At 47.0% G+C, this 72,089-nt stretch overlaps 1 long non-coding RNA gene across 1 annotated transcript; it reads left to right on the forward strand.

Annotated features, from left to right (window-relative positions):
* The first annotated feature begins 2,061 nt into the window (after positions 1-2,061).
* Positions 2,062-39,005, forward strand: LOC146042519 (uncharacterized). The gene is made up of 3 exons (XR_014463900.1): positions 2,062-2,355; positions 22,601-22,837; positions 36,364-39,005. It is a non-coding gene; the product is annotated as an uncharacterized LOC146042519 (long non-coding RNA).
* Positions 39,006-72,089: the final 33,084 nt, after the last annotated feature.

The following is a 72,089-nucleotide window of genomic DNA, read 5'->3' on the forward strand; positions in this document are numbered from 1 at the left end:
GGGTGGTGGTGTTGGCAGATACAATAACTTCATTTAAATTAAGGCTAATCAATCTTTAATAGATAAAAACAGCCAAGATATACCGGCTATCAAAGGTTGAACTTGATGGACACAAGTCTTTTTTCAACCTAAAATAGACCTGCTTATTGATGTGGGCAAAACTGAAAAGAAATTCCAACTTCCTAACCCAGCTCCAGAGGTTGAACCTCCAACTAACCAAGTTTAACCCTCAGGCTTGACACAGGACCTTTGAGAGCTGAAATGGGCCCGGTTACAGGGTATGGCCAATTTTATGAAGCGTGCCGTGCCTTCTCACAAAATAAAAAATGTAAAAATGTTTGTTCTCACTAGATTGCTTAGAAAATGTCTCAGCATTGATCTGTACAGAGGGGCATGGCAATAGCTTTTGGTGGCCCTGCGCGTCACTGTGACCTGGCGATTAATATCCAGCACGCTGGAAAAATCGACTTAATCGCCAGGGTCAAAGCCAGTGTTCTCACTCAGAACGCTCATCTCCCTGTGTCACCCTGTGTGTAGGTCACTTAAGACATTTGAAATGAGAGATTTGGTAAGAAATCTTCAGTTTTTTGGAAGTGCCAATCATTTACAATGCAACACTAATTTCATTTAGCAGTGTAAATGATTGCCACTTTAAAAAAAATTGAGATTTCTTACCAAATCTCTCACTTTCTGAATCTCTCGTCCTATTAAATTTCATCCATTTTTTAGCACATTTCAAGGTGTCTGTAGCTAGCCAGTGGCACCAGAGGAATAAATTCATCCCAGTCGCCCGGAGGCAAGTTGGAATATGGTGCCTCCCTTCAAAAAAGGTGTGACAATAGCTAGTGGGTCTGACAAAGCCGGAAGTCTGGCGAAATGCTCATTGGCGCGTGACGATAATAATAACTTTACTGATTACTATAATAGTAAGTCCTCCAGTGCCACGCTGCAGCCAGTACAGTGATGTCACTCAAGAGCGACCTGAGGCCATCTTTACTGCGGCCAAAGCCGCGGCTGGCCTCGGCCATATTTATTTTGGGCAGGCAGCAGTTGGTCGCTGCGTCTGCTAACCACTGTAGTAGTGTGGTCTGTGGCTAGCCAGGGGGGGAAGCGGCGGCCCAGCCAGGGGGGAAAGTGGCCAGATCTGGACCAGCCCACCGGAAAATGTCCCGGTTTCCCGCCGGGCCAATCCGCCCCTGCATGCTCCCTTCGGGTAATGTACACACACGTTACTTCCTAATCTGGGGCAGTACGGATGGTGTAGTGGTTAGCATTACTACCTCACAGTGCTGAGGTCATGGGTTCGATTCCCGCCATGGCTCTAACTGTGCGCAGTTTCTCCCCGTACTTGAGTAGGTTTCCTCCCACAGTCCAAAAATATACTGGTAGGTTAATTGGCTCCCAACAAAATTAGTATGTCTCTGTGCGTGTATATGTGGTATGGTGGTATGGAATATAGATTGTAAGCTCCACTGGGGCAGGGAGTGATGTGAATGTTCAAATATACTCTGTAAAGAGCTGCGTAATATGTATGCACTATATAAGAAACTGCTAATAAATAAATAAATAATAGATAATATGCAACAGACAAGCAGATAATAGATGGCTGCACACAGAAAGGGCACTCGCTGCTAAATTGATCAAATAAATCTGATTTATTGAACAGTTAGGTCATCTCATCATCTGAGACCTTGTAGTAGTATCCACTCCACTGAGTACTTCTATCATTCATCATGTAATAATGCAGAATGGAACCCCTGTGACTGTATCATTCTACCCTGGCAGGATACTAACAATACTCCTCATTATTATATTCCATGCAATTCCAGCAGCAGCAGCAGCAGCAGGGGGAGGCTCCTCATTAGTCCTGGCTGTCTGCTCCCCGCATGTCATATCGCGCACTGCCCTACATTCTCGGCTACCAGGCAGGCACTGCGCGCAGAATCGATTGAGTTAATCCCCGGGATGAACAGGTGAAGTGGGTGGGGCTTCCCATTCTAATGGTAACCGTGATGTCAGCATCTGGGAACAGCAATGAGCACAGCAGTGAAATCAGAAGGAGATGGAGCTGCAGTGCACACATTACTAGGGGATCGTCAGGCAACCCTGATACTAACAGAGAGAGAGAGAGAGAGAGAGGGAGGGAGCACTGAGTGAGAGCAGATACAAAGAGATCCAAGAGACAGCCACAGAGCCAGAGAAAGTCACAGAGCCAGAGAAAGTCACAGAGCCAGGAGACAAGACACAGTCACAGAGGCAGGTGACAAGAGACAGCCACAGAGCCAGGTGATAGCTGGGTCCAGTGCATAGATGATGTAGATCCACCTGTTCCTCCTCGGGCTGTGCTGTGTGCAGGTGAGTGACAGATCTCTTGTACAGTACATTATTGAGCACTGTACACCTAGCGAGCTGTACCAACCTGTATGTCCTTGTGATGACAGTAAACATTTTGTAAGAAAATATATTTCTCAGAAGGTCCCTTGTGAGCAATAGCTTTAAAAAAAACAGCTAGTGTGTACACTCAATGGGCCAGATGTACTAAGCTTCAAAAGTGATAAAATGGAGAGTGATAAACAAAAACCGCCAATCAGCTACTGCCTGACATTTTTCAAACACAATCTGTGACATGGCAGGTGGAGCTGATTGGCTGGCTGTTGATCACTCTCAATATCATCAATTTTTGAAGCTTAGTGCATCTGGCCCAATATCATTAATGTTCTGTGCACCTGCCTGTCATTAATACCCCTTTGAGACCAAAACGCCGGGTCCCACCCGGCTTTTTGGACCCTGGTTGAAGCCGGGTGCGACCCAGTGTTTAGGGGCATTTACACCGGACGGGCTTAAACGCCCGCACCCCCCTCCCGCCCCTTCCCGGCGCTTGAAGATGACAGCGCGATGTCATCTTCAAGCGCCGATCGACGCCGCCGTACCCGGAACGCTGCTGGGGGCAGCCCAGCACTAAGGTAAGCTGCTAGGCTGCCCCCAGTCCCCGCGCGCACCCCCCCCCCGCCATTGGACAGGAGGTGAATGGATGCCGCACACAGGCATCCGTTCAACTCCCTCCCCCTCCGCCGCTGCTGTCTGCAGAGTATAGCAGACAGCAGCGCCGGCTGTCAGTGTCAGACTGACAACCCAACCAACCTGTGGACGCTGCGGTCCGCAGGTTGGACGTTCCCTATTCATGTAAATGGGAGCCGGGTCATCCGACCCGGCGTTCCAATTTACACCACCCTCTACCCAGGTCCTAGCCGTGTGCTACCCAGGTCAGGACCTGGGTAGAAGTCCCATGTAAAGGGACACGGCGTTAGGGATTTACACCACCGAAGATCCAGGTCTGACCCGCCGCTGACCCGGATTTTTCGGCTGTGTAAAAGGGGTATAATGCACATCCAATCTGTTCAGCATACGAGTCAACTTTTGGCAATATAGCCCACGACCAGCATGTTTTGCAGGTCCTGATGGCGTCAGTGAACGATATCGTTCTGCAGGTGTGTATACACCTGCCAAGGCTGGCATCACACCAGGAATGTATAGTTTGTACGGACTGGGCTTTTCACTCGTATCTGTATATCCAACCACATTGTGGCTCTTCACTGTTAAGCTGTAAACCAGCATGCCTGTCTAGTCGTTATGTATTCACTGTATTTTATGTTCTCATATTAAAGTGTCCCCAAATGAAAAGGGGACTTTTGCTGTAGCTGTGTATATAATCTCAGTGCGTTAATGTGTTTGCCGATAGATGATGTGGCATCTTTCCCAGTTGCGTATGTGCAGTGAACTGCTTCGCCTCAGTTTCTTCATTGCTGGAACGTTGTTTTGCGTGATCACATGCATGATGGATTACTCCAGATCAGCGCAAAGAGCTGATATCCAATTTCTTCATGCAATAGGTGAGCATACTTCACAAATGAATGATGAAGGCGGTGTACGCAGAACAGTGTCTCGCACGGTGCACCATATTCCAGTGGTGTCAGCGTTATCTGGCTGGACGCAAAAGCTTTAAGGCATATGTCCAAACTGTGGCCCTCCAGCTGTTGTGAAACTACACATCCCAGCATGCCTTGCTATTGTTTAAGCATTCCCTAATCGCAAAACTGTGGCAAGGCATGATGGGACTTGTAGTTTCACAATAGCTGGAGGGCCATAGTTTGCACTTGCCGTGGCATGGGCAGGCACACGTTGTCACCTACCATGACACGATGTTATGCACAGTTCCTTTGCTTGTCGACTGTGCGGTAGCAATTTCTATTGTGGTGATCCTACAATTCTGACAAATAAGATTCTCCACAGCCTAAATCGTGGCAGGGTTGGTGACCACGTGCACCTTCCTGGGCTTTTTCAAATCCTTGATGCTTTTGTAACTGAGGCAAAGCCATTCACTACACTGGGAAAAACACCACGACATCAATTGGCAAACACATTAACACATTAGATACAACGCCGCTACAGCAAAAGTCTCCATTTCATTTGGGCACACCTCAGGGGCGGATTGGCCTGCCGGGAAACCGGGCCACTTCCCGGTGGGCCGGCACATAACTCACCAAATTTGGCCGCTCACCCCTCCAGCCGGGCCGTGGACTGCGCGACCTAACAGTATATATACAATACAGTAAGCAAAATAGCCACGGGAGGCGCGCAGCCACAAGCAGCAGCTCCTCCCGCGGTACTTTGATGTGTGAGCACTGTGAGTGTGCTCCGGGAGTCCTGTCTCCTGCAACTGTCCAAGGCAGCTGCTGACTGCGCACAGATTTTAGAGTGCATATCGCAGAGCAGGCTGTCTCAGGACTCCGGAGGTATAGGTATAGTGCACAGGAAGTGGAGGGGAGAGGAGAAAGCTGCACGGACTGTCCTCCTGCTGCTACCAGGCATGTAAGTAGGGTTGTGCTGTGCTGTGATGTGAGGGAAGGGTTTACATGTATGAGTGAGTGTAGGGGAGTGTACATGTATGATTAGGCTGTGATGGGAGTGAGTACAGGGGAATGTACATGTGTAAGTAGGCTGTGATAGAAGTGCAGGGGTGGGCTGTACATGTGTGAGTAGGCTGTACATGTGTGAGTAGGCTGTACATGTGTGAGTAGGCTGTGATGGGAAGTGAGTGCAGGGGAATGTACATGTGTTAGTAGGTTGTGATAGGAGTGCAGGGGTGGGGTGTACATGTGTCAGTGAGTGCAGGGAAATGTACATGTGTGAGTAGGCTGTGATAGGAGTGCTTGGGTGGGGTGTACATGTGTGAGTAGGCTATGATAGGAGTGCTTGGGTGGGGTGTACATGTGTGAGTAGGCTGTGATAGGAGTGCTTGGGTGGGGTGTACATGTGTGAGTAGGCTGTGATGGGATTGAGTGCAGGGGGTGGGGTGTACATGTGTCAGTGAGTGCAGGGAAATGTACATGTGTGAGTAGGCTGTGATAGGAGTGCTTGGGTGGGGTGTACATGTGTGAGTAGGCTGTGATAGGAGTGCTTGGGTGGGGTGTACATGTGTGAGTAGGCTGTGATGGGATTGAGTGCAGGGGGTGGGGTGTACATGTGTCAGTGAGTGCAGGGAAATGTACATGTGTGAGTAGGCTGTGGTAGGAGTGCTTGGGTGGGGTGTACATGTGTGAGTAGGCTGTGATAGCAGTGCAGGGGTGGGGTGTACATGTGTGAGTGAGTGTATATGTATGATTAGGCTGTGATGGGAGTACAGGGGAATGTACATGTGTAAGTAGGCTGTGATAGGAGTGCAGGGGTCGGGTGTACATGTGTGAGTAGGCTGTGATGGGATTGAGTGCAGTGGTTGGGGTGTACATGTGTGGGTAAGGCTATGACTGAGTGCAGGGGTTATGTATGTGTGTGTGACCAAGGATGTGAATGAGTTCAAAGAACAGTATACATTTTTAAATGATATGTAATATAGATATTTTAGACATTTGCAGAAAACCCAGCAACCCCCCCACACCCCACCTTTAAAAAATACATTGTGGGTGCAGGGGATGTGGCTGCCATGGGACTGCCTCCAGGTCCCTCTGCTCCACCTACACCCAGTCATACTGCACTGTATCTAGATAAAGGCCACAACCAGCTAGGGGCCACAGGAGCCCAGCACCCTCTCCCCCCAGTGTTAGACATCTGAGCTGCTCTCCTCCAGCAGCTGCCCCATAGGGGTAAAGCAGAGGTCGGTCTCTTGTTCGCAGGAACAGTTCCAAAAGTGTCCACAACTCCTCTGATAACTCGCCCATGCCTCTGGCCTCACATTACAATCCAGGCAGCTGCGTAGCCACTGGCTCCACGCCCACGCTGGATCTACCTGCCACCAGCAGTCCTCCCATATTGATACCCTTAAGTTCACCCCGAGGTTGAATAATCATAGCACGCTAAGTGCCCGGGGAGCCCTATACCCATTCTACCCACCAAAACTTACCACCCAAACCCCGGTGTGTGACCCCCCCCCCCCTGTTCCCTATATCCATGTGTGTATATGTGTGTGTGACACCTTGTACACCCTTAGCCTTCTAAGTGTTTTGACAACCTGTCACCCTTCTACACTGTGCATGTGTGACACGCTGTACTCCACCCTATAAGGGGTAATATATTTGTGATCTGTGGGAGGGGTTAAATTGCATTTTTATTGTATTTTTTCCCTTCCCACCCATATCTTCTGTCCTTTGACCATCCACCAATTCCTCTGCCCCCTGGTCGAAGACTTTCACCCCACAAAGTCTGCCTCACAGTCACAGCCTGTCACTGTTGATAAAATATATACACCTTTGTCCCCTCGTCACCCCACACTGTCTACCCACTGGTCACAGCCCATCACCCCACACTGTCTACCCACTGGTCACAGCCCGTTACCCCACACTGTCTATCCACTGGTCACAGCCTGTCACCCCACACTGTCTACCCACTGGTCACAGCCCATCACCCCACACTGTCTACCCACTGGTCACAGCCCTTTACCCCACACTGTCTATCCACTGGTCACAGCCTGTCACCCCACACTGTCTACCCACTGGTCACAGCCTGTCAGCCCACAATCTACCCACTGGTCACAGCCTGTCACCCCACACTGTCTACCCAATGGTCACAGCCTGTCACCCCACAATATACCCATTGTTCACAGTTCTTACTCCACAACCTCTGTCCCCCAGTCACAGTCCATCTCATTGTAGAACATTTAATAATAAATAACCATTTGATTATGAAACTATGGGCCTTATTCATAGGTGGACAAAATTTATCCACAGCTGCATCTGCCTTTGTACACAGTACTGTAAAAATGTGTAAATGCAGCAGCAAATCAAACTTGTACTGAGACTCAGACCACCTGTGTTTCAGATGTGCATCTTGTGTACACTATACAATTTGAGAATATCCCCTACTATATGTTCCAAACTCCTGGCTCATGGGTATGGCATTCCCTGTGAGACCACACCCCTCGAGGTCACCCTCCTCCCATCACCATACTCCTCCCCCAAAAGGGCTGCTGGCACACCTTATACATGTTCTTCACCTAATTTACTCTTAACAACACCTGACAATTTCTGAATGTTTTTTTAGAAAACAAATCGGTCAGTTAAATTGCTAAGAATGGGTGCCCACTAGATGATGTTTTTTTTTTTAAAACAAATTAACAGATTACCGCATTTCTTTACTACAAATTCTTAAAATTGTCCAGTGTGTACCCGCTACATCCTCAGCAATGCCTGTTCTGGAACCTTTTTATGCTGCTTTCACACCGCAAAACCTGCTTAGACCAGGTACAGATGGGTCTTGTCCTATCCTTGCTGGCGGGTCGCCAGAACGTACGCGCTGGCGACCCGCCAGCAGCCTCGCCAGCGAGGAGACTGAGACGCGCGTGCGTCTCACGCGCACGCGCGTCTCAGTCTCCGTCGCTAGCGCGACGGAAACCCTGTCCGTCTCCGCCTCAGGGAGACGGACAGGGTTAGGGGGGGTTAGGGGGGGGTGCGGGCAGGCGGCGGGGACCCCGGCTTACCGCCGGCAAGCCGGCGGGGACCCGGGGGAACGGATCGAAGCGCCGTCGGAAGGGGACGCGCGCGCCGCTCGTGCGCGCGCGTCCCCTTCTCACCATCGCCATGGCGCTGGCGGGGGATGGCGGCTGGCGACGCCAGCGCCATCCCCTGCAAAGATGGGACAAGACCCATCTGTATTTGAAACGTTTAAAAAAACGGGTCAGAGCCCTTTCACATCGCATGAAAATACCTGGTCTAAAGCAGGTTTGCGGTGTGAAAGTCTGCAAACTGTTTACACAGAAGGGTGAGAACTCGGGGTGTCTCTAGGGGGGTGGGTGCCTCCAGGGGGTGGGGGTGGGTGCCTCCAGGGGGTGTGGGGGGGGGGGGGGGGGTTGAAATGCCTAGGGAGGGGGGGGGATTGGATACAATACCTCGTCAGTGGCGGGTCCTGGATGGAGATTTCGGCCAGCCGGGTACTGGAAGATCTCCATGGTGACGCGTGTCACGCAGGTGACGCCAGCAGGAGTCCCGCTGCAGCCGCTGAGGTGACGGTGCCGCTGCCACCATGTTCCGGAGCCTGGTGTCTTCGTCCCAGGACCGGCAGCACCATTCCCACTAGAACCCTCCTGCCCTGTCCTCCGCCGACTGCCTGCTGCCCCATCTGCCTGGAGGTACCAAGCTGTGGACACATGTGATGAGTATGACTGGACTGGGGGCAATGAAGTGCGGGGGTGCAGGAGGGGCGAGCCGCCTGGGTTTTTACTGTGCATATCTAATGACACACTGGTCCGCTCATTAGATATGCACAAAGCGGACGCCCTATTGGCTGGGTCCAAAATACCGTTTCAGACCCGATTTTGGTCCCAAAATACCGGGTCTGAAACGGGTAGGACCCTCCATTTTAACCGTTTACCAAAAACGGCTTTTTTAAAACGGTATATCAGTTCTGCACCTTTCAGACCGCACATATAACCGTTTTGAAACGGTTAAAAAACGGCAAAATACCGGTTAAAAAGTGCGGTCTGAAAGGGGCATTAGTGACATTCCTTGTCTTCTATACCTGCGGCTCAATTGGGGGATGCCATCAGAATCAGAATCAACTTTATTGGCCAGGTATACTTGCGTATACTAGGAATTTGACTTGGATTGCTGTGCAACAGCCAGTTAGGTACAGTTAAACAGTGACAGATATGCAAACACATACAGGTATAGGCTAGAAGTACCTTGGGGGATATAGACGCAGGGAACACATACCTGCCAAGCAGCACAGTGCCTAGGCAGCCATCAGCGGCGCCATTGCACCAGCCAGGCAGGTACCAGTATATGCCATGCTGCCGATTGACAGTCAGTTTAGAAACCTTCCAATGTCTATAGGCACTGGTGGGAGATGAGGTTGCATAATGAGTTGTCTGGCCTTATCTGTAGTCTTCACTCGGTTATTGATCTCCTACACGGAATTCATGGTTCTATTGATTTACATTGTCTGCATTGATTTTATGGCACTGAGGGCTCTTGGTCTGGTATCATTGTCTTGTTTTGCCTTTTATAAGCCCTCAGGTCTTTGAGGAATACGTAAGTAATATTGACAGATGGTCTCTAATGCCTGATATTTTGATACGTCCAAGACTTGGGGCATTCAGACCTGTTAGGCTGTAATTTTTGCAGATAGACACAACCATGCTGCACTGCAGGTGGGGCAGATGTAACATGTGCAGAGAGTTAGATTTGGGGGGAGTTATTTTGTTTCTGCGCAGGGTAAATTTGGCTGCTTTACTCTTAAGCCCCCGTAGACACGGGGCGATTTCAGCCATTATCGCCAGGGATATGGTCGCTCAGCAACCATATCGCTGTGTGCCCAGGGAGACTGTTGCTGGGAGCATGCTGGGGTGGTCGCTGGTTGGAGGAGCATGCTCCGCCGACCAACCGCTTCTGCAGGCAGAGTCAGGGCCGGATTTCCCACTAGGTACAAGCCTATGGGCGGCATATCCCCCCCCCCCCCCCCCCCCCCCACTGTCATTTTTTTTTTTACAGCACAATTACACTACACAGCTGACGGGCATGCGGTACGCCTCACGCAGGACCCAGGAGATTGCACTAGAAGCAAAAGTCCGCAGCCGGTGTCTGACCCGCGTGGCACCCAGGAGATGGCAACCCATCCAGGAGCCAGAGCCCGGGGCTGAGGTCTGACCCTCGCAGCAGCTGGGAGATGAGAACCTGGAGCTAGTGCATGGAGCCGGGATCTGACAGACTGAAGTGAGCCAGAAGATGACAGCCTGGAGCAGGAGCAAGAGGCCACGGTCTGACAGTTGGAGGTGACTTAGGGGGTCTTTTGCAACATAGGATGCGGCTCCTTATGACATTGGGCAGTCTGGCCCTTAACAATATCTCTCACTCTTTCCTCTCTCTCTCTCTCTCTCTCTCTCTCTCTCTCTCTCTCTCTCTCTCTCTCTCTCTCCTTTCTTTCTGGGTGGGGGGGCACAAATGTTGTGCCTAGAGGCGGTCTGACACCTAAATTCGCCCCTGGGCAGAGTGTCTCGTTTTTATCAGGGACCATCTCTGGTCGCTGATGACAATGGGACACTGAGAAATATATCATATACAATTACCCATGGCCCTAACTGTGCAGAGTTTGTATATTCTGCCCGTGCTTGCGTGGGTTTCCTCTGGGTACTCCGGTTTCCTCCCACAATCCAAAAATATACTGGTAGGCTAATTGGCTCCCAACAAATTAACCCTAGAATGTCTGTGTGCGTGTACATGTGGTAGGGAATATAGATTGTAAGCTCCACTGGGGCAGGGACTGATGTGAATGTTCAACCATGTTTACATACATGGAAAGCGCTGCGGAATATGTGTGCGCTATATAAGAAACTGTTAATAAATAAAATACACACGGTGCAATATGGTAGTTGAGCAATTATCTCTCAGCAATATATTGCTCAGTGTACATCAGCGACCAGTGATTTTGGCATAAAATTGCAAGCTATTCAGTCTTCTTCTGTCTCTACCTCATTTTGACTTAAAATAGCTGGTGCACAGGTGTATTGTGCACCAACAACCAGCAATTTTTAGCCATAATCTCAGCAGCTTGCTCCTGTGACCATTAAGGCCTGGCTTCCTGGAGCACGCTCCTAGAGATTTATCTCCCACAACACAAAAAGCACACTGGCGATAGGGTCATTTAGCCAGCTATAATGGCTTAAATCATTTGTACATGGCGTAACACTGCAATTTAGATTTCAGTTTAAACACACCGCACCCACCTGTGCTCAGGCAAATGCAAAACCGAAACTGAACTGAAGAATGAGCATTCACCTCTTTAGTGAGCAACAGCTCACTCTCTCTTTTAAAGGAACCATTCAAAAGATCCATTTCACTCGCGAAGACCCATCTCTAGTGTGTATGGGACTTAACACCACTTTAGAGTATTTGCTGTGATCTACGATTTGGTACTTGTGTATTTTGGCGGCGCCCATCGTATCGCATACCATAACGCATGCGATGGTATGCGATGCGACGCGATTTCGTTGAAAAGTGTGCGATGGCATACAATTCTCAAATTGTATGCCATTGTACATGGCATACAATGCCATGCGATGCGATTAAACATTGTATAAGCACCCTAATGGGTGCTTATACAATGTTAAGCACCCTAATGGGTGCTTACAATGTTAAATGCACCCCCCCACTATAAACGTGAACCCGAAGCGTGGCGAGCGCGGCGGTACGCATCCTACGACCTTTTCATACCCCCACTATCCACGTCGGCGTGGAGTTGAGAATAAAATAGTGTGGCGAGCCCGAAGCGTAGCGAGTGCAGCGAGGGGACGCGGATACCTGTGAAGGCCGTGAAGGGACGCGTTTACCTGTGAAGGTATCCGCATCCCCTCGCGGGGCTTGCTGCTCTCGCCACACTATTCTATTCTCAACTCAACTCCACGCCGACGTGGATAGTGGGGGTATGAAAAGGTCGTAGGACGCGTACCGCCGCCCCTCACGCGCTCGCTGCGTTTGCCACGCTTCGGGTTCACGTTTATAGTGGGGGGGTGGCGTGGGGGTGCATTTAACATTGTAAGCACCCATTAGAGTGCTCAAAAACACCCTTTAGGGTGCTTATACGATTTTTCATCGCATAGGGGGTGAAAATCGCGTCGCATCGCATGCCATCGGGTGCATGGCATGCGATGCGTTCATCGCACGATGCCCAAATCGGGCGCCGCCAAAATACACAAGTACCTACGATTTATATGGTGATCTCTAGTTATGCAGTAACCCCCATGGTCTTTCTGTGTTAGACTTATTTGTGGAACGTCTATACTTTCATTTAAATGTTTAAACTGTTGCGCTATTGTTTCAACTTGGGAAATATTGCTCACAATGAGTCAGATGTTACAGTATTGCCATTGGCGAACTTTAATCCCAGAGCCTGCTGTTACTTGTAGTTGCCAATAGCTGGAACCCCACAGAAACATGTGGTTTTTATCTGCTGTTCATCATGTCATAATGTTGATGTTGACCTTCATCATGTTGACATGCCATACCCAGTGCGAGATATAATCTAATGGTGAACAATGTCAACTTTGTAATTCTGTTCCACTTGGTAATTACCCAGGCCCAGCGACAAAGGGAGGGTTAAGGGGGACAGCTGACCCAGCCCTGCCGATCTGAAGGGCCCCAAAACAGGCCCCCCACTCACTCAGTTGTCCTGCCTGCTTCCATTCTACCCCTTCAAATGGCTAGTCATTGCCAACAGCTCAGCTTCCCAACAACACCGCTCAGCGAGTGGGCGGGGCTACACCAGACCCAATGGGGGCAGAGCTAAAGGGGACCCGGGCCGGTGGCTGAGCTATAGGGGACCGCTGCTTCCTGCCCGGCCTGCTGCACGACAGAGGAGAGGCTGCTGCAGTCAGTTCCAGCCAGGCCCACCCAGCCAGCCTGCACTCTGCGGATGTTTCAAAGGTAAGGTGGTGTATGTGTGTATATATGTGGGGTGGGTTAGGTTTAGGCTGCTAGGGGGTAAGGGTTAGGCCATAGGGTGTGAGGGTTAAGCACTAACGGGGAGGGATCAGAACGCCGTGTCGGGACGGAGGTTTAGGAAGCGCATCCATGTTATAAAGCGCAGGCCGCGGTGTGAGAGTGCGTGTTAGTGTGTTAGAGCACAGGCAGCAGGGTGAGGGAGCACGTCAGTGTGATAGAGCTCAGGCCACAGAGTGAGGGAGTGCATCCGTGTAATATAGGGCAGGGTGAGGGAGCGCATTAGTGTGATAGAGCTCAGGCCACAGAGTGAGGGAGTGCATCCGTGTAATATAGGGCAGGGTGAGGGAGCGCATTAGTGTGATAGAGCTCAGACACAGGGTGAGTGAGCACAGGGTAAGGGTGCACATTGGTGCGATAGAGCGCACGCCACTGGGTGACGGAGTGCGTTGGTGTGATAGAGCGTATGATGAGGGAGTGTGTCAGTGTGATAGAGCACAGACTGCAGGATGAGGGAGTAAGTTGGTGTGATAGAGTGCAGGTCGCAGAGTGAGGGAGTACGTTGGTGTGATAGAGTGCAGGTCGCAGAGTGAGGGAGTGCGTCCACTTTATGTTCCAGCATGGGAGGGTGTTGATAGCGTTTGATGGGGATGGGGGCCCCCCAGAGATAAAAGCGTATGGGGCCCCAAGATTCCTGTTGCCGGCCCTGTAATTACCTGGATAATCCTTTGACCTAATGAGGCCTGTCCTGAATTCCTTTATTCCAGACCATACCTAATGGCTCAGTAGTTAAAGCTGGAATGTCAGCTGTGTGGTTCATGTGTCTGATTGTTACATTGTTGTCTTTTTATGAGAATATTTGTGGCCAGGGTGTTTATCTTGGAGTGAGTAGCCTGGTTTATGACTGGTAAGGATACATTAACAGCTATTTAAATATAATTTGCACAAACTATTTGTAAGAGAGACCAAATTACTGTGTCAGTAGTGAGGGAGGGGTGCAGGCGATGTGCCGGCTGACAGCGTGTAATTAATTACTTTATTTAGCAGTCTTACTCTACAGCAGCATTATCCAAGCATTTCCATGGAATTGGCCGAATATCTTACATATCCGTGCTTACATATAGTGCTACTAAAATATCCTGCAAAGGCATAGTTGCCTATGCTCCCTTCTCCTGCAGGAGGCTCCAATTTCAGCCATAAGTCTCCTGCTGTCCAGCATTGTAATTCTAATTTCCCATGCTCGACATTCTGCCAGGAGCGTCTTTGCAAGAAGTGTGATTTGCTGTAGCTGTTCAGGAGATCCTGCTGATGACTCTCATTCCCCCTTGTGGCAACCCCTGACAGTAGAGAGGGCAGCACTTTAGTGATCTGATTTTGGGAGAGTTTTCCCTTTTTTTTGGCAATAATTTATACTGATAAACCAGGTTGGTTTTGCCATGTAATTGATTGACAATTTAAAAATAATGGTAAACGCTCCCAAAATATCTCACTTTATGATTCTAACACCCTATTACATTTGGCCCAGGTTCTTCTTATCTGTGGTGGTGTGCACTCATCCACAGAGTGCTGCTGCTCAGAGTGAGGGACTTGGGGTAAGAAATGTTGTTAATAATATTTCTTAAGTTAACACATTTGTTTAAATAGAGCATCTGGTGTCCATAATGATTTGGCTAATGCTTTAATGGTATGGAAAACAGCACATGTAATAAACATAGGTAGTGCCTACAAGTTGCAGATTTGCAGGGTTTACAATAAAATAACATTTAATGCACCAATAACATAATTTTATAAAATATCAGGAAAATACTCTGAAATTGCATTTTTGTAGAAGTTATACCAAATTATACTTTTTACGTTCCAGGCACTTGAAATTCATTTTTTTTGTTTTGGAATTGCAGCTTGTGCGGAACCGATTCTTCCAAAATGCTAGCCGGTCCCCCTGGCAAAGCATTATGGGACTTGTATTTCTACTGTAGATTCCCTGCTATGTTTGTAAACGGCATTTTATTTATATTTAGTAACGCACTGCATTGGATTGTAAAAAGCTAAATAAGAGAATTGATTGGCGACATAGAGACCTCATTGTGTTCTCTGAATGGTGCATTCAGTCTGGGTCTTTCTGTGTGGCAGGTAGACATGTGGGCAGCGGCAGTTGTGTTTCTATTAATAGATATACTGTACTGTAGCACCATGTGTTTCCATGGCTGTTCTGTCTGGAGGTTGATCCCTCGGCTAGAGACAAGCATTTGAGCATAAGCATTCTACAGGTGTCTGACAGAAGCACAGCAGCGAAGTAATGTGCGTGTAATTGGGGCTGTGTTTAGTGCGGAGCCTTGTTCCCCCTCTACTCATTACTAGCAGTGTGTGCGTATTTACTAAACAGCGCAGGGATTTCTTTGATGGGCCTGTGCTTGGTAAGGCTTGTTGGGTTGTTGGCTTCATGCGGTGACTGAAATAGGTTTAGGGCTCCCCTGACATAAAACACATTCCACATATATTTGTTAGAACATTGGGCCTAATTCAGATCGGATCGCTGGGCTGCTAATTTTTGGAGCCCTGGGATCAGGTATATGCCACCCCTCCAGAGTGGAATCCCACTTCGTGGAAGCCTGCGATTTGTTTAGTAGGGCTTGTGAAAATTAGCTGGATCAGCAATTAGCCGCAAAACCATTTGCAAGCTGGTCACCATCACATGTTTTTTTCATTTTTTTTTCCACTGTGTGCAGTCTGTGCATAGCCCCAGAACTTGGCGGCTGCAATAGATATAGGCTGATTGGAGCTGATGTCACATGCCTTCCCCTCATATGTCTGGGCAAACCTGCGTTGTCCCTGACACTCCAGAAAATGTCCCGTTGCCACCCCCCCACATATGGTGCAGTACGGATGGTGTAATGGTTAGCAATACTGCCTCACAGCACCGAGGTCATGGGTTAGATTCCCACCATGGCCCTAACTGTGTAGAGTTTGTATATTCTCCCCGTACTTGCGTGGGTTTCCTCCGTGTGCTCCGGTTTCCACCCACAATCCAAAAATATACTGGTAGGCTAATTGACTCCCAACAAATTAACCCTAGAATGTCTGTGTGTGGTAGGGAATATAGATTGTAAGCTCCACTGGGGCAGGGACTGATGTGAGTGTAAAAATATTCTCTGTACTATGGAATATGCGTGCGCTATAAAAATGATTATTTATTAATAAGAAACGTAATAAATAATAACAAATATGCATCCTGTCCATCAACAGTGAATGGACCGTTATTAAAAGGCAAAATAAAAAAAAATAAAAAATTGATATGCCGCTATTTCTCCAAAAAGGAGATGGTCATTAGGTCGACACACGCATTAGGTCGACAGTCAAAAGGTCGACATGGGGTTTTTCACTTTTTTGGGGAGCCGACATGTGCGACAGGCAGTATTTCATGCCCTACCATCCACTAGGGCATGGGGGAGAATAACAGTGTTCCAAGAGTAGCAAGGTACTGTGCCCAAAGCATGGCGAGCGCAGCGAGTCACACGAGGAGACACGTTGCTACATTTCAGTGTCCATGTCGACTGTGTCGACATCTGGGACAACAAAATTTGAAAAAACCCATGACTGTCGACCTACCCCAATGTTGATCTAACTCATGTCAACCTAAAGTCATGTTGAACTTCCTGCATGTCAGCCTAAATGCATGTCGACCTAATGACTGTTGACCAACATGCTGGTGACCTAATGATCTATACCATTACAAATGGTAAGAAAATATTAAAGCAGATTTAAGTTATACAGCAATACACAAACCACACAGGTATTCATTGTAATCCCTGCCAGCCCGGGCATTGATGGCAGTCTACAGAAGGGCATGCACTGCCATACAACAGAAATCTTGGGGCCCGGTACATAGACATCTCTGGACCCCCTCCCCCCCCCCCCCCCCCCCCAAAAAAAAAAAACCCTGTTCACGCACACACACACACACATATATACAGTATATGTACGTGTGTGTGTCTTTTAATAGGAAACACTCCATGGCCTGTAAGCATGATAGTGATAGATAGGCTTCTCATTGGTGGGCGTCGGCCATCTTCGTGTAGTCTTATGGGGGCAACCATCTTCTTTTTGCTTCTGCTGCATGCTCGGCAGCATACAGTAGCAGAGACATCCTCTGCCTGACTTCCGCAGCTAGATGGCCCTGAAATACTTTTACCAGGTGACAGGTAATGAGGGGGGGGGGGGGGAGAGAGATCGCTCTGCATATGCTTTTTGTCTGCTCCGACCCAGTGCATTTTTTTGTGTGCCCCGTGATCTTGGGGCCCCTCCGACCCATGGTCAGATGTCCCCCTCTCCTACACAACAAAATCAGCCCATTGTTTGGTTGAACCTGTCTCATCACAATAGAAGACCTGCATACCTCCCAACAGTCCCGATTTTAGCAGGACAGTCCCGATTATCAGGGCCTGTCCCGCTGTCCCACCCGCGGGCGGCAGTGTTCCGCGGTGTGGGGGGGCTGTTGGGAGTCCCCCCTGTCAGCTGCTAAGCAGCGGGGAATAAACGCTGTGCGCATGCGCACAGCGTCTATTCCCGTAGCCAGGGGGCTGGGGGCATGGCTAGAGGCTCACAGAGCCTCTGGGTCATGCCCCCATAGCGGCAAAATGGGGGGCGTGGCCTCGCGGTAGAGCCGCGAGTATAGGCCATGCCCCCGAATTAGGCCACGCTCCCCGAAAATTTTGGCGCGCCTTCGGCGTGCAGCAGCAGCGTCACGCCTGCTGAGCTGCTAAAGTTGGGAGGTATGGACCTGCTTGTTGTAAAACCTTAAAACTAGATGGGGAATTTACCATGGATGGCCAACCTCCAGCATTGTTACTGCCAGCAGAGAGTACAATTCTATTGCATCAATAATAAGTTTATGTGCTCAGTATAAAACCGGTTCAGTCACCTGCATCTATCATTTAGAATGACACAAGATCTAGATTATTCCAAGGACATTTTTCAAAACTGAGACAGTTGGCAGCAATTAAATATGTGAGGCACGTATATGGATATAGAACATCTTCTGCTTGTTTTGATGTTTAGAATCTGTATCAAAGCATTGGGAAAGCAAAAGTAAAAACCAGTTATGTTCTGCCATATCACAGGCTGTGTTTGAAAAATGACAGAAGTTGATTGGTTGGTGCTTCAGCTGTCCTCCACCTTCTCTCTCCAACCTTTGCTCCATCTCCCCATAATAGACCAATATTTTGCAGCATGCAGCACTTCAAGCCTTTCTTCACTTGTGGCTCCAAGCTTCCGAGCCTTCCTGTCAGATTTCTCTGTTACAGCTTGTAACACTTGTTTACAATGCAAGCTGATATGTTGTTCTAGGAATGCGGTGACAATTCCAATGCTGAGAATGCCGGTGGGTCCTTGAGGTGAGTATGAGTGCCTGGGTTATGGTCAAGTTGGGGGGCAGAGGGGGGAGGGTTAGGGTTGGGTGTAGGTTTGAAATACTTACCCTGAAAGCGTCTGCATTCTCAGCATCATGATTCCAATAGTCAGTATTTCATACCAACTCATTATTGTAGTTGGTGGTCTATTTCTTTGACAAACTAGTATTGATTTAACTTGGTACTAAAGCTGGCCATACACTGCACCAGCTGTGGTTCCGGTTGATAGGTCAACCTTCATTAGGTGGACCACTATTGGTTGACAGCAATAGGTTGACAGGCACCAGGTTGACATTGATAAAACGTCGACATGAGCATATTCGTCACATGAAAATCTTGACGATCCATCATCTTGAAAAAGTTTCCTGTTGCCAGTGAGATGAAACGTGTCATGATGTCATCAGCCTGCCGCACAGCCTTCTTTCTGTCCCAACGTGTGCACACCTATTGTGATCCTCCACCGGACTCCCGATCCATCCAGCAGCCACCACACAATACTTGTCTGGCCGGCGCTCACAAAGGGCTGTGTGCTATCCGCCCACTGCCACTTCCTTCCACGGAGGACTCCCAGTCCACCCCGCAGCCGCCACACAAGACCTGTTTGGTTGGCGCAACCGGGGCATTCAGAGGGCTGTGTGCAATCCGCCCAGCCGCCCACTGGTGTTTTCACTTACGGAGGACCAGAGACCATACCTCCCAACAGTCCGGGGACGTTCCGGCGGCCGGGGAAGGCTGTTGAGAGTCCCCCTTGTCAAGGGGGCTGGGGGCATGGCTACAGGCTCACAGAGTCTCTAGGTCATGCCCTCAGAGCATCAAAATGGGGGTGTGGCCTCACAGGAAGATGTGCATACAGGCCACGCCCCCCCCCCCATTTTTCAGCTGTGTCCCTCTTCAATGAGCATCAAAGTTGGGAGGTATGCAGAGCCTTCCAGTAAAGCCCCGTACACACGGGGGAGATATATTGCTCAGCAATATATTGCTAGCAATATACTGCTGAGCAATATATTGCTCAGTTTCTCCTTTTCATCAGCGACCAGAGATGGTCGCTGATGAAAGGAAACCTCTGCCGGGCGGTGCCGCAGAGGTAATCAGCTGGTCGCAGGAGCAAGCTCCTGCAACCAGCGATTAGAATGGGGCTGAAACCAGGAGCGCACACCCGGCGATTTATCGCAGGGGCACACTCCCATCACTGGCAATATGGTCGCCAGCGACCATATTCCCAGCGATTTCAGTCCCTATCGCCCCGTGTGTACACAGCTTTAAGACAGCAAACAATTTGCGGGTGTGACCGTTCAATGGCTTCTACTTAAGCTTATTAACATTTCTTGCAAACTAACACCATTTATCACCTCAGTTCTGTGCATCACTGCGTGTTAGCATACACGCTAAGGAGGCATGCTTCATTTGCACTAACTTTATAAACTGTTTTTAAGCTACTAAAAACTGCAAGCTATTTCCATCTTGCTTATTTTACTCAAAGAAGATTACAAGATTTTTAATTAACAGGAAATTGCACATGCTCATTAATAGACTGCTACTGTGTCTAAATATCAAAGGCTGTCTTCATTCGCTCAGGCTGAATCAGAGCTACATATATGCACAATTCTATGTGTATATTTGTATTCATTTTCTGTTTATGCACGTGCATTTTTTTTTTATCATATTTTTTTATATTTAATCATGTCATTTGATTTTTTTTGTTTTAAATATAAATTAAATCAAATAAAATAATGGTTAGCCATGAGAGGGTACACTAATTGGGGGTCCATGTCGACAGGTGACTACAGACTCCCAGAAAACCGTAAAAACTTGTGTCTTATCCTGGATCGAACTTTTCACTGTCTATTAATAGTGGTCAACCTATTATTGACTGTCCACCTAATTACTTTGTCTATCTTTCAATCTACACCCCACCAGCTGGCATGGATGCAGAATAGAGCAAAGGCTCAATAATAAGAACACTTCTATTCAAAACAGTGGGCAGCATGGACCGTTCAATGGTGTCGTCCCACAATTCAAATATATACTTGTAGGTTAATTGGCTCCAAGCAAAAATGAATCCTAGTGTGTATGTGTGTGCATGTAGGTGTGGTAGGGAAAATAGGTTGCAATCTCTACTGGGGAATGCATTGATGTGAATGGCCAACTAATTTCTTTAAAGTGCTGCCAAATATGTTTGCACGATATATATATTTATTTACAGTTTCTTATATATCGCAGCATATTCTGTTGCGCTTTAGAATTGGAAACAACAGTGATTAAACAAACTGGGTAGATACAAACCAACATGGAGGTAGGAGGGCCCTGCTCGCAAGCTTACAGTCTATAGATAAATAACTGGTAATAAATCTCCCCAAACGCAGAGCTGCAGAAGCCAATTATCCTACCAGTACAGTATATGTTTGTATTGTGGGAGGAAACCCACACAAGCACAGGGAGAATATACAAACTCCACACAGGGCTATGGTGGGAACCGAACCCATGACCTCAGTGCTGTCAAGCAGTAATGCTAATCATTACACTGTCCATGCTGCCTGGGCATCTAAATATAAGTTTTCAGGAAGGTACAATAATAAAAAGTTTAATTTCAGCAAATGATTCTTTATTTTTACTGAAGGTGGAACGAGGGCTGTATAAGCCCAAGTGTAATTAAGAGACTGTGAATTTGAGCTTGGTTAAATAAAGTTGTTGAAGTATGACCAGGCATAGAAGGAGGGGTTATTCAGGGCGGGAAGCCCCACCAATGGGAGTCCTGGGGGGTGGCACCCTTGAGCTAGGGTATATAGTCTAGGTAGTAAGCCATAACCCCCCTCCTTGAATTTTGATCCTGTGAGAGAAAGCGTTTCAGAGATAAGTGCAGCGCTGCTATTACTAATACCTGAAATGTCCGGGCGTCCTAAACGATCAGCTCCACCACCCCGCTGGCTGGCGGATGCGGCTCGTCCGCTCAGCCATGTCCCTGGTCGCAGGGGCGGTGGAGTGGGCGGTCAGGCGTCCTATAGTGTGGGGGCCGCGGGATCGCGGCCTACCTCGCCGGCCGCGAGCGGTAGTGCAGGGGTTAATGTGGACGGCAGCGGGGATATGGTCGCTCTCCCCCCGGCTAATGCAGCAGGCGGGGGAGAGGTATCTGTCTCCGGCGGGCGTGTATCGCCGGGCTCCGGCGATAGAGCATCGAGTCGGGCGGTGCTGGCGGGGGGCGGGGAGCCTGGACAGGCTCTCCCGCTCCCTTCCGTGCCTGCGCATGTCAGCGTCTCTGATGAGGCGCCGTACATGGCAACAGCGGGAGCCGGGGATGAATTTCAGGCGGCGTCCACTGAAGTGGAGCCGCCGCAGGGAGAGGGGGGACCCGCAGTGCACGCTGGGACCTCCGTTCGGCTGAACGGAGGTGACACCAGCGGGGGGATACATATTCAGCCGGGACTAGGGGGGGTGAGTGCCCCCCCCCCCCCCCTCCTGGTGATGGCAGCAATGTGGCTGAGGCAAATCCAGTCACAGAACAAGGGAGGGGGACAGGCGCCCCCAATGTGAATACACAGGAGAGTAACACACAAGGGGGTGTGGGAGAAAGGCAGCAAGGCAGGGGGCCAAGCCCGCTGATTCATATCACAGGAGGCCCCCCTGCTGGTGGTAACAGGGACAGCGGACACAGACACTGGGATAGGCATATGAGTTATGAGGTAAGGGGTGTAGGCAGGCCGGGTGAAATTCGCCAGCAGCTGAGTGAGCCTTTGTATGACTACCGTATGATGGGACAGCGAGGGCAGGCACAGCACGGTGTTCTTACTCCCTGGGCTCAGGGATACGGCCCGCAGAATCAACCTCTAATGCCTCCAGGCCCTTACTTTAACACAACACCAGGGGGCCTGGTTAATACATTCCCACAATTTGTTAATTGGGGTCAGCAGGGGCAGGGGCAGTGGCCTAACCAGACACAAACTGGTGGGGGTTACGGCGGGCCCCAATACCCGTACTGGGGATCGGGGTCCGGCCATCCCATCAACCAGGGAATGCATCAATATGGCCACTTTCCACCGCAAGGGCACTACAATCTGCCACACTACCCTGTGCAGGCATACGGGGGCTGGGCACCCCCGTCACGGGAGAGCCCCACGGGGGGTCAGGGTCTACCAGTTAGGCAAGGTGAAGGGGCAGGGGAGTTTCAGAGAGAAAGGGCTCCTTCGGTTGACGCACATGTAGCGGCAGAAACACAACAAAGGCGTTCGCAGGCGGGGATTACATCCAGCCAGTCCATTAATGATAGTTGTGTTCTTTCAGTTGCGGAGACACGTCCCACTTCACCGCGATTGCGGAGGGAAAGTTCATCGGTAGAAGCTACAGCAGTGGCGACTGCAGTACAACTGACGACAGGGGAAGCCACACCAGCATCCCAGTTGGCCAGGAAGGAAGGGGAAACACCCGCGAAGGAAAGGACAGCGGTCTCGGAAGCAGCCGCCAAGGAAAAGGGTGACACACCTCGGATGGAGGTGGTCGACGAGGAGGATTCCTCTTCTGGTGAGTCAGCGTCTTCTGCTTCATCAGGCGATAGTGACGAATCGGGCGCAGAGAAAAGGCCGCGCAAGCTTGCCAAGCTGGTAGCTAAGCAGGTAGCCAAGGCGGTTAGGGGCAAGAAACGCAGGCGTAAGAATAGTCCCGTAGCGACAGGGGAAGTAACCGGGGATGCATCTCATTGTTCCAACACAGCAGTGGCCAGGGGGCTTAGAAAAGGGGTTAAGGAAAAGATTAGAAAGGGCAAATTTATTGACCTTTTCACAATCACGACAGAGATGAAGAAGGATTTTGACAAAGTCAAAAAAGATTCGCACAGTGGCGAAGCCTCCTTCAAAGGGTTTCATAACTGGTTGAAGGGTTTCCTGGCATTTGCATCATCTTACCTCACCACCAGGCCGACAGAATACCAGAATGTGATTAGTTACCTTCACCTCATTAATGAGACTTTTATGAATTATAAGGGTCCGGCTTGGAGGGAATATGATGAGAAATTCCGTCTTTGTCATGAGGGTAAACAGATTATGCCAATGGGTTCTAAGCACGTCGAGATTTGGTGGGAGGTGATAGGAAAGAGCCAACCCATGACGGAGTCAGCGGGTAAGAAGTCCTTTCAAGGTGGGAAAGCGTCTGGGAAGTCTGGGGGGAAAGGGCGATGTTTCGCCTTTAACGATGGAAAATGTGACAAGGGCGCAAAATGCCGGTTCAAGCACGAGTGCAAAATATGTGGAGCAGGGCACCCAGCTAAAACATGCAGAAGTGGCAAAGCGAATAGTGCAGGAGAAGGCGCATCTGGCGCTAAGTAAGGCAGATTCGCCCATTATGCTGCATCAGTTGGAACACTATTTAAGAGGATACCCTAATAAATTAGATGTTGAGTTTTTGTTAGAGGGTTTCTCTTTGGGTTTCCGCCTCCCTATCCCCGATAATTTTTTCACTTCCACAAACAAGAATCTTAAGTCAGCCAGGGAACTGCCAGGGGTGGTTAAGGCAAAGGTACAGCTGGAGGTTAGTCTGGGCAGGATGGTGGGGCCTTTTGAGGTCCCACCTATTCCGAAGCTGTGCATCTCTCCCCTAGGGGTGGTGCCAAAAAAGGATCCGGGAAAGTTCCGACTAATACAACACCTTTCTTATCCACCCGGTAATTCAGTTAACGACGCCATTCCAGTTGAATTGGCGAGCGTTCACTATCAGTTGTTTGACGAAGTTTTAGGCCTAGTTAAAAGCTTTGGCCCCGGGGCACTGATGGCCAAGATAGACATAGAGTCGGCCTTCAGGCTCCTCCCTCTGCATCCTGATTCTTTTAGGTTTATGGGTTTCAAGCTGGAAGGGGCGTTCTATATTGACAGGTGCCTGCCCATGGGCTGCTCGATTTCCTGTTCATACTTTGAGAGATTCAGCACTTTTTTACAATGGTGCATTCAAAATGAATCAAGATCCAAGGGGGTTGCCCATTATCTTGACGACTTTCTCATTGTAGGAACAGGGGGCGAGGAGGCTTGTGGGAGGACGCTGGGCGTGGCGTTGCGGGTTTTTGAGTCATTGGGTGTGCCCATAGCCCATGAGAAGACGGAAGGGCCTGTGACAGTCCTGTCCTACCTAGGTATTGAAATTGATACTGGGGTAGGGTGCTGCAGGCTCCCAGCGGACAAGGTGGAGAGACTTCAGGGTTTCATTCAGGACTGCAGGGCTCGGAACAGGGTGCAACTGCGAACCGTCCAGTCCTTGTTAGGTTCCTTTAACTTTGCTTGTAGGGTTATTCCTATGGGTAGGGTTTTCTGTAGGAAACTGGAAAGGGCCACAGCCGGAGTTAGGAATCCTCACCATTCTATTCGCCTGGGTAGGGAAATTAAGGATGATTTGAGTGTATGGCAAGAATTCTTGCACCACTTTAATCATAATCTGATTTGGCAAGCTGAAGCTGCCTCGAATGGGGAGCTGCAGCTGTTCACAGACGCAGCGGGGTCGTTAGGTTTTGGAGCCTACTTTGAAGGGGAATGGTGTTGTGAGAGATGGCCTCAATCTTGGATAGACAGGGGATTCACAGGAAATATGTTATTGTTGGAACTGTTTCCCATCATTGTGGCTGTGGTACTATGGGCAGGACAACTAGCGAACAGGAGCATAGTTTTCTGGTGCGATAACCTGGGGGTGGTGCATTCAGTTAACAATCAAAGGGCTTCGTCCCCAGAGGCCCTAAGATGGTTGCGGCACCTTATTCTAGTTTGCTTAAAAAACAACATCAATTTCAGGGCAAGACATGTACCAGGCGTTGAAAACGATATCGCAGACGCTTTGTCACGATTTCAGTTTACTAGGTTTCGTGAACTGGCGCCAGCAGCAGCGGAAACAGGTCTAAGATGTCCCAAATCTGTCTGGCAGGTAGTAGAGCCGGCATGACAGAACTAGCATGCCGGTCATTAGCGCCTGCTACCCGCAGATCTTATGGAAAGGCATGGGAGGATTGGTGTAATTATCAGCAGCAACCGGAATCCAGGGGTAAGTCAGTGGATGACTGCCTCCTAGCCTTTGTATGGGAACACTTTAACAACAGACGGTCCAAGTCGGCTATGGCGGCGGCTTTGGCCGGGATAGCATTTCACAGCAAATTGCGCAGGGTGCCAGATCCTACTAAATCATTCATCATCAGTAAGGCAATGAGGGGTTGGTCGCGCGTGCAGCCGGTACAACCGGATAATAGGCGTCCCTTGGATGAAACCAAGTTAGGAGAACTATTGGCTGTGTTATCTAATGTTGCAGATAATGAACCGGAGGTAGCGCTGTTTAGGGTGGCTTTCGCTTGGGCGTTTCACGGGGCGTTCAGAGTCAGTGAGTTAACAGCGCGCAATAAAAGGGTTAGCTCTGGGATTCTTAAGGATGACGTGGTGGTGAGCAAAGAGCATGTGCTATGCAGGCTAAGAAGGTCAAAGACTGACCAGCAAGGCAGGGGCACCTGGATTACGCTTAAGCCACACGTCAACAAAGTAATTTGCCCGGTTGCGCTAACTCTAGAATATGCCTCTGTAAGGCCTAGCGAGGCGGTTCAATTTTTGGCCCACGCTAACGGGTCACCGCTCACAAAATTTCAGTTTGCTGCAGTTATGAAGAAGGGCTTAGCGGCAATAGGGCTGCGTCCAGACGATTATGGAACACATTCATTCCGAATTGGCGCAGCTACTGCAGCAACGGTAGCAGGTTTGCCGCCTGAGGCTGTCAAAGCAGTGGGCAGATGGAAGTCAGACAGCTTTAAAAAATACGTGAGAGTTAATATGCTTTAATATAGAGTGTTTAGAATTTTAAGTATTAGCTTAAGTATAGTATGCGCCTGTTGCGCGGGTCCAAAAACGTAAAGTTTACAAACGGTTGGGGAACGATTAGCGTTCCGCAATCGGAGGTGTGGGGTGAATTTTTTGATTTTTCCTCCAGAATGCGCCTAATTCAATCTGGCCCCACCTTACAGGCCTTTCTGGTGGTTTTTTAAGTTTTTCAACTCCACTTGGACCCTAGCGATATGTCATTTATAAGTTGTGAAATATTAGAGTATAATTTGAATACTAACCCCTAGGTTTTTTCCTTCCTTTGCAGCCCCATCCCCTCCCTTCGGTCCCTTGGGGGTAGTTTGGATAGTAGGGCACTCCTACATATTCTGGGCAGAGAAGCATTTGGTAGCTAGGAGTTCGCCAGTGCTGGCCACTGCAAAAGCAGTAAGATGGATTGGAGTTAGGGGCCTTCTATGGAAGAACTTGACAGGCCTTTTACAGAGAGAATCCAGCAAAGGGGACAGGCCCGATGTTTTGATAATACATCTGGGAGGGAATGACCTAGCAAAGACTACTGGCATAGCCTTGAGAATCATGATGGAGAAGGATTTAGCTGCTTTGTTGAAGAGTTGGCAGGGTCTACGGCTGGTATGGTCAGATATCATCCCCCGGTTCTCCTGGAGAGGAGCTCATAACGTGGAGGCAATAGAGAGGGCAAGGAGAAAGCTAAATCACGCCTTAAGCAGGTTTGTGGTGTGTAAAGGGGGAGTGGCTGTCAGGCACCCCGAGATTACAAGAGAACACCCGGACCTATACAGGCCTGATGGGGTGCACTTGTCTGAGGAAGGAATGGCTATCTTTTTGAGGGGAATTCTTAAGAGATTGGGCTAACAGTTATTTGAGCGAATAGATTTGTTAGGGGATGGCGGGGCAATTGGCACTTGAGGATGAGTGGTTAGTGTGCCACTTGCTGTGGCGGGTCGGCACCCTCGACCAGGATTCTAGAAGGGCGTCAGGTGGTCCCTGCGCGGTATTACCCCTCGCCTTGCCAGGAGGGCGGACGAGCCTCGACTCAACGCGGTGGGCGATGAACATTTAGGCGAAGATGTTCACGTCAGGCCTTAGAGGCGTGGGGATGTCCGCGCAGGGCGGGCTGTGCCTTTGGTAAGGGGTGTTTAAGAGGTTGGGAGCGACCTGGTCGTTGCCCGGAGTAACACCCCTGAACGGTCTTCGGTCTCAGGTGCCTGGTCCTTGCCATCCCCTTTTAAAGGGGTTATACCAGTTTCTCTTGGTCTTTAATAAATAACTATGACCGTTTAAACTGAGCTATTGGTGTTGCGTCTTTATTTTAGATAAGTTGTGTCAGTGTGGAGTTATTTCTAGGCCAAGGTATGATAAGGTTAGAGTCACAAGCAACATAATTCTCTAGGCTACTTAGGTGGAACGAGGGCTGTATAAGCCCAAGTGTAATTAAGAGACTGTGAATTTGAGCTTGGTTAAATAAAGTTGTTGAAGTATGACCAGGCATAGAAGGAGGGGTTATTCAGGGCGGGAAGCCCCACCAATGGGAGTCCTGGGGGGTGGCACCCTTGAGCTAGGGTATATAGTCTAGGTAGTAAGCCATAACCCCCCTCCTTGAATTTTGATCCCCACCCTCCCTTCCCTTGCACATTAAGGCCTCGCCTTAAAAAATTTCGATCTAATTGGCAATTTTAGAATTGGCGGGTCGGCACCCTCGACCAGGATTCTAGAAGGGCGTCAGGTGGTCCCTGCGCGGTATTACCCCTCGCCTTGCCAGGAGGGCGGACGAGCCTCGACTCAACGCGGTGGGCGATGAACATTTAGGCGAAGATGTTCACGTCAGGCCTTAGAGGCGTGGGGATGTCCGCGCAGGGCGGGCTGTGCCTTTGGTAAGGGGTGTTTAAGAGGTTGGGAGCGACCTGGTCGTTGCCCGGAGTAACACCCCTGAACGGTCTTCGGTCTCAGGTGCCTGGTCCTTGCCATCCCCTTTTAAAGGGGTTATACCAGTTTCTCTTGGTCTTTAATAAATAACTATGACCGTTTAAACTGAGCTATTGGTGTTGCGTCTTTATTTTAGATAAGTTGTGTCAGTGTGGAGTTATTTCTAGGCCAAGGTATGATAAGGTTAGAGTCACAAGCAACATAATTCTCTAGGCTACTTAGGGCATTGCAACAGCTTTGTCTCCAGATAAGTGTTGATAACAGGGGAAAATGACTTTGCTAATAGAGTAAAACATCTGTTCCTTCATAGAAACATCAACAATTGTATTTTTTTTCTTAAAGAATGTATCAGTCTTGTGGCCTGTATATGCCTGTATCTATACCTAACCCTTTGAGTGCCAAGTGAATTTGTCAAATTAGGTGTGAAAATTGCCAAGCAACCATTTTTATTAATCATAAGGACCTGTAATGTATATATAATCTTCTTTTACACAACATTTTTTATTTGAATTTATATAACCGATGTGAGCGATGCTGGCATTTTTTAGCTGATATTTTGCACATTTCTCAGTGAGATGTGTAGAATATTCCCTTCATTCCAAGGTTCACCTACACAGTGATTTGTGGCCTGTTTATGTTGTAACTTTATCTCCTGCCACATAAGGATTTCAAAGTCATTGATATAAACCAGATGTTGGCTGTAGAACCAGCCTGGGCCAACTAAAGGTTAGAAGATTTCAAATATCCTTCGAAATTTCATCCACATTTACAGGACCCCCCCAAAATCTACTTACTGTTACTTCTTATTCTTTTAACCTTGTAGCATGAATGATTGGTTTGCAATATAGCTGCATTTATAATGACTCATTCATAGTTTGTCATGAAGCAGCCTGTATCTCAGCTGAGGTATCTGGTGCCTTATACAAAAATATATGCAAATCTCTAATCCATCTATAACAGGGGTGGGGAACCTTTTTTGTGCCAAGGGCTGTTTGTATGGGGAAAAATCCTTTGGGGGCCATTTGTAAAAATGTCTCTAACAAATTGTCCTGCTGCAGCCGTCCCATGCTCTGGCGACTGCCGCTGAATAGGACTGACAGTCTCTGGCTGCTGTTGATTAAGAGGAATCTCGCAAGACCTACCAACCTCTCGCGAGAATTCCCCTGTACTTGACTCCCGGCAAAGCGAGTGGGCTGGCCGAGCCTGAGGTTCCCCACCCCTGATCTATAAAGATGAGATAAGCAAATCTATAATCATCATATTTAATAAGATAGAGGTAACTCGCTGGTGTCTGTGTCTTTCTCTAGGCCCTAATTTAATGGGGCCTACCAGAGGCGGATCTAGACTTTTCTTCTAGGGAGGAGGGAGGGGATTTACTGTGACCCTCCCCCTTCAGTCCTGACTCCTCCCATTTCCAGTCCTGACCCTCTCTCCTTCCCAATACTAGATACTATCAGGGCTACAGTGGTACACACTTAAATGTATAGGTTTTTTTAACAATGGAACTTCCTTATTTATTCTTATGCCTGGTACACACCAGGACGATCCTGCTTGTGAGCGGGTCATCACAGGAATGTACAACCCGCTCATGAGCTGACGGAGCCGCTGACCCGCCGCCGACCGTCAAAGAAAAAGCCCCTAATGAGCTTGCAATCCGATCGCAACCCGCACCCACTACAATGGTCGTTTTTGAGATCCTACCTGCAGCAGGTAGGATCTCAGAAAAGACCTAACGACCCGCGGGAACACGCATCGGATTAGGATCGCATCAAAAGGGCAGCGAAATGGCCCAAAACACGGCCGATTTACATACAATCGGTCAAGATTGTTTCTAAATTGGCTCGTTTTGGGCCATATCGTCCTGGTGCAGTGGCGTAAGTTCCTACCAGGTGCCCGGAGGCAAAAATCATGGTGGCGCCCCCTACCCCCAGCCTCCATCAGGGAATGTGCAGCAGCACAGCTGGTGGGGGGGGGGGGCGGAAAGGAGGAAGTGATGTAATTGCAATGTGATCAATCACATTACTTCTTATGAGCTTAGTGATAAGTTAAGTGAAGTTAATATTAATAGTTTTTGCACCCATTTTCAATTATATTGTGGTGCATGCCAACTACTGGGCATCTATACAAATAGATGTATATCAATAATTGTCTCAGATCAGCATTAGTAGGTAATGTGCTGATTGCTTTGGGTCTAGCCATGCAACTCAATCAAAAGATCTTGACTGGATATCTAAAGGGATGCCGGACGGGGTCCCGACAGTCGGGATCCCGACAGGCATTTACCCGACGTCGTGATCCCGACTGTCAAAACACCGACAGCTGGGTTCCCGACGGCCGTCAGCTATTTTCCCTTGTGGGGGTCCACGACCCCCATAGAGGGAGAATAGAATATGTGGCTTGCGTAGCGAGCCACCGTGCCCGCAGCGTGGGGAGCGCAGCGAGCCCGCAAGGGGCTTAGTTGCTCTCACCATGCTGTTTGGGTCCGGCCAGTCGGGATCCCGACTGTCGGACCCCTGTACCACACCCACACAGTTATGATTTGGGTGCCATGGGCGCCAAAACTACGGTTTCACATTTGTTCTTGCACCTCCGGAGGCTGCGAGAAAAAAATGTGATGTAAGCGGCTAATGGGCGAATGATTGCCGAAACAATTGAATAGCTCAAATAGATGGCAAACTGTGGGTATGTGCCACAAATAAATTGCCCCCATTATCCCCTACAGAGAAAAAAATTCACATTAACACCCACCAAAGAAAAACATTATCCACCACAGAAAAAATACTACATTATACCCCACGAAAAAACACATTCCCGTGAAATAAACACATTATTCCATACAAAAAAACCTACATTATTCCAACACAAAACCCCACATTACAGTATACACACTAAAAACATTCCGCACAAAACAATCACCTTATTCCAACAAATTAAAAACACATTATTCCCCCCAAAAAATGCACTGTTCTAACACAAAACACATTCATAAAAAAATACACCCCCCAATTTTTTTTTTTATCCAAATAGGCAAATACATCTTATCCACAATAAAAAAAAAAAATTGACACTGTCCCACAGCCCCCCCCCCCCCCCCCCCCCCCCCGGGGCCGCTGCAGCAGGGATTTGACTGAAATAAGAGGGCTGCGGCAGCCGAACACAGCATGTGTTTGTATGCCACTGCCTTGTACCCTTGTACCCATCCTCCCGCTCACTACCTTCCTGCAGCCTGCGCGCTGTCCTGTCACCGCGGTGCACAGCCGGAGTCAGGACCACCAAATTCCATTAGACAGCCGCCGGAAGTTCAACGCTGTTCAATGGCGCCGGCGGCTGTCTGTCACTGTGTGACAGCTGCGCTGCGGATCGGAAATAAAGACCCGATCCGCAGCGGGTAAGTAGTGGGGGTGGCGCGGGAGTTCTCAGTGGAAGTGCCCCTGCCAGGGCCTGGCGCCCGGCGGCAGGAGCCTCCACTGCCTCCCAGAGTTCCGCCACTGTCCTGGTGTGTACCCCACATTAGTGTATACTAATTATAATATGGATGCTAACAGGAACATATTAATTTGTGCCCGTCATATAGCAGTTTGCGATTGTATGCAATCTGCTGTCAAACAGAGTATATTACCTGCGACCCAAAGTTGGTCAGCGGTAACAGTGCAGTTATAATGACTAAGTACAATGTGCTGTGTAACCTGCAGGAGTAAAGGCCCCCATACACTATGCGATTTGGTCCCGATTTCACCCGATTCAGATGGATCGGGCAGTGAAATCGGGCCAAATCGCAGGTATAGACACCCGGTCCGACCCAATGCGCGGTCCCGTGCGCATCAGGTCAGAGTCGGGAGGTCGGACCGGCTGCACATAAGATTTGCTAAATCTTATGTGCAGCCGGGCAGGGGACACAGGCGGCGGATGCTGGCGAGGGAGATGGGCAGGGGGAGCCGGAGCAGTGAGCTGTCAATGCTTCGTCCGGTGGAGGGAGCAGGGGGAGGGGCGCGGGAACGCTTCTAGTAGCGCAGAGGCAGCGGACGCTGCGGGGGACACAGGCGGCAGTAACGTAGAGGCAGGCAGGGGGAGCCGGGAGCTTTCAGCACTGGAGAAAAAAAAAAGCCCATACAATAAATGGGCAGACTGTGATTGGCTGAGCGCTCTCTCAGCCAGTCAGCAATTGTCTGCGAGAGCGCTCAGCCAATCACAGGCCGCCCATTCATTGTATGGGCTTTTTTTTTTTCTCCAGCGCTGACAGCTCCCGGCTCCCCCTGCCTGCCTCTACGTTACTGCCGCCTGTGTCCCCCGCAGCGTCCGCTGCCTCTGGGCTACTAGCAGCGCCCCCTAGCCACCTCGCAGCGTCCTCCACCCGCCACCTGGATGTCCCTTGCCCCCCTGCTCCCTCCACCTTGTAGCTCCCCGGGAGTTGCAAATGATACATCGCATGCGATGTATCATTTGCAAAACTTGGCACATCAGTGCCTAATTGTGTGTCCCCCTCCCGGGGAGCTGCAGGGGGAAATCAGGTCCGACTTGTCCTTAGGACAAGTCGGACTAATGTATGGGGGCCTTTAGAGTTACTATCTATCTGGTGCCCAGTGTTTGTGACTACAGCAGTGACACGCTGTATGCAGTGAGCCGATACCTGAGTGTTGTGCTCCTGGCGCTGCTTGGAGTAAGAGGCAGTCAGCTGTTCTGTTCAGCTATCCGTGCACCGGGTGGGAGTAAACCTTGACACTTACCCGGCACCCGGTGTTAGTGACTGCGGCAGTAAACAGCTGTTTGCGGGGAGCTGATACATCAGTCATGCTCCCGCATCGACCTACCCGAACAGCCTCCAGAAGCAGGACGGGCTGCTAGGTGGGAGCAGGTGTGCCAGCCGGGGGAACCCTGTCCCGTGTTACTCCTTCTTGTGAAGACTCAGATTGGCAGTGCAGGGAGAGTGCCTCTTCAGCCCGGCGCTCTCCATGGTGTTTAATAGCCTAGGGGGGCGATCGCCCCCTTCACCCCCCCCTGTATCCGTCCCTGGGGCCTACACATGTGGCAATTTAGGGGCATTTTCTAAGCAATCTCCCTTGATGACTTAGAAAATGCCCCTACATTGATCCGCTATTGCCCAACTATTTCATATCCAGCATGCTGTATATTAATCGGTCAGGGACAGTGTTTTCAAGAGGGAACACTGGCCCTGGCAGATCACTCAGCACATCTCCATGTATGTAGGCCCCATAAATTATTTTATTTGACACTCTGAATTATACAGATTAAACAATATAATTACAGGGAATGCCGGAATTGAAACATAATTTTACGATTATTGAAGATGCAGGCGTAGGCCCTCCAGCTGTTTTGGAACTACATGTCCCAGCATGCCCTGCCGCAGTTTTAGCAATCCGTTATATAAAATCTTGCAGGGCATGCTGGGACATGTAGTTCCACAACAGCTGGAGGGCCATGAGTTTGACACCACTAATGTAGAAGGACGATGTGTGGAGAGAGAATAAAGCAATGTACTAACCAGTCACTGCTATTCTTTTCTGCATTAAAACATATTCTGTATCTCTGCTTGTTGCCACGCTGCAGAATGGTATTTTCATATTTGTACTACTTCATATACTCATGGTGGGGGGAAAAATAATAAAGGTAACCAAATAGGAATATCGATCTGTAGAGATATAGGGGGTATTCAATCTTGTCCGCTATTTCTGACCAAGGAAATAGTGCCCGTCGCCTATTCAATGCTGCCGTTTCTGACAGCACTGAAGGTGGATTCCGACAAAACAGATCTGACTTTTCAACAACTCAGATCTGTTTTGTTGGAAACGGATGCTGATTGTTGAATTCACGGCCGTTTTTTGACAATCCGCCTGTCAAGTGGTGTGAAAAAGGCCCAATATTCCAACTGTCGGGACGTTGCAACAGTCGGAATGGTGGATTGAATACCGACCATATTCTCTTAAACACTACTGCAATAAGACTTGCCCTCTGTACATGGGTGTGGGTTGTTAGGTCTACACCAACTAGATCAACAGGCATTGGGTCGACATGGGTCTAGGTCAACAGCCAAAAGGTCAACATGGGGTTTTTAACAGACATCGCTCGCGATGCTTCGGACACAGTGCCTCGCTATGCTCGGCACACTATTTTATTCTCCCATCACACCCTAGTGGATGGTAGGGTATGAAATACTGCCTGTCGGCACATGTCGGCAAAAAAAAACTGTGAAAAAACCCATGTCGACTTAATGCTTGTCGACCTAGTGGTGTTGACCCAATGCTTGTCGACTTAGTTGGTGTTGACCTAATGACCGTATGCCCTATACAGGTCCAAAAATGGGAAAATGGTTAAGGGGATGAAAAAAAAACTGTGCAATAACTTTCCGTTAAGGGCCCCACACTTGTGAGATTTTGGCATATTTGACCCAATTCATGTGGATTGGGGCAATTTATCTGACAAAATCTGATGAGCGTGTCTGACAAAATCTATGTGCCTGATGTGTAGGACACAATGCACAATCCCGTGCCATTGGGTATAACCAAGAGATTGCAAGAGATTGATCCTCCTGCACATAGGATAAATCTCGAGTCAATCTGGTCCAACCTATACCTAAAATCGTGACTACCCCACAAGCGCATTTGTCAGTTATTATTTAAAGGCTCCTATACATTAGCAATCATAAATAACAATTTGCAGGGGTTTTTTTTCCACCCCAGATTTAAAGATTTCTAAATACACAAATCTATGCCCATAAATTACAGATATTTTTTCTGTGATTTCCAGATCTGCTAATCTTGATTTAGAAAACATTTCTAGCAAGCTGATGATTGTTACCTTACATTAGCAATTTACAGCCCCAATTGATCTGTGAAATCCAACATGTTGCACAACCGGATTTAATAATCCCAATTTTGGGTACTTGTGTATTATCATGGCGCCCAATTAGCATACGAACGCTACCGTACTGAAATCGCATCGCATGTCACGTTAGAGATGCGTGCGATGCGATTTTCAGTAGTTATTATGGTACTTCTATAGTGGGGTCTGCGTAACTGTGGTTTCAGAATTAGCGTGGGTAATGTAAATTGCGTAGTCAGTCAGAGGTAGTATTCCCGCTCTTTGTCAGAATCATTCTGAGGTGAATTACTGACAGGAATGGCTGCATCACTCAGACCTGCAGGAGAAGTGTCCCATAAAATATTACCTTCATTTTGGTGTTTTTTTGTTTGTTTAACTGGTTCCATTCTGAAATGAAGGAAGGAATTATTCAGTTGTTTTTTAAAAGGGGGAAACCTTCTAAATGATTTTATTCCACATGTATTCAGTCACCCTCTGTACTAAGAAACGTTAACCTGGGAGTCAACCTTGGCACTATACAAGCGACTAAGATGCCATGGACATGATAAACCATACCTCCCAACTTCTGTGCTGATGAAATAGGGCGAGCGTCCGGAAAGGGGGGCGTATGCAAATGAGGGCGCAGCGTATGCTAATTAGCCGCAACCTCATTTTCATACGAGAATATACGCTGTGCGCATGCGCACAGCGTCTATTCCATTAGATTGGGGGGTCTCCTAACTGCCACCCCCCGCAGCGGGACAATGCCTGCCGCGGGTGGGACAGCGGGACAGGACCCGAAAATCGGGACTGCCCGCTGTAATCGTGACAGTTGGGAGGTATGGATAAACAGAGACTAGCCGTCCTGTCCAGTTGCTTCAGGGTCTTTCCTTTCCTGTGCTGATGTTTATTAGCTTTCCTGTATTGGTGATAGGGCTTGCCTGTATAACAACTCAGTACTTTTTTGGTGACTATGTCCCTTCTCCCATGTACTGTAACTGCTTAGAGAGCATCCAGAATTTGGATAACTGAGCGGTAGTCACTGGTTCGCACTAGGCTTCCTGTACGTTCAGCAACTTGAAAAAAAGAACTGCCAATAGGCTATTTAAGTTGCTAAAGGAATATATACCCTATCTCCTGTTCTTCTTTATAAATTCTTGGACAATGGTTATTATTCCCATAAAACATCTAGAACAATCATAATTGCTTATTTCTCAGTTTTGCAGAGTTGAGACCAGCGTCCAGCTTATCTTTCTATGCAAAACAGAATCCTAGTCCAGGCCATAACTGTACCTTGGCTCTACAATAAATCCATGTTTTACGTTGCATTGTGTGCTGTGTTGCCCTCACAATTCCAGTTTGTCACTAACCTATCAATGAGGTTATTGATTGTGTTCTATCACCTACCCTTTTACTGCTGTAATCTACAATACATATTTTTATATTCTTTTTCTTTGTTGCCTTCCATATATTCATTGTGTTCTACCCTCTCAGCCCAATAGGTCTACGTCACGGACAAGTTGACTGGTCTGATTGGTCAGGAGGTCATTTTAGCCATGCACAATCACCAACCAGGAACCCAACATGCGCGTAAGCCAAATGTGGATGAAAGATGGCATCAATGTAGTGGCTCACAGTCCTCTCCCGGTCACCCACCCGAGCTACGCAGATCGCTTTCAGTTGCCCTCAGAAAAGAATGCAACAATCAGGATTCTTAGGAGTTTATTTACTAAGATGAGAGTTTTTATTAAAGATGGGATGTTGCCATAGCAACCAATAAGAATCTTATTTATTTAGCACCTTCTAGAAGATAATAGATAGGATCTGATTGGTTGCCCATAGCAACATCCCATCTTCAACAGAACTCTCATTTTAGTAAAAAATCCCCTTAATGTCCTTGCCACCGATGAAGGGGCACATGTGTGTGAGGTAACACCTTTCCACATGGTACCGCAAGGCTGCTACCACACTGACTGTCAAAGGTGAGTAGTCGCAAAACTAGTGCATGTGACTGGCTGATGGCTGCTTTCTTATGTTCAGATATTTTTATTAAGCCTTGGAGAGCGATAAACTACTAGCCAATCTGCTCTTAATGCCATGTTCCAGGCTTTGTTTGAAAAATGATTTGCTTCGAGCAACCTCTACAACCTCTACACTTTATCTCTCTCTCCAAGGCATGTTACGCATCTCCCGGGGTGAGATGTACTAAGCATTGAAAATGGTTTGTGGTTTATCACTCTCCAATTGTCTCTCTCCATTTTTTAAACACTGCCTGTGATATGGCAGTTAGGAGCTGATTGGCTGGTTATTTATCACTCTCCTGATACTAGCCACACCCATACCACTGCTCACACCCATCTGGTGCTGGCCACACCCATCTGGTGCTGGCCACACCCATGCAGCACTGGTCATGCCCATCTGGTATTGGCCACACTCGTACAGTGTTAGTTCCTCCATTTCTCACATTATCAGAGGCCGATATATACATCAAGGTTAAGTATTTTTGTGAGAAACCTACCAGCATTTTTTTTGGGGGGGGGGGGGAGATTGGAGTACCCGCAGGAAACCCGCACTAATGCATAGAGAACATACACTGTCCACCGCTATTCTTTGTGAAAAATAGGGGGTGATGTATCAAATCATCAAGCAAGATAAAGTGGAAACATTGTCAATATTTATTTATTACCAGTTTCTTATATAGCCCATACATATTCCGCATCGCTTAATAGAGAATAGTTGAACATTCACATCAGTCCCTGCCCCAGTGGAGCTTACACTCTATATTCCCTACTACATGTACACGCACACAGACAGTCTAGGGTTAATTTTGTTGGGAGCCAGTTAGTTAACCTACCAGTATATTTTTGGATTGTGAGAGGAAACTGGAGCACCCGGAGGAAACCCATGCAATCACAGGGAGAATATACAAACTCCGCACAGTTAGAGCCATGGTGGGAATAGAACCCATGACCTCAGTGCTGTGAGGCAGTAATGCTAACCAATACACTGTCTGTGCTGCCCAATAGCTATCTATAAGCTCCTATTACAGACTCTGCTAGATAAATAATAGCTACTGTACGGTAGCTGGTTAGTTGCTATGGGCCACTTCTCTTTATTTCTTTTGGAGGAATGATATATTTCCCCCATGTTGGGTTGTTACCTTTTGCACTGGCAGTAGGTCCCCCCTCAGTAGCATTGCATAGGGACCAATGTCTCTCTCAGTAACTGACCTGGGCCCCTACCCGGTCCCAACAAGCCCCGGTAAAGATTTGACTGTTTTATTGTGTGTATTAAATAAAAATATTCCCTACCTATATGGTGGTTGTCTTGCAGCAGTGACCCTCTGAAGAAACTGATCCTCCCTAGGCAGACCACCTTCAGTTCATATTCACTATTGATGTAGAAGATCACTTGGTCCACAGGATCCCTGTTTGTGAATATAACCAATGTCATCCTCCTCATACAATAGTGGTTCAACCAGAATCATTCCCTCTGTCGCCTTCAGCTACCTATGTCTCCCCAGCCTCCAGACCCATTTCTCCTCCAGCTACCCATGTCTCTGCAGCCTCCTGCCCTATTTCTCCTCTGCCTCCAGCTACCTGTGTCTCTCCAGCCTCCTGCCCCATTTCTCCTCCTTCTACCTGTGTCTCTCCAGCCTCCTGCCCCATTTCTCCTCTGCCTACAGCTACCTGTGTCTCTCCAGCCTCCTGCCCCATTTCCCCTCCACCTCCATCTACCTGTGTCTCTTCAGCCTTCCTGCTCAATTTCTCCACCGCATCCACCTACATGTCTCTCCAGCCTCCTGCCACAATTCTCCTCCGCCTCCAGCTACCTGTGTCTCTCTAGCCTCTTGCCCCTTATTTTCCGTGTACCTCCAGCCTTCTATTTTCTTTGCGTATCCAGCTACCCATATTGCCCCCAGTGAATACCTCTTAACTCCCTTGTTTTAGTGAATGCCAACACTAGATAAACCCTCCATGTAGCGGAGACAGGCCATCATCCATATTTACGAAGTGTATGTAAGACATCTATGTCCCATATGATCACAATGACAGGGGAGGAATGGACTGTATGAGAATACCATACCAAATACAGCATTACTGTAGATAAAACATACATCTTAGCGTTTATAAATATGCAATAGTATGTAATTGATTTATATATATTATTAGATATATATATATATATATATATATATATATATATATATGCTGGTCTTTATACTTAAGTCATTCAGCTGTGTTCACATTTTATATTGTTACATACTGCTTTATTTATGAGATTTTAATTTGATCTAATGGAAGATTGATTATGCTGCTGTTATTTTGCAGGTACTGTTGAGGTATTTGTCAACGAATTCTTGGAATCACAATAATTATCTAGAGTGTCGCTAAACCCTTCCATTTGTGAGCGCACAATAAATGATTCCCTTTTAAAGGAGAGCATATTATTATTATTATTATTATTATTATTATCATAATATTTATATTCTAATCTGTATGGATTTCATTTTAATTTAAAATCTCTCTGATGGATAATACAATCACAATGATTGCATTATAGATTCCTATTTAATAAATACATGCTCAGATATCATCTCTGTTTCTATATAATATTGATTTTTTTTTTTTGTCTAATTGTATTCAGACTTGGTAATTGCACATTCCTTGTGAAGCTATTAAAGACGCATGGTAATAAAATACTTTGGAAGTGACAAATGTTTTGTATCCTCGTATAAATCAATGGTACTCCCTTGGTATTTCCTGCAAGATGCTGCTTTTAAATGTTATGTTTTGGTAATGCAATGCTATAATTACATTGTTTCATTGAAATTCCTCTGCAGTTGTTATCCACCTGTGCATACAGTCTTAATTACCAATGCAGAGCACCGGAAATGATATGTTTATAATTACAAATATGCGCTGTATGTATACACAACATTTCTTCACACTGTGCTGAATAGCTTTGGAAAATATACTGGGGGGGATCAGGGCCGGTGTAAGGCTTCTCAGCACCCTAGGCAAAACTTCAACCAACTACCCCTCCCCCATACTGCTACCAATACCCACTTTCCGGAATGGCAGGTCCACCCAGCCCACCGGGAAGGTGGGCAAGTCCCATGTTTTCCATTGAGGCCTCCCTTTGCTATCCACAATAAAGTACAAGGAGATGGGGGCAGATGTAGGGAAGTAAGCCTCAAGGGAAAGTATGGAGGTGAGGTCTTAGAAGTTCCACAGCAGCCACCTGCATTAAGTACAACAAAGATCCTCATGGACATCCTTGATTTTTTTGATAGGTAGACTTGATGGCGCCCCCCCAGATCCTAGGCAACTGCCTAAAGCTGCCTAATGGTAGAGCCGGCCCTGGGGGGGATGCTCTAACATCCGCGCCCCCTTACCGCCGCATATCACCCCCCATCAACTACATAATTATCGCATATGCTCTAACATATGCGATAATTATGGCAAAGGACAGCTCTTGGGTTAAGAGCTGTCCTTTGCGGTGAGAGTCAGTGGGTCCCATGGGGACCCGGCGGCTCTCCCCTCCCTCCCTTACCCGGCGTTGCTGCTGCTGCGCCAGGCTCTCCTCCTCCCTGCACCCGGAAGAGGATCATAGTGCAGGGAGGAGGAGGAGGTCACAGGTCCGGGCAGCACAGCACTGTACTGCCCAGACACAGGTGGAGATCGGTGCGGCGCGGAAGAAGCCCATAGGCCCCCCATCGCGGTAACCCGGCAGGGGTGCTTAGGAGCATCCCAAAATGCGGTAAAAACCCAGATAACGGGGTTTTTACCGCATTTTTAGTTTAGAGAATCTCCCCCACTGTTTGCAAACAGGAATGTAATGGGGTCAAGAACCAGCCCCAGCAATCTGCATGTGCATAGGAGAAAGCAGTGTGGCGGTGTATCCCCGGATATGGGTCATAGGCTCCACACTATGATGGCCGGCATACATTAGGTTGACCACTTAAGGTCGATATGGCTAATGTTGACAGGGTCAGAAGGTTGACACAAGCATTAAGTCGACAAATGGAAGGTCTACAGTCTAAAGGTTGACATGAGTTTTTCACGGTTTTGTGTGAATTTCAACTTAAGTCGACATGAACACCGTATCCGTGTACCGCACCCCCACCGTGTTTCGGGCACGGTGCCTCACTGCACTTGGCAAACTTTTATATTCTCCCTCCATGCCCTAGTGAATAGTAGGTTATGAAATTCCGCCTGTTTTAGAAAACATAGTGGAAAACTTAGTGGTCAATCTAATGTATGTAGACCTTTTATAGTGTAGACCTATCAACATATAAGCGTGGTGTGAGTCATTTCATTTATATAGCTCTTATTTTTCCAAAAGGACTCAAGGTGTTTTAAAGGAAGGACAGCCATATTACAGGGGAGGCAGCCATTTTGTCCACAATACAATGGTTACCATGTGTTTCTGCAAAATCTGGAATACAAAGTACTGTATGGGGGAATCAGCAATCCTATGGGCTGTTATGTAGGCATCCTACCCCCAAAAAAAGTAAGAGGTGAAGTAGCCATCTTCTGCAAACTACAATCGGTGGGAAAATCCACACTTGCCCACTCTCCGAGAATAGTCTGGGAGGCTTACAGTGCATTGTATAGAGCAGGCATGTCCAACGTTGGCCCTCCAGATGTTGTGAAACTATACATCCCAGCATGCTTTGCCACAGTTTTGCTATTAGAGCAGGGCTTGACAAATTCTTAAAAAATCTAGGAGCCAGGATGAAAGTGTAGGAGCCAGACAAACTAAAAATAGGGGCAGTGCGCGCCAAAGGCGCGAACATTTTTACAACGCAATGCCTATTACACATGTCACACACCCATTAAATTATTCCACGTGCCATAATGCCCACTACACGTGCCATAATGCCCACTACACGTGCCATAATGCCCATTACACATTATGCCACACACTGTAATGCCCATGACACATTCTACAAAACAACGGCATGCCCATTACACATTAAGCCACACTGTAATGCCCATTACATATAATACCAAATGCTTAGTACATATTATGTCACATAAGTGCAGCTTACCTACATGCTCATTGCCACTGGTTGCATGCTTGATGCCAGGGGTCAAAATGCCAGGCAGGTACAGCTGGTGAAAATTCAGTTACAGGCAAACTCTCCCTCCTCCTAATAAAACACCCAGTTCCTCTACCTCCATCCCTGGCCACACACATGCCCCAGGTAATGCTCCTCCACAGTACCACTCCCTAATGCCTACCCCCCCCCACCCCAGTAGTGACACATCCATAATGTGCTCTGTGGTGGTCGGGCAAAGGGGGGAGGGAGCACCGGTGGCTGGGCAGAGGGCAGGGATGTCATGGAGGCTGGAGCTCACATGGCCGGGGCAGAGGGGGGGCTCGCACGGAGCTCACATGGCCTGGTGGAGGGGGGCTCTCACGGAGCTCACACTGCCTGGTGGAGGGGGGGCTCTCACGGACGGAGCTCTTGCAATAATGCGGAAGGGGGACGGAGACGGAGCTCCAGCGCCGGGCCACGGTGGGGGAGGGGGGCGGTCACGGAGCTCCCGCAGCAGGGTGTAAGGGGACATAACTCCGGCGGCCGGGCAGAGGCAGGGACGGAGCTGCTGGCGGTAAGCAGTCTCTCCCTGATGGGACCCGCGGCCGCCGCTCTTATACATTTTGACAAGGGCAGCGCATCCTTGTCGGCAGCGACACGGACTGGCCGGGGGGTCGGCGACCGCGCTGCGCTGGCATGACAGGACGGGGGAGACGGGTGGTCGGGCTGCCAGATTCTGCTTCCTCCCTCCCTGCAAAATATCTGGTCGCCAGGAAGCAGAATCTGGTCGCCGTGGCGACCTGGCCCCCGGTATTTGTCGAGCCCTGTATTAGAGAATGCTAAAACTATTGCAAAGCATGCTGGGATGTGTAGTTTCAAAACATCTGGAGGGCCAACGTTGGACATGCCTGGTATAGAGGGAGTTGGGCCATGATGATGCAAACCCCCAGTGCATTTCCCATTGATTTTGCCACACCTCTACCATCGCTAAGCCAAATAACATACTATTACAGGTTGCCCATTTGAATCATCCTATAAATGGATTGCTTCTCCTAACTCTGCAAATACCAGGGAAAGCAGCATTACAAACATACTTTAGGTTATGTTGCAGTCATATGACGATGAGGCCAATGGAACCGATCCACACGTGCTGACTTCTTTAGTCTTAACCTGGGTACAAGCTGGCAGAGTTATGAAATGGGCGATATATCACAAGCCCTTTGGTGGGTGTGTGTACCCCAATATGTCTGTGCACAAAGTCATTCACAAATATCACGTCAGCTGTTCAGCACAGATATATTGTCGCATCTGTCTGTGTGTACTGGCAGACAGATTTTATTTGCCACTTATCATTGGTGCATGAGAAATCTGCCTAGGTTAGCCTAATGGTAAATCCCACCCTGGTTCCGGTGGTCACACAGGAGGGATCTCATTAAGGTCCTTGCTAACCATTGGCACTACAGAGAGGAGCCATAAACTGATGTCTTGGTAAAAAAAAAAAGTAAATTAATTATGGATATGTTTGATATGCATTCATGATAGATTGCAGTGGTAAGAGTCTGTATTGGGGAAGACCCGTATGGAAAGTATTGCAATGATCAATGCGGAAAGGTGATGCTCGCCGTGGGGACCGCAGAGCAGCGGGAGATTAGAAACCATCCTATTCAAAAGACTGGGCGGCCGCTGATTGGCTGAGTTCTCAGCCAATCAGCGGCCGCCCAGTCCTTTGAATGGGATTTCTTTCTATTCTCGCGCCGCGCACCCGGTCTCTCTGCATCTGCGGTCCCCGCTCCTGACCCTGCCTGTCGCAGCGCCGCTACATCTGAAGAGGCTGAGGCTCTCCCAGTGCACAATACAGATTACAGCCTGCACCTACAGTACCCAGGACCGGACCCCGCCCCCAGCCTGCTCCTGTCACTCCCCCGGACGGCTGCACATGATTAATCTTATGTGCAGACCGTCCGACATCCGGATCTGATTCGATGTACACGGGACCGCGCATCGGATCAGATCGGATGTCATACACTATGCAATTTGCCCAGTTTCACCCGATTTCTCAGCCCAATCCTCCAGAATCGGGTGAAATCGGGGCCAAATCGCGTAGTGTGTGGGGGCCTTAACTCGCATGAGATATATCTTATGGTATACAATTGTACCATAAGATATATCTGATGGGCTGGGTTAGGAGGCTAGAGGGACTGGAAACTTCAGTCAAACTTCCTGCGATAAATTGCATGCGATCTATCGCATGTGCAAAAAGCACTCCACTTTCTATCCGATTCCATGCGAATCCGATAAATCAGTAGTGCCGTACGACCGATCTAGGGGCTCCTATCTGACACTTATGGAACCGTGCATCGGATGGAAAACACAAACCATTTGCCACTTTACAAACGATATATTGTCCCGAAACATCGAAATGGAATGTAATTGTGCAAAATCGTTGCAGTGTATGGGGGCCTTAAGGCTGGGTACACACCTACAGATTTATCTGTCCAATCTGTCTGGTGGGAACAAAGATCTGATAAATATGTGAGCAAATATTTTGCTCCCAAACACTGGAAAACAGGCAAAAATAATTGTTGGTATAACATTAAATCATATGGGTGCTGTATAACCAATGTGTCTGAATGATCAATGTATTTTTTCCAGTGTTTAGGAGCAAATATTTGATTAATAACCCGCAGACCCTGCGGTTGGAGGGAGGTGCTGAGTAAGTGTGGGAGCTGGGGGTCTGCGGGGCTATGTGTAACGCTGTCTTCAGCACTGAGTATGTATAAGCGAGTTTATGTGCCTCCACCCCAAGCTTTGATGGTATAAAGATAGGTTATATCAATATGTATATATTTCTATGAGGGCGAGCTTGGGGAAACACCCTTTGAACTATCCAGCAACCAATAAAGTTAACAAGTTAATTTGCATAACAATAATATTATTTACATAGGTAATTTCACACAACAAAAATAGGTGAAATAATGGCATTAATCATCACAACCAATTTTATTTGACTGGAACTTAAGACGTGTAGTCGTGTTCAGTAATATTTCTGGAATGCCTTCTTCAAGTAAAAAAGATTATACAAGCCTACCTTAGTCGGCTGAAACAAATAAACATATTATACGTCACATGCAAGTGAATTAATATCTTCACCGTTTAAACAACAATTTCAATCAACAATAAAAAAAAACATATAGTAATAAACCTTAAACTATTATTGCGCAATAATATGTATATTAGTTAGTGTACACTAGTCTTGGTGTTACTATAAGCGCTGTTGTATTTTATGCCAGATTCCTTTGTTAACCATATACTGCAGTTCCTGAGCAATCTAAAGTTCCCACCTGAGTCCTGTAAGGTGAGTTTGTAAGTAATAGGAGTTGAACTTATATGAAGTATTTGTAATCCAATATAGGAATAGACTGCAAGACATTTACTGAAGGATTCAAGAAATGAGTTCCCGCTATGAAGGATCCGTTCTCTCCTAACCGGCTGTACTTTCCTGAATGGAATTTGTGTTATTAACAATTCACACTTGTATTCAATGTTATATAGTTCTACTATATTGGTTTGAATGAACTGTTGCTGCTGTATGCAAAAAGGAGTATATTCTCTTAGATGCTAGATAGAATTATGTTCTGTTAATGAAACAATATCAGCTGATACTAGTGTAATAGCAATGTCAGACACTTTTCCAGTCCACAAAGTGTCAGTTTCATAGCTGTTTGGAGTAAAAACTTTAATAATGCTGTACGAAGAAACTTTTGTATCCTGCTAGTAATACGGCACTGTTACGTTCCCAAAGATCTACTGTATGCAGCTCTCTATTATTAAATACACCATTTTTATTCTGGATGTAATATATCTGCAGTATCTGGAAAGGTTTTCCCCAAGATCATTTGTAGTGTAGTCTTTCTGTATAAACGCCCACAGTGGTATCCTTTATATCTATATCTTAGCACCTTGTGCTCCTTACAAATAGGACTTCTGTACTTTCTCAAATTTTCCCTGTATACAGCTTAAACCTTAGTCTGTCATTCACAATTTCTCTGCTGCTGAAGTATAATTAGCTGCTCTCTTTATACCCAAATACAATGTCTCGGTATTGTACTTAAACTCCTTTTCCCTCTCACTCTCCTTCTCTCACTTTTGTGCCATTGGAGCTGTAATGATCTTGTAAACTATTGACTGTCAGGATGCCTTTATTATTACTTCACTGTGAGCACTGAAAGGGTTAATAGTTCTTTATTCAGGGGTTGCTGATATAAAGCTGTGCTGAAAACCTGTGCAATGTTTATGATACTCTAACTTAGAGTAGTAGCCATCTTTCCCTTGCTGTAATGCAGCTGCAGTGAGGTGTCATATATCATCTGTCAGTCTGCCCTTAGGAATCTTTCCCTGTGTAGCTATGAGTGATGCAGGGGTTTGGACAGCACTCACCAATCTCACTCTTTAGGCCTCCGCCCAATCTCCTCCCAGATGCCACCTTCAGTGATGATGTGCCGCACCTCTGGTACCTCACACCGGAATGTACACTATCTGCCCAGCCAGAGATTTAGGCCACCTGTCAGCGTCTGGTCAGCTGTAGAGGCTGCCATCACACAGAGCCTCTGGTAGTAGTCTTTTCTCCCTCACAGGTCAGTTCTCCTATCTGCCAGGGCTGCACACTTCTGCCCTCCTCAATCTCCTCAGGAGAATTTCTTCCTCACTCTCTCCTGCTCCCCCTTTTTATACATTCAGTTTGAATCTACAACAACTTTATTTAACTGTTTACCTGGGGTACAATAAGTTCAATCCAACGTCTCTCCCCCAACTGCCAGGAAGAATAGAACAGTCCTTTTACCAACTGCTATGCATATACTGGAAGGGCAATACCACCTCATTATAATGGAGGGGGGTTTGTTCCACATGCATTTTCCAACAAGTACTAACTATTTCACATCATTTTCTGTGAAAAGTTCTGGTTATAGGTTGCTCCCTGATGAGGGATAATTAATAATCAAGCCATGAAAGAAGTTCATATTAACAGCATAACCATGTACAGTAACAGAGTGTACAAAATCCTAACACAGAGGTCATGTATCTTGTCCAATGTTTGGTAGATATTATAAAACTGTAAACAGTTATTTTTTTTCAATATTTATACACCTCCAAAATACACCATACACATATTTTTATGTATTATTCAATATCCCTAGTTGGGACCCTGACAATATGGGGTCACACTTCTCCCCCTGGAGGTCAAGTTTGCAATTCCTTTTAAAACTTGCAAATCAGATCTCCACTTACCGATACATGAATACAGTCATGACATATAACAGATTCATAACATTGTAAATACTGTACATCAAATGTTTACTGGCAGACTCCCAAAATATGGCCAAGAATATACAATATTCGGGTGTACCACCCTATTAACAACAGTAGGACATCCCAATTGGTCATATGTTAGTATTCGTGGCGGTCTACGTACTCGGGCTGGTAGAGGAAGTTCACTTAGACAATCAGTTACAGAAATGTCACTCCCCCAACTCTCATCCGGAAATACGTAGTTCTCAATTAATTCTGGCTCTCTGTTTATGGCCTGCGGAGTTCCTGTATCTGTTTTTTGGTTAAAGTTCAATTCCCACGTGGATGCTGGATTTGTATTTCCATCTTGGTAGAAATATCCCATTTCTGTGTCAGTCTCATCCTCTCTGGCCTCTTCAGTTACCGGACCAACAGAAGAGGTAATTTTATTTTCTTTAGCAGGAATTGGTGCTGATTCAAGACTCTCTTTATCCACACTGGAAGGAAACACAATATCCTGGGTAATAGGTAATAGATGTTGACGATGGTAGGTGAGTATAGGTCCATCTGCATTTTCAGGGGCAATTTGATAAACTGGGATATCAGGCAATTTCTTTAATACTCTATAAGGAGTTTCTCTCCATCTGTTGGCCAATTTTTGTTTGCGAGGACTGCCCAGTCTCTTGAGAAGGACTCGATCCCCCGGCTTTAATACTTGTTCCTTTACTTTTCTGTCATACAGGGCTTTATTCTTTTCATTTTGTTTTCGGGTGGAGTCTTTTGCTAGATTATACGCGTTATTGAGTGCTTTTCTCAAATTGGCGACATACTTTGAATGGGATGGTGCTTTGACAGTGGTGGGAGAGGTGCCAAGGCTAATGTCAATAGGAAGTCTGGCCTCTCGTCCAAACATCAACAAGTAGGGTGAATACCCAGTAGCTTCATTTCGGGTACAATTGTAGGCATGGACTAAATGACAGATGTACTTTTTCCATTTAAATTTCTGAGTGTGGTCAAGGGTTCCTAGCATATTCAATAGGGTTCGATTGAATCGCTCAGGTTGTGGGTCTCCTTGGGGATGATATGGTGTAGTTCTCGATTTCTTTATCCCACAAAGCTGGCACAACTCCTTAATTAGATGGCTCTCAAAATCAGGTCCTCTATCAGTGTGGATGCGAGCAGGTAGGCCATAATGCACAAAAAACTTCTCCCATAATGTATTGGCCACTGTAAGAGATTTCTGGTCGGTGGTTACAAAGGCTTGTGCATATCTAGTGAAATGGTCAGTGATGACAAGTATGTTGCTATCTTGTCCCGTAGGACTTTCTAAGGATAAGAAGTCAATGCATACGAGATCCATTGGGCCGGAACTCTGTAGACTGACCATACCAGCAGCATGTTGGGGCAAGGTTTTTCTCAGAATACAATTTCTGCAATTTTGGCAATAATTTTCAATGTCCTTGTTCATTAACGGCCAATATACCCTTTCAGCAATCAAATGTTGAGTTTTATCATAACCCAGGTGTCCATGTTGGTCATGAAGTGCTTTCAACACTATAGATACCAGTTCAGAAGGCAACACTAATTGGTCTTTAAACATACCAGTGGGTTTTAAAATTCTTCGGTACAGTATTCCCTGTTTGACTACTAAGTTTTTCCTTTGTCTACACAACACTTTGTACTTCAAGGTCACTGGAAATGGGCCTGACGACAAGTTCGGCTTTTGATATAGTCTCAACATTGCCCCTATCTCAGTGTCAGCATTCTGTAATTGACGCATCTGTTCTTTGGACCACTTGGGTAAGTCTCTCATCTCGTCCTTGGTGATCCAACAATACATCAGGGGTAGGGCCTTTCCAGAAGCTCCAAGTGCACTAACCTGTTCTGGTGAGTGCTGTTGCATGTAGGACACTTGATGACATAATCCTTGTAAGGCAGGAGCTGGTAATTCTATCCAGTCATCATTTTCGCTGATAGTGCCTCATTGAGGTAACCGAGATAACGCATCGGCATCAACGTTATTGATACCAGGTTTGTATTTCAGACTAAATTTGTAATTGGATAAAGCAGCAAGCCACCTATGTCCAGTAGCATCAAGTTTAGCAGTGGAGTTTATGTACGTTAACGGGTTATTGTCCGTATGCACTGTGAAGGTAACTCCATATAAATAGTCATGGAACTTTTCCACCACTGCCCACTTAAGAGCAAGAAATTCAAGTTTATGCACTGCATAGTTCTTCTCACTAGACGACAGACTTCGACTAACATAGGCTACTGGTCGTAGGAGCTGGTCTTGCCACTGGTAAAGAACTCCTCCAATACCCTCCATGGACGCATCTATGTGGACTTCGTATGGTAACTCTGGATTTGCATAGGCTAATACTGGGGAGTGAGTCAGAAGATGTTTCAAGTTGTTAAAAGCCTCTTCACATGAAGCCGTCCAGCGTTCCCCAAATTCTTCTCGGGGCTTATAATAATTTTCCTGGTGCTTTCGTTGTTTTCCCACTGGAGGGTATCCCTTTGTTAGCTCCGTGAGGGGACGGGCAATCTTGGAATACTGTGGAACAAAACGCCGGTAATATCCACTGAATCCCAGAAAGGAACGTAGATCCTTCAATTTCACTGGTCTAGGCCACTCTTGCACTGCCACTATTTTATCAGGGTCCGTGGCGACGCCTTCTCTGCTGACTACATGCCCCAAATACTTGACGGTGGTCTGGCATAGCCGGCACTTGTCGATGGAAAGTTTCAATCCCTTTCGTTGTAGTCGCTCTAATACTTTCAGTAGCCGGAAGTTGTGCTCTTCCAATGTTTTTCCAAATACAATAACGTCATCAAGGTACACCAGCACTTCCCTATAGCACATGTCACCAATAACTTTCTCCATAGTTCGTTGGAAAGTGGCTGGAGCGCCTTTGATGCCTTGGGGCATCTTGAGGAACTCAAAAAACCCAATTGGACATATAAATGCGGTCTTCGCACAGTCTTCAGGATGCATGGGAATTTGATAATATCCAGATCTCAAATCGAGCACCGAGAACCATTGGCTCCCTTGAAGGCAATCAAGGGCTTCTTCAACTTTTGGCACTGTATACTGGTCTTCAATTGTGCGATTATTAAGAGTCCGGTAGTCTATGCATAGTCGTATATCTCCATTCTTTTTCCTAGCCACTACAATAGGAGACGCATAAGGACTCTGTGATTCTGCGATGACATGGTTCTCAAGGAGATATTTTAGATGGAGACGTACATCTTCAAAATCGGCTGGGGCCAGCCTTCTGGACCTCTCTCTAAACGGTGTATCATCATTCAATCGGATCCGGTGCTCTACTCCCGTAACTGCTCCTAGATCCCACTCACTTAATGAGAAAACCGACTCCAGTGCTTTCAATTTGTTGATAAGCTGCTCTCTGTCTTGATAAGAGATGTCGCTTCCATCAAAGCATTCGACTATTCTTTCTTGGAAGGTAACTCTGCGATCTTCAGACTGACTGATGTTTTCTTGATAGGCCGTAGAGTTAAAGGAGTTGGCATCTCTTTCTGAGGAAAGGGAAGTCACTTTATCTTGATTTAGACACCAATTAGACAAGGTTTTGTATAGGTGAGAATTTGTGCCCACAATCACAGAAACTACGTCTTGCCCAGATGGAGAGTCAGGACACACTAATGCCAAAAAAGGTACTGGAGGTTGGGGTTCTGTGGTGTTGTCCAGGAATTGAATATGAGTGGTCACATACCCCAAATATGGGTATTTTTGATTACTTAGCCCCCAAATCACTAGGCCATCGATAGGATTTATTGGTATTTTAGTCAGGTGTTTATAATACCAACTCTCAAAGATGATCGATACTTGTGACCCACTATCCAATAAGACGTTACAATAATGTCCATTAACTAATGCTGGGACCATGGGGGCTTCTCCAACAATACCTCCTTGACACAGCTTAGTCCATTGAATACTCCCCATTGCTACCATCTCAGTTAATTGGGAGTCCGTGCGGGGTTCACCGACGTCCCTTGCAAGTTTTCCGAATGAGTAGATGTCCTGGGTTCAGTAGGATTCATCCTTCTATTGTATCCTCCCCTTTGAGGGCATTCAAAACTACGATGGCCTAACTGTCCACAACTGTAGCAAGTGAACTGTCCTTGGTTATCAGATCTCCTATGGTACCCTCGTCCACGATTCATAGATAACCCTGACGTCATAGGAGGGCTTTGCGCATGTATTGCAATGAGTTGATCTAGCTTTTTATTTTGTTCTTCCATGAGTTTATATAGTCTATCATTCATTGGGGGTTCTTCCGGGGTTGGCAGTACGACTTTGACCCTCTTGAGACTTTTATCTCTATTTTCAATTTGTACTTCCTCGAGTTTCACCTCTTTAATTAATTCACTGAGGGTAGGAACTGGAACTTTGGACAGACTACATCGAAGCCTCTGGGCTACTGGGTTAGAGGTCAGTGCTCCCCTCAACACATATTTCATTCTCCTCCCATCGATCTCCTCTTCCTTAATTCCTCCTTTTTCTAGTAATTTATACAGGATTTTATCAATTCTGTAAATATATGTAGTGAGAGTTTCGTTTGGCTCTTGGTATGTGTGGTTCAATCTGGATAGGATGTCTCCTACATCCTCTAGGGTGCCAAAAGAATAGTCAAGTGCTTCAAAATAGTCTTTCAGGGTTGCTTGACTGTTGCTCCTTCGGGTAGCTTGAATGATGCCCATGGCGGGACCCCGAAGGCTTTCCACAATACGTTGTTTTTTTACATGTTCTGGGCATCTCCATTCCTCCGAATGTTGAGTAGCAGCCTCTCTCCAAGCCTCATATCCCTCCTCTCCAGTAGGTATAGGAAATATCCCAGAAAAAATTCGTAATCTTCGATATCCACCCTCATAGTGCCATCTTTCCATCTGACTAACAACTCTATCCATCATAGCATCTACCGGGGGCTCCAGCACCTGCTCCCTGGTACTATTGGTCTCAGAGTTAGGTTCCTTATTCCTTAATCCATCTCCAGTGGCACTTCCTACACGGTCTACAGTTATCTCTCGCTGATATTCAACGGGAACATCGGGCCATAGTAGCTTCCACCGCCTTTCAGGTAGTTGCGATATGATAATATGGGCAGGGATCAAGTTTCGGTCCAACTTATTTAAATTGGTGATCAATACTGTAATCACTTCCCCCGTATCTCCGGTCTGTTTATCAATTAACTTGGGTCTCTTTAACCCATATATTTTATCCACTCCCGTCAATATTTCTTCATCAGACATGTCATCAAAAGAACCCTCAATCCCAAAGCTGCATTCCATATCTAGTCCATGATCTTGACTCCACCTCTGTATATCGTGTTTGCTGGCGCTTTCCATTGTCGCAGCTGGATCTCAGCAGTGCCTCCAGAAATGTAACGCTGTCTTCAGCACTGAGTATGTATAAGCGAGTTTATGTGCCTCCACCCCAAGCTTTGATGGTATAAAGATAGGTTATATCAATATGTATATATTTCTATGAGGGCGAGCTTGGGGAAACACCCTTTGAACTATCCAGCAACCAATAAAGTTAACAAGTTAATTTGCATAACAATAATATTATTTACATAGGTAATTTCACACAACAAAAATAGGTGAAATAATGGCATTAATCATCACAACCAATTTTATTTGACTGGAACTTAAGACGTGTAGTCGTGTTCAGTAATATTTCTGGAATGCCTTCTTCAAGTAAAAAAGATTATACAAGCCTACCTTAGTCGGCTGAAACAAATAAACATATTATACGTCACATGCAAGTGAATTAATATCTTCACCGTTTAAACAACAATTTTAATCAACAATAAAAAAAAACATATAGTAATAAACCTTTAACTATTATTGCGCAATAATATGTATATTAGTTAGTGTACACTAGTCTTGGTGTTACTATAAGCGCTGTTGTATTTTATGCCAGATTCCTTTGTTAACCATATACTGCAGTTCCTGAGCAATCTAAAGTTCCCACCTGAGTCCTGTAAGGTGAGTTTGTAAGTAATAGGAGTTGAACTTATATGAAGTATTTGTAATCCAATATAGGAATAGACTGCAAGACATTTACTGAAGGATTCAAGAAATGAGTTCCCGCTATGAAGGATCCGTTCTCTCCTAACCGGCTGTACTTTCCTGAATGGAATTTGTGTTATTAACAATCCACACTTGTATTCAATGTTATATAGTTCTACTATATTGGTTTGAATGAACTGTTGCTGCTGTATGCAAAAAGGAGTATATTCTCTTAGATGCTAGATAGAATTATGTTCTGTTAATGAAACAATATCAGCTGATACTAGTGTAATAGCAATGTCAGACACTTTTCCAGTCCACAAAGTGTCAGTTTCATAGCTGTTTGGAGTAAAAACTTTAATAATGCTGTACGAAGAAACTTTTGTATCCTGCTAGTAATACAGCACTGTTACGTTCCCAAAGATCTACTGTATGCAGCTCTCTATTATTAAATACACCATTTTTATTCTGGATGTAATATATCTGCAGTATCTGGAAAGGTTTTCCCCAAGATCATTTGTAGTGTAGTCTTTCTGTATAAACGCCCACAGTGGTATCCTTTATATCTATATCTTAGCACCTTGTGCTCCTTACAAATAGGACTTCTGTACTTTCTCAAATTTTCCCTGTATACAGCTTAAACCTTAGTCTGTCATTCACAATTTCTCTGCTGCTGAAGTATAATTAGCTGCTCTCTTTATACCCAAATACAATGTCTCGGTATTGTACTTAAACTCCTTTTCCCTCTCACTCTCCTTCTCTCACTTTTGTGCCATTGGAGCTGTAATGATCTTGTAAACTATTGACTGTCAGGATGCCTTTATTATTACTTCACTGTGAGCACTGAAAGGGTTAATAGTTCTTTATTCAGGGGTTGCTGATATAAAGCTGTGCTGAAAACCTGTGCAATGTTTATGATACTCTAACTTAGAGTAGTAGCCATCTTTCCCTTGCTGTAAGGCAGCTGCAGTGAGGTGTCATATATCACCTGTCAGTCTGCACTTAGGAATCTTTCCCTGTGTAGCTATGAGTGATGCAGGGGTTTGGACAGCACTCACCAATCTCACTCTTTAGGCCTCCGCCCAATCTCCTCCCAGATGCCACCTTCAGTGATGATGTGCCGCACCTCTGGTACCTCACACCGGAATGTACACTATCTGCCCAGCCAGAGATTTAGGCTACCTGTCAGCGTCTGGTCAGCTGTAGAGGCTGCCATCACACAGAGCCTCTGGTAGTAGTCTTTTCTCCCTCACAGGTCAGTTCTCCTATCTGCCAGGGCTGCACACTTCTGCCCTCCTCAATCTCCTCAGGAGAATTTCTTCCTCACTCTCTCCTGCTCCCCCTTTTTATACATTCAGTTTGAATCTACAACAACTTTATTTAACTGTTTACCTGGGGTACCATAAGTTCAATCCAACGTCTCTCCCCCAACTGCCAGGAAGAATAGAACAGTCCTTTTACCAACTGCTATGCATATACTGGAAGGGCAATACCACCTCATTATAATGGAGGGGGGTTTGTTCCACATGCATTTTCCAACAAGTACTAACTATTTCACATCATTTTCTGTGAAAAGTTCTGGTTATAGGTTGCTCCCTCATGAGGGATAATTAATAATCAAGCCATGAAAGAAGTTCATATTAACAGCATAACCATGTACAGTAACAGAGTGTACAAAATCCTAACACAGAGGTCATGTATCTTGTCCAATGTTTGGTAGATATTATAAAACTGTAAACAGTTATTTTTTTTCAATATTTATACACCTCCAAAATACACCATACACATATTTTTATGTATTATTCAATATCCCTAGTTGGGACCCTGACAATATGGGGTCACATATGGATGCGCTGCACTGCTGCCGGGACCAGCCTGCCTTACCCCTCAGCTTGCCGCTGCCACCGTGACTCACAGATCTACTTGTCTGCGGTCCCAGCACTCTTCCTGCTAATGAAAAATAGCCCACACAAAATGTCTGCCCCTTTACAGCAGACACTTTTTGAGGATGCTAGAGGCGGCCTCCTCTAATCCTCAAAAATGGTCTGCTGTTAGGGGCAGTCATTTTGTGATTTTCATTAGCAGGAGGAGTGCCGGGACCGCAGACAAGGTCCCGGCCAACGCAGGGTTGGGGGGGGGGGGGCGCACATTTTATAGATACACCACTGCCCGCACACTAACACACAGATGCATACAGTGGGGGTTATTTTGGTTCACTCTTTCTGAAAAATTTCTTCTTAGATGGACAAAACCATGTGCACTGCAGGGGGGCAGATATAAAAGGTACAGAGAGAATTAGATTTGGGTGAGTTATTTTGTTTCTGTGCAGGGAAAATGCGGACTGCTTTATTTTTACACTGCAATATAGATCTCACTTTGAAGTAAAATCCCACCCAAATATAATTCTCTCTGCACAAGTAACATCTGCCCCACCTGCAGTGCACATGGTTTTGTCCATCTAAGAAGGAATTTGTCAGAAAGAGTGAACCAAAATAACCCCAGTTACACACACATGCAGACCAGCCTCATGCATTCACAGTGGCGTAAGTTCGTCCCAGTTGCCAGGAGGCAAGATAAATATTGGTGCCCCCCCCCCAACACACACCATCTTATATAAATATATGTATGCATGTGTGTATGTTATGGATATTATGTTTAGAATAAAGAGTGTGTGACATCTATGGTCCTGCTAGGAGGGGGAGTCAGCCACAGAAGTGATATCAACGGCTTTCAATTAACTGATTCAAACTCACAGTGGAGGAGAGGTGCCCCCTTGGGAGCAGGAGCCCGGCGGCAGATGACTCCATTGCCTCCCAGAGTTCTGTCTCTGTGCATTCACCTGCAGAGACAGCAGGAAACATAAATGTGCACACAAGACTTTGTACTCTGGTAATTCTAACCATTCCCTTTCAAAACAAGATTTCCTGGCCAGAAATGTATCCACAGGGGTCCCATTGTGTGTAGGGGGTACAATAGTTCGTAGTAAAGTTTGTGGCTAACAATCTATGATGAAAACAATGGGAGTGAGGATAACACAGGGAGGGAGCCTGGTGAGAGAGTTAAGCCCAATTTCTGTCATCTCATCGTATTACATCACCTCTCGCTCATAGTTGCCAAGGTTTTAAAAAATAATATCCAGGAACCAGTTGCTGCTGGGCTGAGGAATCTGTACACATTATGGGCCTGATTCAGAGTTGATCACTGATCACAAGCTGTTTGATTATCAAATGACTGCACATGCGTATGGAAAGTAGAGCACATATGCGAGCCAAAATAGAAATATTTATATTTAGCCAGAACTGTCAGTCTGTGACTGTGTGTATAACGCTGGGCGGAGTCAGGGGCGGAGTTATACACACAGTCACAGACTACAGTCCTCACAAACACTATAGCTCAGCTGCTGCAGGGAAACACCGGCAATGCCACATACCTCCCAACTTCTTAAGGGTATGAAGCGGGATACGCGCGGCAAAAAGGGGGTGTGGCTTATGGAAATGAGGGCTGGGCATATGCAAATTGTGTCCCCGCCTTTTTCACCTCTGCATCGCTTAGACTGGGGGGAATCCCAACTGCCCCCCCCTCCCCACGCACGCTGCTCACGGCTCACAGCCTCACCCCCCTTTCAATCTTTAACTTAACTGGCACAGCGCCAGTATGTGTGTGCAGGCTGGCAGAGGGATTTAGAGAGTGTCTCTCCTTCTCCGCACATGTGTCTGCTCTCTGCTGCGCCAGCCCCTGAATGTATGACAGGAGTCAGGCCGGCCTGGCCTGATGAAAGGGAGCAGAAGAGGACACAAGCAGGGTGTCTGCCACTGGACCAGAAGAAATGTGGGTCCCAGTGGCAGAAGGGTGAACAGAAGGCAGAAGCAGCCTGCAGTGAATCTGGAAGCGGAGGTCCCCATTAGTGATGGGAAATCTAGTTCGTTTTGGTGACTAGTTCATTATGATCTAGTTCACCCAAAAGATTAGATCAGAAGATTAGTTCATCTAGCTCATTTAGTTCATTATTCCAGCACTGACTCAGAGACTGAGAGGAGTGCATGGATCTAGATGAACTAGACTAGATTATGACACACAGAGCAGGCATTGTAATACCAGCTCATTGTAGGAGTTATAGTCTTGTTAGAATGATCATATACTGTATGTTTAATAAATCAGATTATTTTCTAGTTTAGAAAAGCAATAGGTTATACAGCACCCTTCTAGTGACATGCTTATTGTTTAGCTCTGCAATATTAATCCCATTGTGGTTATTATTTTACATTCCATAATATGCAAGTAAAATACCCAAATTCAGAGTAATTTAATAAGTCAATTTTTTTCTGCTTTTAAAATACAGTAATTAGAAAAAAACATGTCCCCTTGCCCCAATGTAACTGACCTTAGAGAGATAAAGTAGAGACTTTGCAAAGTAACCAGTTGCTGATTGGTTGCTAGGGGCAACTGCTCCACTGTATGCATCATGAAGGTTCATACATATCCATCTCTGACTGTAATGTCATACCTCCCAACTTCAGTCCGGAGGAAATAGGGACACTCGCGCGGCGAAGCCGCGCGAGTGCCCGAAAAGGGGGCGGGACGTATGCAAATGAGGGCGCGGCTTATGCTAATTAGCCGCGGCCTCATTTTCATACGAGAATAGACGCTGTGCGCATGCGCAAAGCGTCTATTCTACTAGATTGGGGGGTCTCCCAACTGCCACCCCCCGCAGCGGGACAATGCCTGCCGCGGGTGGGACGTCGGGACAGGACCCGAAAATCGGGACTGTCCCGACGGAATCGTGACAGTTGGGAGGTATGTAATGTGGAATAAACAGAGGTACTACAGTATACTGTATAACATGCAGCAGCCAGCACTGTGTCTGCATACACACAATACATGTGCCTGAGCACAGCAGTGCCACACATGGTAGCTCACAGGTACTGTACAGTCTCATTATGGTGTATAGTCAGAGATTAGTTCAGGGATCTGTATGATCAGTGAACTAATTGAACTACTGAACTATTTGCAGGACTCATGAGTCATCAGGACAATGTAGTTCATTTGGATCCGCAGAGTCCAGACCATGTCTGAGCTCAGCACTGCCATCTTTGGCAGCTACCATGTACTGCCTCCTGTGTATTGCATGAGAGCTGATAACATGGCTGCTTCAGAAGCACCTACACAGGTCCCAGCAGAAGATTAAGCACAGCAGTATGCTCAGGACCCTGTACCAGAAGCAGCAGCAAGTGTTTGGACATCTGAACTAATCATATAGTGATAGCATCACATAAAGGTGAGCAGCATGAGCACACATTCTCACTCACAGACACACCACACAACTTTGGCTAGGCAGTGCATATTTATATTTTATTAGATCTGTATTTGCTGGGCTTTGTTGTACTTTTAACTTTAGATTCAGGAAGTAAAGATCCAGTAAATGAGCCTTATGGATCTGCTGGGCTCTGTCTGTCTGTGTGCTACACCTCCCACTTGCTTTACTTCCTGGTGAACTAAATGAACTAATCTTTGCCAGAGCACTGATCTGAACGATTTAGTTCACTTTGAAGATTAGTTCATTTTGATCTAATCATTCACGAACTACCCATCACTAGTCCCCATAGGATGCAATAGTTAATTGCTCCGGCGTGTCCCCCAAAAGCCGCCTCCTTTTAAGCCCAGGTTAGTAACCATACACACACAGCCTAACTCTACCTATACACCCCCTCCCCCAGCAAGCCTAACTCTGATTATACAGTACACCCCCGCAAGCCTAACTACAGTGTATACACATCCCCCTCCCCCGCAGGCCTAACTATCTTGCAGAACACCCACCCCTACCACTGTACACTGTCTCCCATGTGCAGCCACTCCACGTACCCCAACCGCACTACTAATGCACTAACCTTCACCACCTCAACACCCAAACCTCCTAGACCCCCACAACACTCTACCTGCCCATAACCCTACCGCATTACCAACACACTCATCCGTCACACCACCACTGCCCCCACACCAATAAACACCCTCCCCCACCCACACCACTACAACACGCACGCAACACCACCGCACCCACCCCTCCAGCACCCACAGAAACCCTTCATCCACTTGCACAACCACGACAACCACCCCTACCACACCTACACTACACTCCCCCTATCTACCTGCCAAAACACTGCACCTGCCTCTGGTGTCACGAATACACCAACACACGCCACACCTCCACCCCAAATTCCTTAACTCAAAGTATCCATGCACCCACCCATGGCAACACCATACTCGCCCATCCCCCACCTACACTGCCGACACACCAATGCCTCACCCAAACACACTACCCTTGCTACTACACCCACAGCACCACCACAAATGCACCACCACACCTAACCAACCCATACCACCCACATGTCCAACCACCCCACATACACTACACCACACAAAATATCCCCCCATCCCCCACTTCACAACACACACCACCCCCTAATGCCTTTGCACACCCATAGCACCCTTGCACCCAACCTTCACACACTCCACATCCACTAGAGGTTGATGAAGGCTTTACACTGTGTAGTGCCGATGTGGTCAGCCTGTACACCTGCATCCCCCATGAAGCGGGGATTGCAGCGGTGGAGAGGCTGATCACTAATAACCCATTGTGTACTAGCCTGTCTATACCGTTCTTTTTGTCATTGCTCAGGTTGGTACTAACTAAAAATTATTTTTTGTTCAATGGCCGTTATTATCTCCAATTGCTCGGGTGTGCGATGGGGTCCAATGTGGCCCCATCGAATGCTAATACTTTCATGTGGGCATTGGAAAGCAACTTGTTTGCTCCGCTATATACTAGTGGACACCTGTCGTCGTTTGTCCGATTTATCGACGACCTTCTTTTTCTGTGGTCTGGGCCGCAGGAATTGTTGGTTGAGATGTTGAGAACACATAACGACACGGGACATCCGGTTCAATTCACATTTAATATTAGTTGCACCTCCATTTGCTTTCTTGATGTAAAAATGACGATAGCCAATAATCGTATCAACACTGGTCTGTACATCAAGGATACGGACCGTAAATCTGCTATTTCATGATAGCTGTCATCCTTTACCTCTTAGACGTGGCCTCCCGTTTTCACAAATGCTGCGCATGCGGCGCATCACGAGCGATGATGGTGAGACTAAGGCAGTGTTGGATAATATGATTGATCGTTTTCTCCAGTGAGGATATTCTAAAACCGACCTATTGGCTGCTATAAATATTCCTCACCTGGAGTGCCTTGCCAGATCCACAAGTAAATCTAAAAATTCTAAAATAATCCCATGGGTTAATCAGTACACTACATCCAATACTAACATCAATCGATACAACAAGAAATTGTGGCCTACTGTGAATACAGATAAAGATCTGCCGGCCTTATATAAATCGAGATTGATGCCAGCATACACAAGAGGCCGCAATCTACATGATCATTTAGTCAAACTCGATGTTACGGACTTGCTGAAGCCTGACATACCTCCTAACTTTTTGTTTAAATGCAACGGGTGTTACCATTGTGTGGGGTGCACCACGTGTAGTTCTTTACTCAAAGGTGACCATTTCTTACACCCCTATAGTGGGAGGCAGTACCACATTAACCATGTACTGACGTGTACCACAAAATTTGTGGTATACCTGGTTTACTGTCCTTGTGGATACATTTATGTGGGCAAGACAGAAATATCATTTCGTGAGAGAATGGCCAATCATTGGTCGGCTGTGCGTGCTGCTCTGGCTATGGGCAGCAGTGACCCGCCGGTAGCACGGCATTGTGCGCTGGCCGGACATTCCATAGCAAGTCTGTGCACCCGACTCATTCATCATGTGCCACCTCTCAGACGGGGTGGTAACAGAAGTAAATTGCTTTTGAGACTAGAACGTAAATGGATGATGATACTCGATTCATTGGCCCCGAAGGGACTCAATGAAAAATTGGGCCTACCTGGCTTTTTATAAATAATATTGACTCCACATACTATAGTATATACAGCTAAAATTTACTGTAAATTGTTGCCTGTTATTTGGTCATTATCTTCACGAGTTAATAATGCATACTCTTTGATCTTGCTCTGTGTATTTTTGTAAATATGTTTCATGTATTTGGTGTTTTTTTTATCATGTCTTGTTTTTTATTGTATACAATATCGGAGGTACCTGGTGTGCTTGTCCCTCCCCCATACAGCCGGGTTTCTGACAGGGCTAAATTAGCAATGTGGATCCCTGGTGCGTAGTATGGGAGTGGAGTGGCCACCTGGACTTCTCTGATTGGTGAAGGTGTGTCTCACATGTGATTAAATTCTGGCTATTCCTGCCATTGTATGTTGAATCCCTGACGACGGAGGGTTTGTCCTCTCGAAACATGTTGGAATAAAGTCTACCACGTGAATTACTACAGCCTGTTGAGTGCCGCTTCCTATGTGTCTACTATATTGAATCTGCCGATTCCAAGATGGCACCGCAGCAGTTCATCTATGAGAAAAATCTAGAGAGTGCCGGGTCGCTGAAAATTGTATGTGTATGTATCGTTTGTGGGTAATTTGGTAGTCAGTGATTACAATAGTTTTAAACAGTTTTTAATAAAAACACTTTCATTAAAAATGTGTTCACATACAATTCTTTACAGCGGCGTGCAATCCGGCAACTTAGCGATCAGTTTTCCATAAACAGTTCAATTGAAACTCAAATTTCTATATAACGTTCTTCAGAAACCCAACGCGTTTCGTCAGCTAGACTTCATCAGGGGTATATACAATCTCGACATTGCAGGTGGTAATTTTTATACCAAAATGTTTTTTTTTTTATATAGAGTTTTATTGGCTCCGAAGTGTGTTGGTTCTCATGGACTCTTTAGTCTGGAAAGACTTTCACTGGTGTCAAACGCTGTGGTTTGAATTAGCGAAAAAAATCGCATAGACCAGAATGCGGGTTATTAGATGGTTCAATTCAGCCACCAAAAGCAATCAGAGGTATGGGTCAAGCTAATGTGCTCCTCCAGTATCGTCCGATATATCGATACGATCCGAACCGATTTTTGACCTGTTCCTAACCCCACTATCCACTACGCATGGAGATGACTTTATATAGTGTGGTGAGCGCAGCGAGCCACCGAACCCGAAGCGTGGCGAGCGGATTACTGCGCTTGCGACATTATATAAAATCATTATGAACAGGTCAAAAATCGGTTCGGATCGCATCGATATTGTCCGATATCACATCCGATATATCGGCCGATATAGCATCGGTATATCGGCCGATATAGCATCGGTATATCGGCCGATATCGCATCCGGTATATCGGCCGATATCGCATCCGGTATATCGGCCGATATCGCATCCGGTATATCGGCCGATATCGCATCCGGTATATCGGCCGATATCGCATCCGGTATATCGGCCGATATCGCATCCGGTATATTGGGTGCCATGAAAATACACAAGTACCTTTGGAATCCTTAGTAAATTTGTCGGTACTTGTGTAGTTTCACGGCGCACAATATATCGGATGCGATATCGGCCGATATATATATGCGATCCTATGCGATTTTTTACCTGTTCATAACCCCACCATCCACTAGGCATGGAGTTGATTTTATATAGTGTGGCGACCGGACGCGGATTACTGCGCTCGCCACACTATATAAAATAAACTCCATGTGTAGTGGATAGTGGGGTTATGAACAGGTAAAAAAATCGCTTTAGATTGCATCGATATATCGGGTGATATCAAATCCGATATATCGCCAATATCGCATCCAATATATCGGGCGTCATGAAACTGCACAAGTACCAATTTGTCGATAGCCTTGAAATGAATGGGGATTTACAGACATATTCTATCGATGGAGTATTTGTTCATATTTTTTGGAACTACCGGAAAATACGAACGGAAAAAATCAGAACCTTATGCATTTCAGCCTTAGTAAATTATACGATGTGTGAAATATGAATGTATTTAACATTGAATGGGTAAAAATACGACTATTCGAACCCATTGGATCTTAGTAAATTCCCCCTAGAATCACCTTTAGCATGGATTAAAATAAGCAGTGTTAAATTGGGAGAGTTCCATGGGTCAAAAATTCCACGCATAGATCTTTCAAATCTGTGATTGTCTATAGACCGTTGCCAGCAATGTGGTTGGTAGAAGCTTGTAAGTTACATAATATACATAAGAAAGACAAGAAGTGGAATTGCGCTGAAGACACAGAAAATGAGAAGACAATGGCCCTTATTTAGATCTGATCGCAGTACAAATATGTTCTCACTAGGTGATTCATCGCGCCCTACGGGCGCTCTTCACACCGTCGTAAGGGGCTGCGCCCCCTTAATTTGTGAACGTTTGTATATGAGAAATATGGTTAGAATTGTATGAAAGATGCCCTGTATTGCAACTTAGGTGTCCGCGAATCGCGGGAGGGGGGGTCGCGGAGGGTGCCGCGAATTGCGGGGGGTGCCGCGAATTGCAGGAGGGGGGGTTGTGGGGGGGTGGATGCTGCGAATCGCGGGAGGGGAGGGATTGCAGAGAATCGTGGGAGGGGGGTCGCGGGGTGGGTTGCCGCAAATCGCGGGAGGGGGGTTACGGGGGCGGGGGTTGCGGCGAATCATGGTAGGGGGGGTCGCGGGGGGGTGTGCCGTGAATCACGGGAGGGGGGGTCACGGGGTGGGGTGCCGAGAATCGCGGGGGGGTGTGTGTGTGCCGTGAATCGCGGGAGTGGGGGTTGCGGGGGGGTGGGGGGGGGTGTGACGCGAATCGCCACAAGAAAAAATCAACACAGAAAGGTCAACACATGTAAATGTTGACATAAGTGTGGCACTTCATTGGTGTCCATGTCGACACATGAGAATGAATATGAAAACATTAAAAAATGAAAAAATTTTTTTCAAAAACTCATGTCAACCTTTTTCATTGTCGACCATAGCCATGTCAGTGTTTTCCATGTGCAATTTAATTCTGGAGCTGCCGCGAATCGCGGGGGGGGTGCCGCGAATTGCGGGAGGGGGGGTCACGGGGGTGGGTGCCGCAAATCGCGGGAGGGGGGGTTACGGGGCGGGGGTTGCGGCGAATCATGGGAGGGGGGGTCGCGGGGGTGTGCCGTGAATCACGGGAGGGGGGGTCACGGGGTGGGGTGCCGAGAATGGCGGGGGAGGTGTGTGTGTGTGTGCCGTGAATCGTGGGAGTGGGGGGGTGTGCCGCAAATCGCCACAAGAAAAAAATCAACACAGAAAGGTCAACACATGTAAATGTTGATATAAGTGTGGCACTTCATTGGTGTCCATGTCGACACATGAGAATGAATATGAAAATATTCAAAAAATGAAAAAAAAAAAACTTCAAAAACTCATGTCAACCTTTTTCATTGTCGACCATAGCCATGTCAGTGTTTTCCATGTGCAATTTAATTCTGGAGCTGCCGCGAATCACGGGGGGTGCCGCGAATTGCGGGAGGGGGGGGTCGCGGGGTTGGGTGCCGCGAATCGCGGGAGGGCGGGGTTCACAGGGGTTCCGGTGGGGGGTTGCCGCGAATTGCGGGAGGTGGGGGGTCACGGGGGGTGCCGCGAATCGCGGGAGGGGGGGTTGCGGGGGGGTGTGACGCGAATCGCCACAAGAAAAAATCAACACAAAAAGGTCAACACATGTAAATGTTGACATAAGTGTGCCACTTCATTGGTGTCCATGTTGACACATGACAATGAATATGAAAACATTCAAAAAATGAAATAAATCTTCAAAAATTCATGTCAATCTTTTTCATTGTCGACCATAGCCGTGCCAGTGTTTTGCATGTGCCATTTAATCCTGGGGCTGCCGCGAATCGCGGGGGGTGCCGCGATTTGCGGGAGGGGGGGGGGGTTGCGGGGGGTGGGTGCCGCGAATCGCGGGAGAGCGGGGTTCATGGGGGTTCCGGTGGGGGGTTGCCGCGAATTGCGGGAGGGGGGGGGGTCACGGGGGGGGGGCCGGGGTGCCGCGAATCGCCGGAGGGGGGGTTGAGGGGGGTGTGACGCGAATCGCCACAAGAAAAAAATCAACACAGAAAGGTCAACACATGTAAATGTTGACATAAGTGTGGCACTTCATTGGTGTCTATGTCGACACATGAGAATGAATATGAAAATATTCAAAAAATGACAAAAAAACTTAAAAAACTCATGTCAACCTTTTTCATTGTCGACCATAGCCATGTCAGTGTTTTCCATGTGCAATTTAATTCTGGAGCTGCCGCGAATCACGGGGGGGTGCCGCGAATTGCGGGAGGGGGGGTCGCGGGGGTGGGTGCCGCGAATCGCGGGAGGGCAGGATTCACAGGGGTTCCGGTGGGGGGTTGCCGCGAATTGCGGGAGGTGGGGGGTCACGGGGGGTGCCGTGAATCACGGGAGGGGGGGTCACGGGGTGGGGTGCCGAGAATCGCGGGGGAGGTGTGTGTGTGTGTGCCGTGAATCGCGGGAGTGGGGGTTGTGGGGGGGGGTGGGGGGGGTGTGACGCCACAAGAAAAAATCAACACAGAAAGGTCAACACATGTAAATGTTGACATAAGTGTGCCACTTCATTGGTGTCCATGTCGACACATGACAATGAATATGAAAAAATTTTAAAAATTAAAAATAAATCTTCAAAAACTCATGTCAACCTTTTTCATTGTCGACCATAGCCATGTCAGTGTTTTGCATGTGCCATTTAATCCTGGGGCTTCTGCGAATTGCGGGGGGGGGTGCCGCGAATCGCGGGAGGGGGGTCGCAGGGGGGGTGCCGCCAATCGTGCAAGGGGGGGTCGCGGGGGGGTTCTTTTTGCCGCGAATCGCGGGAGTGAGGTCGCGGGGGGGTGTTTTTTCCGCGAATCGGGGGGGGGGGGTCACGGGGGAGGGTTTGCCGCGATTCGCTGGAGGGGGGGGTCGCGGGGTGGTGGTTATGCCGCGAATTGCGGGAGGGGTCGTGGGGGGGTTCTTTTTGCAGCGAATCGCGGGAGGGGGGGGCGCGCGGGGGGGGAGGTTTTGCCGCAAATCGCGGGAGGGGGGCGCTCACCTGGTGGCTGTGGAGTAGCAGTGCTGGGCAACATAGGAAGGCAGTGGGTGTCTGGCACTGTCTGTGGGCTCACTGGGCTGGTTCTCTGTCACATACCTCCCAACATGACCCAATGCTCTGTTTCTAGACTTTCCCTTAATGTATGATTGCCATCACCTGTTTTAAACAGGTTAATTTCTCAGAAAGGTGTTCAGCACAGATGAAGGCAATCACACATTAAGAGGAAAGTCCAGGAACAGAGCGTTATAGACACAGACACCCACTTTGAGTGACAGATGTAGCCAAATATATAGGAGATAATGGGCAAAACCAGGTGCACTGCAGGAGAGGCAGATGTAACATGTATTGAGAGAGTTACATTTGGGCGAGTTGTTATTTTTACACTGGAATTTAGATTTCAGTTTCAACACACCCTACCCAAATTTAAATTGCTATGCACATGTTACATCTGCCCCACCTGCAGTGCACATGGTTTTGCCCATTTTGAGAACAAATTTGTACTGCGATCAGATCTGACTAAGGGCTGAGGCCTCTTCTGTAAAGCTGGAGGTATATCAAAAGTTGTGTCGCAGAGTAGTTTCGGCCCCCAGCGATGCAGTTTTGTGAGTCTCACATCGGGCTGTACAGACATGCCCATTGGCTGACCATAGAAATGTCCTATTTTTTTATTTTTTTTATTTGCATGACAGTCACCACAATGGAGGAGTGTGGCATTTTCCCACAATCAGAACATTCATCAGGATTCTGAGGGGGGTTGTGGAGAGGGGCGCTGCAGCATGCAACGTAAAAAAATTGAAAAATCAAATTAAAAAAGTCTAGTAATCAAATTAAAAAAGTCTAGTAAGCGAGTGCATGTGCTCCAGTTTTGCAGAAGCCATGCCACTTTTGAGACCTCTACTGTAGAGAGATTTGCAATGGGAGTGTGAACATGCAGTTCCCCATCCCCAGATTGAGCATGCCTCCTATCTGTGTGGCTGCATGGACTCATTGGAAGCTACTAGCGTAAACAGTCACTAGCATATGATCCGTGGCAAAGAAGCACCACTGCCACATCTACATTAACCAGGAAAGACCCAGGCCCTTTGTACAGATCTCTTGGTGATTGTTGGGCAGATCATGTTAATAGTGCTTACTGTGATCCTGAGCTTACAGATCTCATTTGCCAAATGCTTCGCTTATAACAGCTCTATTTCCCGGAAATACATTCGTTCACTGGTTCACGGCAGCTGCCTAGACTTAAGTAGTGTCAGCTCAAGATCACAGACACATATACAGTATGTAAAGGGAACAGGACACCTAATACCACTTTTACATCAGAACTGCTGGGTCGCATCCAGGTTTTTGGACTCTGCTCCAACCTGGATGCTACCCGGCAGTTGTTCCCTTTTACACAGGCATCCCCCGGCATTATGCCAGGTGGGCCCTGAGCCGGCACTTGGAGATGACATTATCTCCGAGCATCGTGAAAACCACCAGCCTAGACTTCCGCAACACCAACCGATACGCTGGGGGCAAGCCCCGCACCCGGGAAAGCTGCTGGGCTGCCCCCAGCCTCCGTGCGCCCCCAACCTTCATTCTGTGAGGGGAATAGATGCCGCACACGGGGATCCATTCACCTCCTCCCAGCCTCTGCTGCTGTCTGCATAGTACTGCCCAACCTCCGGACTGACCTCAGGGCGCTGCGATCCAGAGGTTGGGGCTCCCTGATTGGTGGAAATGGGTCCCTGGTTTGGAAGACCTGGGTTACCCATTTACTCGGCCCCTGACTCCAGGGATGCCCAGTGTCCGACCCTGAGCATTTTCCGGGTCGGACACCCGGGGAACAGGACCCGGTTTATTTTTTTCCCCCCAGATTTACGCCAAGCCCTGGCCCGGAGCAGAAATAACTTGGGTCACAGCTCTGGTGTAAAAGGGGTATTAGAGACCACTAAAACTGTATACATAAAACAGATGCCAGATCATCACTGTAGTGTAGGCTCATCGGTTTTCCAAATAGCCTTGGTGGTACACTTATATGGTGTTCATGAGTGTTGACCATGTCCATGTTGACCTTAAGTTTGTGTCGAAATTCTGTCAATGTCGACCTATGGTATGTCAACCATTTGTAGGTGTTGACCATTCATGGTTGACCTAGTGACTGTTGACCTAGACATTTTCGATCCCCTATACCAGGGGTGGGGAACCTTTGGCCCTCCAGCTGTTATTGAACTACACGTCCCAGCATGCCCTGCAACAGTTTTAGTATGGTCAAATAGCAAAACTATAGCAAGGCATTCTGGTATGTGTAGTTCAACAACAGCTGGAGGACTGAAGGGTCCCCATCCCTGCCCTGTACCATAAGCATTTAGGGAGGATGGCGAACCATTGTTCAGTGATCAAAGGAGCACTGGATGGAAAACCGGCTTGCCAGTTTAAGGAAAGCCGGCGTGTCTGAAATAATTTATTTTATTCCAGGAATAGCAGGGGTGGCGATCGAGATGGGTGCTGGATAGCTGACAGACGGTCGGGATTCTGGCAGTCATTACACCGATGTCGGAATCCCGACTGTTAAAACCCAGACACTCAGGATCCAAACGGCCCCCGGCTATTCTCCCTCATGGGGGTCCACGGCCCACATAGAGGGAGAATAGAATAGGTGGCGAGCGTAGCATGGCGAGCCGGTAAGGGGCTTCGTTGCGCTCCCCCTGCTGTCTGAGTCTGGGCAGTCAGGATCCAGACTGTTGGGGTGTTATACTACACCATCGAGATAAAGCTTATTTTTTTTTAAAAGAGTAATTTTGTACACAAAAAAAATCTAACTGTTGCTCACCTGGGATGTAAAGAACAATTATTTATTTATTATTTATTTATTACCAGTTTCTTATATAGCGCACACATAATCCGCAGCGCTTTACAGAGAATATATATGATATTTAGTTGCTTTTTAGAAAAGTTCTAATACATGTTTTACTGACATTCTCTCATGTTGATATAATCTAGTTTATTTACTATGATGGAAGTTCTATTGAAGATGGCATGTTGCTATAGGCAACCAATCAGCTTCAGTCTATTATCTTTATTTATTTATTTATTATCTTCTAGAACCTTGTTGGCTAACCATGACACTCCAGATGTTGTTGAACTACACATCCCAGCATGCTCTGCTTCAGTTTTGCTATTTGGCCATGCTAAATCTGATGCAGAGCATGCTGGGCTGTGTGGTTCAACAACATCTGGAGTGTCAAGGTTAGCCATCAAGGTTCCAGAAGGTGCTAAATAAATAAGGCGTAGATTCTGATTGGTTGCTATGGGCAACATCCCAACTTCAATATAATTCCCATTTTAGTACATAAACCCCAGTGTGTTTCTTAAGTGTGTCCCAGGTAAGAGTTTGTTGCTCTCTGACCTTTTAGCAGACGGTTGATGAAATTTAGCATGCAGATGATATTAATATGACAGGTGCTAGAAGTGACAGTATAGATTGCAATTGGAAAAGAGATGTGAAATACTGGAATAGAATAAATACAACAAGATGGGATTTCCAAGTCCTTGGCGCAACACTTGAATACGGTAAGTCTGGAGGTCTTTTTTCCAGGAATTTTTCTTATTTTTCAAGGATATTCTCAATAATACATGAAAGAAGAGGGGAATCACTGATTAGAAAAGTCTATACCCCAAATTTATGGAAACGGCAGTGAAGAGGATATAAGTATAGGCGTACCCCTACTCACGGTAAGTAAGGTGATGTGAAAGCCCGTAACGGTTTCTTTGTGATTCTCCTCTGTTTTCTTTGTCTTGGTTCTTTTTGTGTTCTCCGTTCAAGACGTTGAAGTAAAGATAAAAGGGAAGGATTAGTGGATAATTCTTATAGTGTGATAAACACCCCGTGCAGATTCTGATGTGATAGAGGTGTGGCTATCGTACCTTACTCACCCCAAGATAGAGTAAGATACACATATAAAGGTATCTTTGTGGAACAATAAACCAATGGCTACAATAGAAGACGGGTATGCGTACCGCACTCACGTCAGTAGGTGCGGGGTATATACCCGTAGCGTTTTCTTTATTCAAAATTCTGTTGATCCGTGAGGAGCGGTGTTTTCTCCCGGATGGATAGTTCGGAGTGAATGTGAAAAGGGGGAAGGATTAGTAAATTAATCAGTACATGAATTATCATAAGATTCATGTACTGATTCATTTACTAATTCTTCTTGGCATCTGCTTTTAAACACTAAGCTTAGAGATGGGATTATCTGCTAGGGAGAACAACCAAAAAATCTTGCCTAGGGTATCAAAGGGTATCTTGCCCCCCCCCCCCCCCCTCTCATGGTAAGATGGTAAGACAACCTTGCGCAACAAGACTTTCTTCTAACATACAAACCTTTAAATGTCACTGAAAACGGATATACAGCTTATCTCATTCCTGTGCCACCCACAAAACCTATGTAAGCTATTTTACCCAATAACCTAAACCCGGCACATTTTGCACAAACCTTACATACTTATAGTCTCTTACTATAACCACCAGGCCCGGTGACAGGGGGGGGTCAAAGGTTACAGCCATCCCAGGCCCCGACAATTTGAAGGGCCCCCACTCAGCCGCCCATCCGCTTAGCCACTCTGCACAACACAAGCCCTGTCCCACCGCCCTGCGGTCAGCGTCATACTTAGCCACTCGGCTGCTCAGCACCACGGCCGCCTGGTCATCCACTGAGTCCTGCACCCAGCTGCTCATTGCCGCACTCAGCCATTCAGCTCCATGGCCCCATCCACTCACCCACTCAGGGCCGCACTCTGCTCCTAGGCCGCCCGCTCAGCCGCTGGGCCACAGATCGGCCCCATCCATCCCAAGGCTCTGGCCACTGGTAAACTAACCCTGCCAGGCTCTGATCGAGGTGGATGGTGACTCCAGGTCATCTGCACTGGGGCAGCAATTATATGGGACTTCTTGCCACCAATACTAATAAATACAATAATAAATAATCTTGCAATCATTGAATGCCCCAACCCTATACCCCTGTGTGTATGTATCACATTGCAGACCATACATACTAATGATAAAATATACAGTATAACATAAAAGAATAATGTACAGGAAGAAGGCAATAGATACCCAGAACACTGTTCTTATTCAGACAGAGGCTGGTTCTCAGGCAAAAGGCGGAAAATGAACACAGCCACAGCCAGTACTGCCAGTGAGGATAGAGGGCTGGATGTGAACGGAGGCAGAGCTCAAGCAGCGGGATGTGAGGTGCATGTAAAGTGGTTGCACAGTACAGGCAGTACACATGCAGAGCGCAGACCAGGAATACCAGCTGCACTACAGGCTGAGTGGTTATGCAAGATATGCAGCAAATACACAGTATGTAGCATCGCCAGGAGAGGGCATGACTGCATACATTTTCTGTACAGATACTGACATTTCTCAATGGATATTCTGATTGATTTACTTTTGTTCTAGGATCAGTTTTATAAGTTTATGCTGAATCAAACAATTGGCAAACGCACGACCCATTCCTTTTACATACGATAAGCCACCAATAGACAATCAATTGTTTCCTAGATTTTAAATGCCCTGACTGCATTGTATTTTTTTGTGGAGAAAAACAGAACGCTGAGCTGTCAGTGCATCTCGACCATGGGCCAGATGTACTAAGCTAGACAAGTGATAACATGGAGAGTGATAAAGTACCAGCCTATCAGATCCTACCTGACATTTTTAAAACCCATCTTGTAACATGACAGACAGGAGCTGATTAGCTGGTTATTTAACAACTCTCCACTTTATCAGTTTATGACGCTTGATACATCTGTCCCTTAAAGAGTTGATAAATCTCTTCTGTAG

Source organism: Crinia signifera, chromosome 19 (genome assembly GCF_055691185.1).
Source record: "Crinia signifera chromosome 19, ASM5569118v1, whole genome shotgun sequence".
Taxonomy (NCBI): Eukaryota; Metazoa; Chordata; class Amphibia; order Anura; family Myobatrachidae; genus Crinia; species Crinia signifera.